This window comes from Trachemys scripta, chromosome 8, assembly GCF_013100865.1.
Source record: "Trachemys scripta elegans isolate TJP31775 chromosome 8, CAS_Tse_1.0, whole genome shotgun sequence".
NCBI lineage: Eukaryota > Metazoa > Chordata > Testudines > Emydidae > Trachemys > Trachemys scripta.
Genome location: NC_048305.1, coordinates 44,343,725 through 44,414,529, shown reverse-complemented (window position 1 = coordinate 44,414,529; position 70,805 = coordinate 44,343,725). Strand labels below are relative to the sequence as shown.

The 70,805-nt window shown below is 49.1% G+C and overlaps 2 protein-coding genes across 6 annotated transcripts; both read left to right on the top strand.

Moving 5' to 3' along the window:
- Positions 1-15,531: 15,531 nt before the first annotated feature.
- On the top strand, positions 15,532-25,048 carry PLPP6 (phospholipid phosphatase 6). Its single transcript, XM_034779266.1, has 2 exons — positions 15,532-15,878; positions 18,487-25,048. The coding sequence occupies exons 1-2, from the start codon at positions 15,569-15,571 to the stop codon at positions 18,855-18,857; spliced, it is 681 nt and encodes a 226-aa protein (XP_034635157.1). The 5' UTR covers positions 15,532-15,568; the 3' UTR covers positions 18,858-25,048.
- A 9,010-nt stretch (positions 25,049-34,058) lies between these two features.
- Positions 34,059-61,342, top strand: LOC117881407 (dimethylaniline monooxygenase [N-oxide-forming] 5-like). Of its 5 annotated transcripts, XM_034778637.1 has the most exons (11): positions 34,059-34,205; positions 47,924-48,020; positions 48,730-48,827; positions 51,250-51,428; positions 52,898-53,086; positions 53,525-53,687; positions 56,236-56,378; positions 58,078-58,277; positions 58,793-59,145; positions 60,062-60,134; positions 60,945-61,342. In XM_034778637.1, exons 4-11 carry the CDS (start codon positions 51,288-51,290, stop codon positions 61,288-61,290), a joined length of 1,608 nt encoding a protein of 535 aa, XP_034634528.1. In that variant the 5' UTR covers positions 34,059-34,205; positions 47,924-48,020; positions 48,730-48,827; positions 51,250-51,287; the 3' UTR covers positions 61,291-61,342. The 5 variants fall into 5 exon arrangements, with proteins under 5 accessions (XP_034634528.1, XP_034634525.1, XP_034634529.1 ...); XM_034778634.1 differs by lacking the exon at positions 48,730-48,827; XM_034778636.1 differs by lacking the exons at positions 34,059-34,205; positions 48,730-48,827 and adding an exon at positions 46,299-47,317.
- The last annotated feature ends 9,463 nt before the right edge of the window (positions 61,343-70,805 follow it).

Sequence of the window (70,805 nt, the reverse complement as noted above, 5' to 3'; positions counted from 1 at the left end):
ACTCATCTTCCTGTGGTGGGTCCTACGAGAGGGCACTCCCCGCCCACCCCTCACCCCGGGCCCTCTGGACCTTTTAATAGGGTCCCTGTTCTGCGAGTACCCCCGGCACTCGCCCTTTCACAATCCTAGCCGGCTGTGTACCCTGCAGCTGATTCGCTTCCAGACCGTGCCCAGGGACCAACTGTACACGCTCATGCTTCACATGTTGCATTTCCTTACCCTCGTGTCCTGCCCCCACACCAAATGGTGGGACTACTTACCACCTGTAGAGGGTGAGGAGCCCCAGTGGGCCAGCCTCTATTCCACCTTGGTCCCACGGCCCACCAGGGATATCAGTTGGCGGCTCCTTCACAGAGCCGTGAGCACAGGCGTGGATCTGGCGCAGTTCACCCCCATACCCGAGCCCTGCCCCTTCTGCGGCGTGAGGGAGAACCTGGCTCATGCCTACCTCGAATGCGCCAGGTTGCAGCCCCTATTCCAGCTCCTCCAGAACCTCTTGTTGACGTTCTGGTTGCACTTTTCTGCACACCTGGTCATTTTCACACACCCTGTCCATGGCCCCACGAAGTCATGAGACCTCCTTGTCAACCTCCTTCTGGCTCTGGCCAAAGTCACCATCTATAACACCAGGAGGAGGATGCTGGACGAGGGGTGCTCTGCGACTGTGGGGCCTATTTCCATTCCTCCCTGGTCTCACGCCTCAGGGCAGAGTTCCACTGGGCAGTGTCCGCTAGCTCCCTAGACACCTTTGAGGATCAGTAGGCACTGTCCAGGGTTCTCGGCTTGGTGTCCCCATCTGGTACCCTCATTTTGAACCTGTGACCATCACTCTAACCCCTGTTTTCTGATTTGTTGCCCCAAGTATTCAGTTAGAACCCAGGTCCAGTGGTCCCTCCTGCTAGGCTGGGGGAAGGGCCTTTAGAAGTGGGCGGGCTTGCACCTGCCCACCTCCCAGGTTTTTCCAATAAGGCCTCACTACAGAGTGGATTTAGTAAGTCTGGTTCTCTGGGAATCAGCTGTGCCCATGGTGGTTTCTGTTCCTATTGCTTCTGTTGTGCAAGGAGCACAAGACGTGGCTCTGTAAGAGGGACTGAGCTGTGGACATGGGAGGGGCCTGTGGCTGAGCTCAGGGAGGTCAGACCACATCTGAAGGTTGCAGGAGAGAAGATGCCAAGGGGATTGTGAAGGGTCGACAGATGTGTGGACAAGGGCATTGGTGGGGACAAGGCAATGCGAAGCTTAACAAGCGATGGTAAGTCAGGAGCAGCAGTTTTACTGAGCCTTGGAGGTGGTCACAGGAATCGTAAATGTGATACAATACTGGATGGGAAACCAGTGGGGAGATTCCTGAAGAGGAGTTATATGATCATGCAGATGGGCAGGGCAAATGCACTTTGCAGCAGTGGCTTGTGCAGATGATGGGCCATGACCTTCCACAGCATGTCAGGGCTTGGTCCCATGAGCAGGCACAGGGAGCTCCAGGAGTGGAAGGGGGAGCAGGTTTGCAGGGGGCCGAGCATTCTGCATCACTATGTGGGCACGGTGCATGCCACTGGCAAGGGCAAAGAGGATTTTAATGTGTCTCTCTTGGAGGGGCTCAGCAGCCGAGTCACCACAAAGGCACGGAAAGTGTGGTGCCTCCCTCTGTGGGCTGGCATAGTCCATAAAGACTGTTCCTCAATCAGTGACAGCGTTAGCATGTTGGAGGATGTGCTGGAACACAGAAAAAAAAAATGGGCCAACTGCAATGAAACAACTGCCTGCAACAAATGATTGGAGCAGCTCTAACCGCAGCTGTGCTGACACGGGCTGCAGCCAGGGGAATGGAATGCGGCATGTTTGTATCGTGACACAACTTGTGTGTTTTGGAAGAGCTGGGCCAAATGTGGGTCAGTGTATGTGGCTATAGGGTAAGTAGACAGATGTCACCCAGTGTCCCTGTCCCCCGGTTCAGTTCTCCCTCTAGTTGTGGTTCGTCTGTGACCTAACCTTGCCCTGGGGTAATCACTGGGGTGTTGGATGCCTGTAAGCCTTACTAGGGTCCTTATGCTGAGTGGCCCTACTGGTGTTGGATCAGGAATCGTTTCAGTCCCTGTGATGCACATGCCCAGGGAATGCTGGCTGTACCCCCTAGGCGCACTGTGCCCACAACCCTGTCTGCTCTTCCCCCTGGGCACGCTTGCTCAAGGGATCAACAGAGCCATTCTCTTGGTTAGCACACAGTGGGATGTGGAAGTGCTGCACGGGGCCCCCACCATGCTCTTCTGGCACATAGCTACCATGGGAACGCTAGGTCGAAGCAGTGTCCTTCCAGATGTTCTAGGGCAGACAGGCTTCTGCCAGTTTGGTCCCTGTTCCAGACTCATTGACCAACTGCCATGAGAGCACCATCTACAACACTCCCTGGACTCACCCATGTGGGTGGCAATGGGCAATGAAATGTAGCAGTCATGGAGACTAAGCTTGTAAGGATAAGGCTTTTTCCTGTAGCCATATTGTAAGGTGTGTTAGGCCTTTGTCTGCAGCCATATTAGAAAAGCAGCAGCCATTAGCTAAGAAGCAGAAAGTTACATCCTGTTAAGATGGCGATCCTGTCCTAATAGCACCCACCATCACCAGATAAAGAAACAGATCTTTAGATGGTTAAATAAAACTTGGTTTGATAGCATTTTGTCCGGCAAGAAATCACTTATCAATAGTTGTGGCTGTGAAATCCTCGTTTCTTTATTGTCTTTATGGTCTCTACTTCTCTATTGTTTGTCTGTATGATCTGTCTGGTTCTTTGATTGTTTCTGTTTGTTACCAGGGCTGGATTAATTTTTTGTGGGCCCAGCGCCAAACATATTTGTGGGCCCTGTAGCGGGGTGGCTACACGGTCCAGCCCAGACACGGTTAAAACCAGCCCTGGGAGAGGGCTGGGAGAACAGCCCAGGCTGATGGGGAAGGCAGCCACAGCTGGGGCCATGCCCCAATCAGGTTGCAGCAGAGAGAAGGGCCTGGCTGCAAGGCACTTAACCAAGTGCCTAGAGTGGAGTAGGGCTGGGGAAAGGCCAAGGGAGCCAGGGAGCTCTGGCCTAGGAAACCCACAGGCTGCAGGCCTAGGGTAAGGCCAATAGGGCACTTGGATTGCAGGAGGCAGCCCACAGGTAGGCAAGGCAGAGGCAGCAGGTCCAGACCCCCCTTGCCTGTGATGAGTGGCTGATACACTGCAGTCTGTCCCAGTGAATGGGGGCTAAGTGGTGACTGGCAGTAGCCAAGACTGAGGCAAGGTGGGGATAGGGGGTGGAAGGTTCCCCTGGGAGGGGAGACCCTGAGATTGGGAGTTACTGCCAGAGGGGAAGCAGCCCAGAGAAAGGGGCACCGGGGTCCTGGGAGGGACATGGGGCCAGCGGTAAGGCGGATCACCGGCCTGCAGAGGGCGCTCCAACGGCTGGAGAGCTAATTCCTGAGAAAGACCAGCAGGAGGTGCCGCAGGGGTGAGTCCCACAGTGCTACAGGTCCCCATGTGGTCGTGATGGGGCCCCTTCCAAGTGTGGTCCTAGTGTGACAACACCACTGATGCCATAGTAAATGTGGTGTTGCCGGGATGGGAATGAAAACATTTATTCAAAAACAAAATAAGATATTTGAAGCCACACTGAGACCTCCACTCAACCTATAGAGAACAAACTGGGCTAACATCAATGTACCCAGAACAGCATTGAATTTGGTTTGTGTGGGAGGGGGGGTTGTTTGTTAGTTTTGTCTTTTTTCTTTAAACATTCCCATGAATATTTGTGCAGCCAAGTTTGATTTGCACAAATGCTTGGGGAGAAACTTTGACTCACGTGCCAGTGCATATTGGTGCACAAGGACACCTGTTCCTGTGAGTCAGGACAGAACCTGCTTGCCCATACCGTATATTCAGATACAAAAACCCTGCTTAGTGGATCAGTGAAGGTTAACTCACGCAGAATAATTGTGCCTCCTTAGCTGAAGTGGTTAATGACCATTCAGGCCTTGCCCGGCTGTTTTCATTAGGAGGAGAAATTGATCAGAGTCAGTTATTTCTTTCCTTCAATTGTGTGTATTTACAAATAATGTCAGCAAAATCCTGTTTCCCTGGAGCCAGTAGGAACAAAACATCAGGAAGCAGTTTCCTTGCTCAGTTTCCAGGCCTGCCTGTCCTGTGCCCCAAAGATCTCCCCCAAAGAGCGGCATAGAAAGAGACTCGATTCTCTGTTACATGGCTCTGTGTTAACTTTCATTTGTTGCCATCTTGCATTGAAAACCATGGACACCAACCTGTGACAAATTTTGCCAAGGGTAGTTCTAATAAACTGAGTGTCTGTGTGGACAAGGGGATGAAATTTAAGTTACTTTGTTCTTAGACCTCTGTAATAGCACCTAAGGACCCCAGACGCGATCAGGACATCCCCCTGCACCCCACTGTGCTAGGTGCTGTACAAGCATAAAAGAAGAGACAGTCCCGGCCAAGAATAGTTTAGAACCTACCATGACCATTCCAGATCAAAGAGCCTCAGGATTGTCTGCACAGGAAAACTGACCAGAACAGCTGTCCCGGAATAACTATCCCACTATAGCTCTTCCGGGGACACAATTATTCCGAGATACAATTGTCCACACAGAAAGTTACTGCAGAATAACTATAGCCCTTTATATTCACCCCAACCTTATTCCAGAATAACTTCCCCATGGAGACAAGCGCTTACTGTGGTTTAGTATCTTTGGCTGATCCAGCACCAAGGGGCCTGTTCGAGAATAAAAAGAACAAAGCCATTTCTGGGAGGGATTTCTTTGCTGGACTGCTTGGCTCATGCAGAAGTTGTAGGGATTCTTCCGGAGGTAAAGCTGTAAACCACGTGAAAAGAAGAGGCATGTTTTCCCTTCCTAGGATCCCTCCACAGCTCTCAGCGCCTCCTCCTGAGACAGATGGCCATGGCCAAGAAAAGGATTGCAGTCATTGGCGGTGGATCTAGTGGACTGTGCACCGTTAAATGCTGTTTGGATGATGGCCTGGAGCCAATCTGCTTCGAGAGAAGTGAAGATATTGGGGGGCTCTGGAGGTTCAAGGTAGGTTTTCAGTAATCCTCATCATATTTGACTTGGATGTCTTGGTGGAGGCCTGAGGCTGGGTTGCTTTAAGGGAACTGTGTTGTTGATTTCTAGGCTTCTTGTGCTGGTTTGGTAAATCTAAGTATTGGAATATCCACCAGCTTTGGGGATTGTCTGCCCCATTCTTTGCAGATCACCCTAATTGAGTGACCTCAGTTGGTTCCCCTGGGACCCCAGTCACACGCTCCTAGCCAGGGGTACCACAATAGCAAGGGAGAGGGATAGAGTCTTCTAGCGATCACAGCCACCTTCAAGGAATGGTGCCACCACCTCGAAGGTGCCCAATACCTGAGACAGGTGTACACAGATCATAAATATTTGGAGTATCTCCATAGGGCAAAGATGCTGAACCAAAGACGGGTTCTATGGCCCTGTTCTTCACCGGCTTTAATTTTACCATCAACTGTAACCCATGAGCCCAGAACAAGGCAGCCGATGCCATGTACAGAAAAGGGAGAATATCTCCCCAACTGATCTCTCCTGCACAGAGCCACCACGCATCCTGAAGCCCCATAATTTCCTGGATGCCACCATTCCCCAAGCCCTCCTGTCCCTAATCCATTCAGGTATGAAGGAGGAGCCCATTCTGTGACATTCCCCTGGTGTTATCTGGACCGGTGATCTGCCAGGTCACTCCAATCCTTGACTCTGGGAGCCAGCCTTACCCTGCGCTGCTGTGAGAGCCCCCAGTCCTGGACTGTTCACACACAACCTCTGGCAGGTACACTGCTCCTTGGATTGTGCAACCAAATGACACTAGCCAATACCTCCGGTCCCAGACACAACCCTAGGAACCTCCGTCTTGCTGTGTCCAGTTGTGCCCGCTGGACACTGAAAGCTTATATGAGTTTGTCAATTTAACAAAGAAATTGATATGTACCAGACTTGGTATCCCAAGGGGAGTCTGACATGTTTCAAACCAAACACACTGCTTCAGGTAGAACAAACAAACAGATTTATTAACTACAAAGATAGATTTTAAGTGATTATAAGTCAGAGCACAAGAAGTCCGATTTGGTCAAATGAAATAAAAGCAAAACGCAGTCTAAGCTGATCTTAACACTTTCAGTGCCCTTACAAACTTAGATGCTTTTCACCACAGACTGGCTGGTTGCCCTTCAGCCAGGCTCTCCCCTTTGATCAGTGCTTAGGTCGCTTGGTGGTGGTGATGTCTGTAGATGTAGGTGGAAGAGAGGAAAAGCATGGCAAACGTCTTTCCCTTTTAGCAGGTTCTTTCTTCCCTCTTGGCTTTGCCCCCCGCCCCTTCAGGGTCAGGTGAGCATTACCTCATCCTAGTCCCACACTGACCAAGGGAAGGGGGGTGACTCACTCAAGAGTCCAACAGCTTTGTTGCTGCCTAAGCCAATGTCCTTTGTTCCTGTGAGGCTGGGCTGGGTTTGTCCCAGACATGCCCTGATGAGGTGTGAACTGCCCCTCTGTTCTTGGGGAGTTTTGCCAGGGCTTGTTTTAAGCCATGAGGACACATTTTCAGCCTCATAACTATATACATGAAATTACAATCTACAATATTACTAAAACAACAACAATGCTCAGTGCATCGTGAGCTTTCTGAAGACATCCGACATGACAAACTTTGCATTGGATACCACACAATCATTTTATAAGGATGAACATGGGGGTGCAAGGTGTCCCCCAAGGCACAGAGTGTCACACATTCTCAGGAACCCTGAGTCAGGAATTAAGGGATGGCTTGCTCTACATCAAGGGTCACTTACACATTCCACCAGGCTGCCCCCATGGGAGACGCTGTGGCTCTGTCTTGAGTGTTCATCAGCCAGCCAATTGGCCACCTCAAGACTTATTACTTGGTTGCCTGCTCCTTCTGGTGGCCCCAGATCCATGCAACAATCCTCTCCTATGTCTACTCTTGTGAGCTATGTGGTCACACCAAAAAGCCAGGAACAAGCCCCTCAGCACCCTAATGCCTTCAGAAACTCCATCCAAACCCTGGTGCCCATTACCCTGGATTTTATGGTTAAGCTTCCTGTGTCTGCTGAGCAGTCGTCCTCACAGTGGTAGACCAACTAACTAAAATGTGCCACTCTGCCCCTGTTGCACACCTGCATTCTGCAGAAGAAATAGCCCATCTCCTGGTAATACACCTCTTCCATCTCCATGGTCTCTCTGAACTGATCATGTCCGACCGAGGACACCATTCATATCATGGTTTTCGTGCAAAACTCTACAGTTGCTTGGGGTCCACACTCATACATCCACTGCTTACCATCCACAAACTGATGGCCAGTCTGAGAGGGTAAATCAGGTTTTGGAGCAATACCTGTTGTGATGCTTTACAAATTATCACCAGACTGGTCAGGCTGTGGCAGGTTCCCCCCGGGGTACCACCTGGAACCTGGGAACCACTGAGCCCTCTGACCCACCAGTCTGGGCTCCATCTCACACTGCGCTACTGTGACAAACTGCAAAGCCCTCCAGCCTGCACTTTCACCAGCATTCACACAGGGACATGCCCAACTGCAGTTACATGCAGGATCGCTAGCCACCAGCTTCCCAGCCTAGGACCCCAGAGCAGCACCATCCTGCCCTGGCAATCTGGCCAGTATATGGGTTTAATACTCGGTCTGCCTCTCCCTCAGTGTGAAGAGAACAATGCACACTCATGGTAACCAAGCAGAGATTTTCCCCAAGCACTCCAGTCAAAGCTCACTGGTTTAGATTAAAATAAAAAGTTTATTAACTACAAAAGATAGATTTTAAGTGATTATAAGTGATAGAAACAGATCAAAGCAGATTACCTAGCAAATAAACAAAAGCTTAATATACTAGATAGATAGGGTGAAAATCTGCTATTGGTATAGGCAGACTTGTAGATTCTTAAAGCACAAGCTAGACTTGCCTTTCTGCTTGGAATCTCCAGGTGTTTCATACACAAACTAGAAATCCCTTTAGTCTGGGTCCATCACTTCCCCCAGTTCAGTCTTTGTTCCTTAGGTATTTCCAGGAGTCTTCTTGTGTGGGGAGTGAAGAACCACTGATGATGTCACTCCCTGCCTTATATAGCTTTAGCATATGGCGGGAACCCTTTAGTTTCAAAACTTGGTTCCCAGACTGGTTTGTGGAAAAATACTAACATCCCAAGATGTAGTCCAGAGTCACGTGGCCTGGTTATTTGCCGTTGTAGAGTCATAGCAGCCATTGCTTACAGGCTGTCTTGATTGCTCCCAGGCTATGGCTATACTTGCAGATGTAGAGGGCTGGGAATTAAACCAGCTCTTGGAGACAGCAGTAGGGAAAGTGCTGCCATGTGTTTACACTGTCAGCTGCAAGCGCAGTGGTGTGACCACATTAGCAGCTCTTGCAGCACCACAGAAAGCAGTGCATTATGGTAGTTATCCCAGTGTGCAAGTGGCTGCAGCGTGCTTTTCAAATGTGGGGGGTGGAGTGTGACAGGGAGTGTGTTATGTGTATGTGGGGGGAGAAACAGTGTGTTTTGGGGAGCAGAGAGTGTGTCAGCATGCTGTCTTGTAAGTTCTGACAGTGGCAGGGGGAAACCCTGACATCAGCCCCCACACCCCCACCTCTCTCATGCACACACGCCTGCCTCGGCAGCAGCAGCATTCCACAGTAATGGTTTGCTTTGTGTCCCAGAGCAGATATGCATGTGGGCTGTCAGAAACAGAGCTTTGAAAGGGGATATCTGCATGCCTGTAGCAGAGTTCAAAACAATGACCAGAGTGGCCACTTGACTTCAAGGAATTATGGGACGTTTCCAGAGGCCAAGCACAGCACAGTACAGTAATGGAACACCACACCGACTCCCAGGTGTTTCAACCAGGTGCAGCAAGCTCTATGCTTCTCATAGAGGTGGATTACCAGGGGCGCTCCAGTTGCGGAGTCCAGGTGCTCTAAGTGCCTTGCCAGTGTGGACACCTTAGGAGCCAGGGCTGATTTAATGAGCTCTAACTTGCAAGTGTAGCCAAGCCCCCAGAAAGGCTCACCAGGTGGGAGGTAAGCTTCTCCTAAGGCCTATTGTTTTTCCTAATGGCCCATTAACATGAATAGGTCCTTCCCAGCCAGCTATCTAGACTGATAGCATCTTGCCCAGTGGGTGTTGCCCAGGTCTGACTACATGTGAAATACAGATATATAGACAATATTCGTAACTTCAGATACAAAAATGATACATGCATACAAATAGGATAATCATATTCAGCAAATCATAACTTTTCCAAGGACACCTCACATGACTTATTTTGTACAAAATGCATAAATATGCCATAATCATATCAATAATATCACTGTGAAGAATATGGGGTGCAGTGTCACAGATGTCTCACCAGATACTCTCATAAAGGTTGTGGAACACACAGCAAGCAATTATCATAAGAGCCAGATATTTCTCATCAGCTTCCAACCAAAACAGAAGACATCTCTATCTACCTTTCAGTCTCCCAAGTATACATTCCACTGTCATTCTGCAACTACCCAGACGACAATCTAATAGCTCCTTTCCGTCATCCAAGGCCTGGTCTACACTGGGGGGGAGGGGGAAATCAATCTAAGATATGCAACTTCAGCCTCGAGAATAGCGTAGCTGAAGTCAATGTATCTTAGATCGACTTTCCTGCGCCGTGAGGACGCAAAGTTCGACAGCCGCTGCTCCCCCGTCAACTCCGCTTCCGCCTCTCGCGGCAGTGGAGTTCCGGAGTCGACGGGGAGAGCGTTCGGGGATCAATTTATCACATCTAGACGAGACGCGATAAATCGATCCCCGATAGATCGATCACTACCCGCCGATCCAGCGGGTAGTGTAGACGTACCCCAAGTGTCCTGTAAAAGGATTCATCAACCAGGGAAGCAGCTGCGTTTCCAAGAATGACTAGAGGAATAGCAATGTCAGCAATGTTCATAGATATCATAGGGTTCATAATGTGTGTTCAAAGGCCAGATGATCCACAGTGAAACATTTTGATTGTGGACAGCAGATACTTTAACACAAAGCAACTCAGGTTACCAACAAGAAAGCTGAAGTATAGATAAGCCCTTAGTCTCTTCGGCCCACATCCTAAAAGGAATTTAGGTTTCTAACTTCCATTGATTTCAATGGCCATTAAGAGCCTAAATACCTTTGAGGGTCTGGGCCTTTGTATTTCAATTCTCCAACTGTATGATGGGGATAGCAGCAGTGCCCTACCTGACTGATGGGCTGTAAAGATAATGATGGTGAGGTGTTGTAGAGGGGTTCGGTTGTGGGGTCACCCCTCTCTGGGGCGGCTGGGAGCCAGGCCGCCTCACTACTTAGGTCCAGTGAATCGGGGAATTAGCCTGGTGGGGCAGGAAACAGTCAAGGGCTCAGACCCTCAGGCAGGGGCTGAGCAAATAGTTCAGGAACAAGCCCAGGCCCTGGGTCAGGGCATCTGGGGCAAGGGGGAGACTGCCACTCGTGAGTGGGGTGGCAGGGGGGACGCAGGCCCGCCCACTCCACTGCGTCCCAGCCCAGGGCCCTAACAGCGGCAGGCAGCCTGCTGCTGTGTCAGTGGGGATCCTGGCCACAACACACTGACATCGGCTCTGGGTGTGCCGCAGCCAGACTAGGGTCGGCTGCCCCCAGGCTACTTCCTACCTCCCTGTCTAGCAGTACCTGCATCTGGTCGGTGTCCTCCACGGAATCAAGCACCATGGGCTCCTCAGGTTACTCGGCAAGCGGTAGGCTTGGCAGCTCCTCTGGGTCGCTTCTCACAGGTAGGCTTAACAGCTTCTCCGGGGTCTGGTCACCATCAGGCCTTGACTGGTATGGCCAGTCCTCGGGTCAGTCACAGGCTGCAGGAGTCTCCCCAGCAGGAGCTAGGCCCCCAGCATCTGGCTTCTCCGGCAGCCAGGCCACTTCTGAGCCCTGGGGTGGGGCTTTTATACTTCCTGTCCTGGGCTTTGTCCTTTGGGGGGCGGGCGCACGCTCCAGTGGCTCCGCCCACTTTCGCATCCAGAGGGACTCGTCCCTCTCTGGGGCGGCTGGGAGCTAGGTCGCCTCACTACAGGTGCTCAGGTACAACAGTGAGGAGCCCAGATAAATCCCAGAGACAGATACAGGGGCAGCTGCCATTTTGTGAGGCAGAGTGCACAAAGTCCATGGCAGGCAAGACACACTCTCCGCTCCCTCAAGAAGATGTTACTGTCTTGGTTTGCTGCTTTTCTTTTATTCTGACTCTGTTTAGGCATCTCCTTTTTAGGCTTTCTGCTGCCTTCCTGTTTGAAATGATCAGCACAGCCCCAATTTCAAATACACTGCCATCTACAATCCACCCTGGTAGTTTCGAGGCATGTGCTCTTCAGCCTTTGCAGCCTCCGGTCCAAACATGTTATTTCACACAGGTCAAGGAGGACACAGTCAGTGCTTTAGGGCAGATCCTCTGCCCTGTTCTGCTCACTTTGCACTGTGCCAGCGGCACAAAGGGAGCAAAACCCACCCACAAGTCCCATGCAGAAGGTGTAGAAGCAGCATAGCTCCCACACCCAAGGCCGGTGCAACCACTAGGAGAACTAGGCCGTCGCCTAGGGCGCCAAGTGGTTGGGGGCACCAAAAAGCGGTGCCCTGGCTCGTCAGGGAGGAGCCGCCTTCAGGAGACACCGGAAAGCCAGAGGGTCCCGCTTGTGGCGGTGGCAAGCCCCAGCCATGGAGGAGCCGGCGTGGCGCAGGGGAGCAGCAGCCCTACAAAGGCAGCGGCACCACTAGCGGTGAGCAGTTGTGTCCCCCGCCCCTCCTGCCCAGGCTGCGGCCCGGCGCAACCCCCCCCACTCCCGGGGGCTTCTGCAGGCTGCAGATGCATGCGGGCGGCGGCCCCCGTGCGCCTCCCCGGCTCTCCCCTCGCCACGCTCGGGCTCTGCGGCTTCCGAGCGTGTGAGCCGCCACCGGCTCAGGGCCCCGCACCCCAGCGGCGGCGGCGGCGACTCACATGCCCGGGAGCCGCAGAGCCCAAGCGTGGTGAGGGGGGAGCCGGGGGGCGCATGGGGGCAGGCGCCCACATGCATCCGCTGCAGCCTGCAGGAGCCCCGGGGCGGGGAGCGGGGCGCCGGGGTGCAGCCTGGGCAGGAGGGGCGGGGGACACGGCTGCAGTGGCCCAAGCCTGGCAAAGCCAGTGAGTAGACTTGGGGCGGCGGCGGGTGGGGAGGGGAGGGCTCACGGGGGGGCTGTGCACCCTCCAGGGGAGTTCAGGGGGCGGGGAGGGAGGAACCTGGTCTGGGGAGCAGCCCCCAGGCACGGCTGGCCCCTGGGCAGGCTGGCCCCTGGGGTCTATAAAGGCTTGTTGGGATTTGCCCCTCAATGAACCGATGTGCAGGGGGGCGGGCACAATGTGGAAGTTTTGCCTAGGGCGCAAAATATCCTTGCACCGGCCCTGCCCACACCTCCTTTCCTCATAATCTCTGGCATAGAGGTGGTGTTGGAAGTGAAGGGGAGACTGGCTGCGGTAGGATGCTCTCTACTGTCCCAGCTAATAATGAGTCCTTAGGGGCACATTGTCAGATGGTTCAGTTAGAGTTGCCCTCAGACTGCTCTAATCTGGACTGGGGCAAAGGATCGGGGAGCCATGACTGGATGTTAGTTCTCAGCTTCTCCTCCTTTCTCCCCCTTTCCTGAGCTGCTCTGGATGGCAGCGTGCATAGGAGCTCCCCTAGAGTCAGACAGAGCCAGCCAAGCTCCCATCCTACTCTCCTTGCAGCTCCCACACCCAAGCAAGGAATGCAATGGAGACAGGGCCGGCTCTAGCTTTTTTGCCGCCCCAAGCGGCGAAAAAAAAAAGAAAAACCCGATTGAGCTGCTGCCGAAGTGCCGCCGAAGACTGCAGCGGCGCGATTGAGTTGCCGCCAAAGTTCCGCCGCAGACCCGGACGTGCCGCCCCAATAACGGACGGAGTGCCACCCCTTTCTATTGGCCGCCCCAGGCACCTGCTTCCTTCGCTGGTGCCTGGAGCGGGCCCTGAATGGAGAAGACAGAGCTGCTCTCCTCCCTCCTGTGATACTGCTGGCAGACAGCAGGGGAGCTGCTTTGCAGCTGCCCCAGCTAAGGCCCAGTGAACTCTCAGGGGGCTCCCAGCAGAGCTGCTGTAGGGGAAGCCATGGGGAGGGAGACAGGGAGGCCAGGCACAGCACCGGATCTGATTCAGACACTTCAGTTCCCGCATAGAGGGGCTGGCCCAGAGAGCACTGCCAATTTGTAACCAAACCTCCACTATCTTAACACTGTTGCCTTTGAAGGCCTCAGTTCAGAGACTTGAGGGCAACCCTGGGCTATGGTTGGACAACATTGCTCTGCAAAATGGTTAAAAAAAGACCCAAAACATTAACATCAGCTTCTTCAGTACAAAATAAGCAAACAAGGGAAACAGATAATCCTTACTAGGGACAATGAAATATGGGTGGGCAGTTTGCACAGTATGCAGGAGGAAGAGTAAGATGCAACACAGTCAGCCACCAACCCAACACAAATGCACGCATACATCATCAGTAAGGCTATGTTTTAGTCATGGGTATTTTTAATAAAAGTCATGAGCAGGTCATGGGCAATAAACAAAAATTCACGGCCTGTGACCTGTCCATGACTTGTACTATATACCCCTAACTAAAACTTAGGCTGGGTGCCACGGGTGCTGGGAGGACAGCCCAGGGGGCACCGCAGGTGCTGTGGGGGGGGTTCCCGGGTCCCCTGCTGGTGCTGGGGGGAGGCAGGTGGTAGCACGTGGCCGGGACTTTCACTGGTGCTGGGAGGGAGAGTTTCCAGGGCCAGCAGGCTCCTCCCCCGGCTATGCACAGTTCCCCAGAAACAGCTCCTAGGGGGAGGAAGGATCAGGGGAGCTCCGCGCACTGCCCCCGCCACGAGTGCAGTCTCCACAGCTCTCATTGGCTGAGAACCGTACCCAGTGAGAGCTGCAGGGGTGCTGCCTGCAAGCAGAGGCAGCGTGCAGAGCTCCCTGGCCCCTCTGCCTAGGAGCTGCAGGGACATGCTGGCCGTGTCCTGGGAGCCCCCCCGACATCAGCACACTCTGCACCCCAACCCCCTGCCCCAGTCCTGAGCCCCCTCCCACACCCAAACTACTGCTGCTGCTAGGGGGAGAGGTGCGTGGTGGCCCGAGATTGCCCCAGCAGAGGCGAGTGCAACTGGCCCAGGATCTGCCCGAGCTGCTTGGGCAGCCCTGGAGCCAGCCACACCAGCCGCTGCAGAAGTCACAGAGGTCACAGAAAGTCACGGAATCCGTGGCTTCTGTGACCTCTGTGCCAGACACAGAGCCTTAATCATCAGCCACTTCTCAAAGGACACAATATGCCATTGTCAGGCCACCACCCATGGGAGTTCAGGATGCAGTTGGCATATGTTGCTGGATTGCAGAACTGTGTTTGTAACACTGGGCATGTGCATTATGAGGTGTACATGTAAGTATTGTAAGTATTCTCACACTTCTTATCAAACTATCTGTACTGGGCTATCTTGATTATCACTTCAAAAGTTTTTTTTCTCTTACTTAATTGGCCTCTCAGAGTTGGTAAGACAACTCCCACCTGTTTATGCTCTCTGTATGTGTGTATATATATATCCTCAATATTTATTCTACTCTGTATGCATCCGAAGAAGTGGGCTGTAGTCCACAAAAGCTTATGCTCTAATAAATTTGTTAGTCTCTAAGGTGCCACAAGTACTCATGTTCTTTTTGCGGATACAGACTAACACAGCTGCTACTCTGAAACCTGTCATTATGTGGTGTGTGCATTATGTTTCAGATTTCTGCTGGGAGATTGTTTGCTGTTGTCCTGATTTCCAGTATTGCCAACCCCAAACATTCAAAGGTAGCAAGTCAGACACCAAAAGATTGGGGAGGGATAGCTCAGTGGTTTGAGGATTGGCCTGCTAAACCCAACTGTGAGTTCAATTCTTAAATGGGCTATTTAGGGATCTGTGGGGGAAAATCCATCTGGGGATTGGTTGTTTTGAGCAGAGGGTTGGACTAGATGACCTCCTGAGGTCCCGTCCAACCCTGATATTCTCTGATGCGATTGGCTTAAAATCATGAGATTACAAAAACAATATATTTGAGGTTCTTTTTGTCTTCTGGTTTTCTGATTCTTTAGAGGGCTTGATCTTTTCTAGCTTTCCTCTACAACCCGCTGCCCCACCCCAGAGGGTGGGACCCCCATCCATCCTGCCCTGCAGCATGAGAGTCCCCAGGGCCCACCCAATCTCATCCCACCCTGCTCTGCCTCAGTTAGTAGGATGGAACCGTCCTCCAATCCTGCCCCACCCCATAGGGAAGGACTGGGCGGAGTCCCCGTGGCCCGCCCATTCCGCACCGCAGGTCCGGGCCCCTCCTGGTTTCCATGGTGACCGGAGGAGGACGCGCGGAGTCACGTGAGGCAGGCGGAAGCGGAAGCGGAAGCGGGCGGCCGGGCGGGCGCTGAGAACAGAGTGGGTCGGTGCCCGGCCGCCATGCCCAGCCCCCGGAGCAGCCCGTCCCGCCGCGCCGCGCCCATCCCCAGCCCGTCCCGCCGCGCCGCGCCTGTCCCCAGCCCGTCCTGCGCGGCCGTGGCGCTGCGCTCCCTTCTGGCCGCCGACCTGCGGTTCTCCCGGCAGCTGGGCGTGTGCGCCGGGGAGCGCTCGGCCTGGGGCAGCGCCAGGCCCCTCCTGCGGCTCCTCGAGGTGTCCGGCCATGGCGTGCCCTGGCTGGCGGGCACCCTGTATGGGCTGGGCCGCAGCGAGAGCCCGGCGGGCCGCGAGGTGCTGCTCAACCTGCTCTTCGGTGAGGGGCCGGGGGTGGGGGCGCCTCTCATCACGGCAGGCTCGGGGCCCAGGCTCATCAGAGCAGCGGGCAGGGGAGAGGTTGAGTCACACACCCCTGTCACCCGCCCTGAGAGCTGCTTCCCAAGAGCCCAGGCTGGGCCAGCGCTGCCAAGCTGGGCCAAGTCACCCAATGGGGCAAATCCCAACCAGCGCTGATCTGTGCTGGGATACCAGTCATGCCACTCTTCTGCCAGCTTCCCAGGGCCCTGCCTCTCTGTGCCCCAGTGCAGGGGCTGTGCTCAGCACGGCGCAACCAGTGTGCCATGCAACCCCGGCCCCACGGGGATCTGCCAAAGCTGCTGCCACAGTGACCGCTTCAGCAAGCTGGCTGCCAGCTCTTCTTGCATCTACACAGTTCCATCGCTATGGCAGAGTCCTACCAGAGGGGCCAGTCTAGGGATTCTGACTCATGATCAGTTCAGGCAAATGTTCCTTCAGTCATCCTAGGGACACAGCACTTTTGGGGCGATCCTGGACATGCTTGGGATGAGATGTCAGTTTTTTCTATGAAACAGCTGTTCTGCCATATCTTGGCAGGTTCTGATCATCTAGATTTATATGGCCATAGTGCTGTGAGCTAAGGTACACCTGAATCCCCCAGCTGGAAATCCTAACCTTCAATGGGGAGTCCAGCTTGCAGGGTTTCTGGAAGAGGCTTAAGTGGATGAGTTTAGTATTTATGAAAGTAAGTGAAGCACTAATAGTGCAGCTGCCTACAGCTCAGCATGTAATCATAGTCTTGGTTGAGTCACTCAGTTGTGCCAATGCATCTGAATCCTAGCCTTCAGCATGCCCTGGTATTACCGCTTCCAGACCCTCCCAGTTGGAGACTGCCTTTCATCCCAAACTATGTGGTGTTTTTGCAATGCCTGCAAACCACTTTCATCATCACTTTATTGCCAATTTCGTTTTTAGTAGCAGCAGCCCAGGAGCTGATGCCAGCTGCCTATAGCTCAGCATGTAATCACAGTTAAGGGAAGGCTACATTTTAGTCATGGATAGTTTTAGTGAAAGTCATGGAGAGGTCACGGGCAGTAAACAGAAATTCACGGCCCATGACCTGTCTATGACTTGTACTGTATACCCCTAACTAAAACTTGGGCTGATGGAGTTCGGGGGGGGGGGGGCAGGCCTGGGGTGCTGTGAGTGCTGGGATGGTTGTCTGGGACCCCCACTATTGCTGGGCAGGAGGTGGGTGGCAGCACGTAGCATGGGACCCATGCTGGTGCTGGAGAGTTGGCGGGGCTGGCAGGCTCCCTACCCACCTCCACGCAGCTCCCTGGAAGTGGCTGGCATGTCCCTGCAGCTCCTAGAGGGAGGGAAGGCCAGGGGGGGCTCAGCGCATTGCTTCCACCACTCCCATTGGCCAGGAACCTCCATCAATGGGAGCTGTGGGGATGGTACCTGCAGGCAGGGGCAGTGCACAGAACTGGCCCCTCTGCCTAGGAGCTGCAGGGAAATGGGGGGAGGGCTAGCTCAGTGGTTACCATATCTTGTGTTACCATATCCTCTGATTCAGAGTTGCGGGGGGGGATAGCTCAGAGGTTTGAGCATTGGCTTGTTAAACCCAGCATTGTAAATTTAATCCTTGAGGGGGCCACTTAGAGATCTGGGGCAAAATCAGTACTTGGTCCTGCTAGTGAAGGCAGAGGACTGGACTTAATGGCCTTTTGAGGTCCCTTCCAGTTCTATGAGATAGGTATATTTCCATATATTATTATTAGAGTTCCAGAATACAGGTCACAAGGTCATTCTCTTGCTTTCAGGGAAGCAGGCTTCAGCAGGGACACAGAGGCTCATGCTGGCTGAAGAAGCCAGAAGGTCAAGCTCTCCATGGAATAGCCCAGGTTCTCTGATGGTATCTGTGGTGGGACTTCTGAAGGAGAGAAGGAAGAGCAGGAATTAAAAGGATTTCAGGGTGGGAGAAGAGGTGTTCTCTACATATAAACCATCCTATCCTGGCAACTCCTGGCCTGCCAAAGATTGATATTGAAAATGAGCTGTTTTCTGTTGGTCTTAAATGTGCATTGTAATGTGTAAGTATGAATCTAGAGCTAGGAAAGGAGGTAACAGTTTAGAACGGGAATCCTTTCATCCCTTCTGAAAAAGGGATTTGTGGAAGCCCAGAGTAGAATGGTGAGCAGAAATGTTCCACAGAGGAGAAAAGCACTGGGGCACAATGAGCCAGATCTTCAGCTGGTGTAAATTGATGACACTCCCTTGACTTTGAAGGAGCTAGGCTGACTTACACCTGCTGACAACCTGGCCCAGTGAATTTGGAGGCTACCTGTGGAAAAGCAAAGGGCATGGTACTGCAGCAAGCCCTAGGTGGCACTAGGATAGCCATAGGTACACACAGATATACACATAGCCAGGAAACCTATGCTATATTCTGCCCACATATGTGTTTTCGTCATGAGATGGAGTTGGTGCTCATCCTAAATATTTTGTTTGCTTATTACTTTGACTCTCGGTTTCAGTAGCAGCATTATTTATCCCTGGGTTATTTTTGGTTAACTTCTATGACACATGACATGGAAAATGACCACTTTGTATTTGTCTCCTAGCTTTGTTGCTGGATTTAGTCCTGGTGGCGGTGGTGAAAGGGCTCGTGAGGAGAAGACGTCCCACTCACAACAAGATGGACATGTTTGTCACTATCTCAGTGGACAAATATTCCTTCCCATCAGGCCATGCTACCAGAGCTGCCATGGTGTGCAGATTTGTCCTGCACCACCTGGTGCTCGCCATTCCTCTGCGGGTCCTGGTGGTTCTATGGGCCATCATTGTGGGCATCTCCAGAGTCATGCTGGGCAGACACAACGTGACAGATGTGGCCTTTGGTTTCATCATGGGCTACATGCAGTACAATGTGGTGAAATACTTCTGGCTGTCACCCCTTAGTGCACCTGCTCTCTTTGCAGTGTGGAATCAGTGATGGCCATCATGAAAAGGAAGAGGCACACATTGCAGTGTCTTATGCTGCGTAGAGAGCGTGAACCGGGACTGGATGAAAGAATCATCGTAAGCCTCATCTGACAAGCAAGACTGACGATATCAGCAGCATCATGCTTCGTTCTGTGGGATATGTGGACTCAGGTGGGACAAAACGAGATCTGTTGGAAAGCTATTCTTAGTGCCATCTTGCTCTCAATGTGCTGCTGGGCCAAAGCATGTACCAGCCCATACGGTTGCACTGACCATCCCAGGATATGATCACTCCACATCTCCTGGTGCTGTAGAAGTTGGACGGAGATCTGCACACTAGCCAAGCAGCTAATTCTTATTTCCTTCGTATTTAAGAACATGCATCAGTAAGATTTGTGGTTAGTAGAAATACTGTATTTCAGCACACAGCAGAGGATGCCTGTAGTATAACCGGCTTACTATCTCATATAGCATAAATAGTAGATGTAACTTCTTACAAATATTGTTAGATAGGGACAGCTTTCAGCAAGTAACTATGTGCTGTAAATATACTGATTGGTGCTGTTGTGGCTGATTAATAGTGGGTGTGCCCCCTAGTGGCTTTAGTACATTATTCTGACTCGTGGAGTGGATGCATTTCCTCTGCTGCCTCTTCTATAATGTTGAGATTATCAAGGTTTTGTAAATCGATTCTTTCTCCTTCTGAAGCAGCCTGCCCCGCGCTTGCCAGCCACATTCCAGTTACAGAGCCTCACTTTGTCAAATGGGTGGCTTGTTGGAAAGGTGAAGGCATCTGGTTTTGAATACCTTGGGAATTGGCAATTTTGGGAGTGGAAATGCACAAATAGGGTTTTATTAAAGTGTGGAATGAATACCCTGGGCTCTGGGGTGTCTGTACCAGCTCTCCTTTAGGCAGGATGCAGTTTGTCACTGCTCTCCTAGCAGTTGGGTAAGCAGAGCTCCCTTTCATGTATTCTTCTGTCATCAGAGCAGGGCGTTCAAGCAGTTACTCTCCCTTACCTCTCAGTTAAAAGGCAGACAACATGCAAACAGTTAATGCCATATGAGAACATGTATTGTAGAGTTTTTAGGTCTTTAAAAATAAATAAGCTCCATGGAGATCCTGATCTGGGGTATGTAGGCCCCAATTCAGCAAGAGGCTTCAACACGTGAGCCTGTGACTAGTCCCACTGATTTTCATGGGCTTATTCATGTTCTAAAACTTCAGCACATTGGTTATAGTACTGCTGTCCACTACAGAAAAAACAGTAGAAATGACATACGCCAAACTATATTTTGTTATTTTTCTCCATTGTATGAAGCTGATTGTAGCTGAGCAAAATCAGTTCTATAATAAATGGAGCTCTACACTTGGTGAGACAAATAGGAAAGAACATAAATGTTGTCATGTAGAATGGCGATGAAAAAGCAATCAACAAAGTAGCCAAAGAGGCAGAAAATAAATTCTTTAGCTAGAGCACTAGCACTGGGTGGAAGTCCCTCTGGGTCTGCTGGCCTCCAGCAAGGAAAAGCTATTCAAATAGTTTCTTTGCATAGCCAATGAGGAGGAAATACCCACTAGATAGTTATTCTTTTGGGGTTGTGGAGGGAAGGCACTGTGTCTGAATTGAAAAAAGAAATTGCAGAACTACTTGAGAAATTAAATTCCTATGGGCATATTGTATTCATGCAGGAGGTCTGGTGGAAAGAAAAAACAAAGGTCACTTAAAAAAAAAAAAAAAGTGCCATGCAGTGTAATGTATGCTTAAAACCAATTACTACACCAGGAGTACTAATGATCTATTCCAGTATGGCAATTCCTGTTTTCCTAAGCAGCTGAGAGATGAACAGATGAAGGGTGTGTGTGTGGGGGAGGAGGGGGGGATATTAAAGTAAAAATAACAAATCTGTGATCTAGCTCTTCATTCTTCCAGTACATCAGTCATATGGCCTTGAAGATGTACATGTGTTGGAATGTGTGGAGAACTGTCTTGTCCTTATAAATCTAATATAAAGGATGTGTGACCACAAAGGTGTATTATCCCACAGAGTTACCTCACCTCAAGAGAGGAGCCAGTAAAGCATTCTAATATCTCAGAATGCATCAAATGTTAAACATATTTTGCAATATAAACAAGACTTCTGAGCTTTGGGAGTTAGTCTCTAGCCTGATGACTTTGTGGTGTTAGGTTGTGTAAAAAGTCTGCAGGTTGAAGGTGAGCAACAGTGCTCTTGCCTAAAAGGTAAAGATTGTGACAGGGGAGAGGATATGGGTGCTATTGCCCTTGTTCAAGAAGGATGAATTCAGACTGGAGTAGGTGCACAGAAGGGCTACTAGGATAATCAGGGGAATGGAGAGCCTGTCTTAGACGAGGAGACTAACAGCACATCTTCACTACGGACCTAAATCAGCGCTGCTGCAATCGACGCAGCGGCATCAATTTAGCGGGTCTGGTGAAGACGTGTTAAATCGATGGGAGAGTGGTCTTCCATTGATTTCTGTGCTTCACCTCACCAAGAAGCGTAAGGTAAGTTGGCGGGAGACCATTTCCCGTTGACACAGCGCGGTATAGATACCGCAGTATGTGGATCTAGCTACGTCGACTTCAGTTACATTATTCACATAACTGAAGTATCATAGCTTAGATTGATTTACCACGGTAGTGCAGACCAAGCCTAAAAGAGCCTGGTTTGTTTAGCCTAGCAAAAGGCATGCTGAGAGGAGATCTAATTGCTCTCTATAAACACTTTAGGGGTAAACACCAGGGAGAGAGAAAAGCTGTTTAAGCTAAAGGACAGTGTTGACACAAGAAAAAATGGGGATGAACTGGCCATGAATCAGTTTAGGCTGGAAATTAGAAGAAAGTTTCCTACCATTAGAGGAGGGAGGTTCTGGAGCTACCTCACAATAGCAGCAGTGGGGCAAACAACCTAACTACTTTTAAGATGGACCTTGATAAGGTTATAAACAAGATGATCTCATGGGGTTGCCTGTGATAGCATGGGACTGGACTCAGTGACCCAGGAGGTCTCTTCCAGTCCCATGTTACAGATGTAATTAGCTCTCCAATTTTAAGGCAAATGGGGAATAACTGACCTCACTGAGAAAATACAGAGATATTAGAGCAGCTGATTTCCTGTCAATGGTCACGTCCCAACCTCCATCCAAAGAGGTTGAAAGTAATTCATTCCGAACTCTGGTTTTGATGCTCTCATAACTGAGGCATTAAATTGCTGTGTTTCAGCTCAGCTGAAAGTGAAGTCACTCAGAAAGCTTCAACAAGATGATTTTAAGTGAGCCTTGGAGTGTGCACGTGTCCCTTTTAGACAAATACTAGATGCTGTTTTCATTCTTATGGCTGTGCAGGCCCATTTTTCTTAAAATGTTTTTTGCTCCCCCAGTTGTCATGTGAAAGGATCCTGCAGGGGTCCAAAACAAGTCAACAGAACCTTGTGGTCCAGGTTACACAATGCTACTTATGATGTAAAAATCAGTGTGGACATCTTACCCTTGTCCATCACTAGTGCGAACACAGATATGAACACAACCTCCATCCCCTGCCCAAATTGAAAAGCAGAGAAGTGGGGTCAAAAAATCAATAGAATTCAGATCTAGTTGGACTTGTCCTCATTTCCATCTTCTAAAAAGAAAGGAAGTTCTAGCAGTGATAGCAATTGCCATAGTTGGTAGCTAATATCTAGAGATGGTTAACTGAGCAGGTTTATACTCTCAGCTTGTTCAGAGCTGCCCATCAACCCCTCTAAAAGGAAGACAGCTATAAGGAGATTGTCAGAGTGTAATCTAGTCAGGGTGAAAAAATGAATTAAAGGTAGTTTTGGGTGCCATTCCTGCCAATCTTTATGACTTTCAAATCAGTTTTCTGTATCTTAAAATGCTGTGCTTTGCTCCCTCCCCTCCCCCGTTGTGTGAAAGAGCCACACAAATTGATGGGAAATGGACTCTACCCAAAGTGCTGGTATGTGCTCAGAATGCAGGTAAATTACACAAACAGAGAAATGTTTGTCTCTGATGCTTCAATGGCAGTAATCTTAGATATTACTGGCTGTTTCCAGAGAGGGGTGAATTTTTGTTTTAAATTGAAGTTGTCCCTTTAGTAATCCCCGTCAATAGCTTGTCTGATGTTCACTCCAGGTTTGTCCTTCAGTCATTCTGTAAAAAGTTTGGTATGAACTTTACAAGTTCTCCCCTGTGCCTTCACCAGCTGGGTGACTCTTAGGGGTGCAGCGTCAGTAGCGAGAGAGTAACTATCTTGCCAGAAGATATGGGACAGAATAGGAACTGATTCTCCATCCTGCTGAGGTCCCTTTACAACACTCTGGTGGCATAAAAGGGGCAGAATCAGACACTGTGAAGTAGTTCCCTCCATAAGGGGGTGTCCCCACTATTGCAGCCCTACACCTCTCCACTCCAACAGGCTGTAGACATATGGGACGGTGTCAACTCCAGAATATGGGGAGTGCAAAGCTGGCTAAAACTACTTTCTCCCCCTCCCTCCCTGTTCCTGCACTCAGCTGTGAGGAATGAGGGACTTAGTGCATTCGCATTTCTAGATATGCTGGAGTAGAATGTGGCCTAAATGGTTGAAGAATTTTAAGATGTTTACATTAAATTCCTTTGAGTGTTTTTTTTAAGTATGTATTAACTCTAGAAGCCTAAAGGCCAATATCACACACTATCTTACATTTTTATACTTATCATCATTTGTAATATTGTCAGAGCTTAAAAATAAAATGTCACAGCCAAGGCTAACACTACTAGCTTAGCAAATTAAGCGCTTGTCTTTTATTGGAGCTTGAAATGCACCTAGTGTTCTTATTTACTTCATGGACTGTGTGTTGTACAATGTGTGACGGCTACAGCTCTGGGAGTTGGATTTGTAAACCTCAAGCCCCCTCTGCTAGGTACATTTCTGTGTACTTCCTATATAAGCAATGTCCATTTCTCCAGCTGTATGTTAATGTTTTTAGTGTGTTGTATGTTAGCATGCTCCACCTTGTGGCCACCAGTTTTCAATATGGTCAGACTTCAGGGCTGATTAGGCTGAGAGTGGTCAAAACCACTTTGAACCATACTGAAATCTTTGAGAAATGTAACTTTTCACAAAGGCCTTGGCCTGGAAACGGCATGACCCTTCATATCTTAGTTCCTCTCTGCTTATCCACTGGCTCATCCCCCTGTCACCCACCCCCTTCACTCTGGCAACAGTGGCAGCTTCTTTCACCCACTTCTCCCACAAGGCCATTCACACCTCTTCCATGCTGCCCCTGGTGTGTAGAATGCTCAGCTCAAATCAATTCACAGCCACTACCAGCTCCTGCACATCCCTGCATAAGCGCTCCCTGTTCTGTCGCACCCAGGGTAACCTGCTTACAGATAATGGCTGGACACTTGGAAACCTCCAGATGGTGCACTTAGTTAGAACTACAGGCAGCTCTTTGTGTTCCTGTTACTGTAATCCTTGCCTTCCTCTCCTTCCCTTGATGTGTTCTACACCCCTTGCTGTATCTTGTCCCTCTCTAGACTGTAAGTTCCTTGGAACAGAGACTGTTTATAACTGTACATCTGTACAGTGCCTAGCACAATGGGACCCTGCCTGGATTGAGGTCTGGGTCTTACTGAACTACATAAATAATGACGCATGCAGCCCTTTTGCCAGCTGATGTCCCAAATTGCATAATTTAGCAAAACTGTCGTCTTCATCCAATATGCCACTAGATTTCTGTGCTAGAACAGAATTTGAAATGTTCTCATTTGAAACGTATTGTCACAGCTCACTTAACTGCAAGAGTTCTTGTCTGTCAGACCATCCGTGCAAGGAATTAGTTACCCAAGTGTTTAAATAAAGTGGATTATTTGCTGTGGTGTATAGCTCTTGTGTATATTATTGTGCACTTATTTTGAGAGTGGAGAGCTCTCATCCCCTCTCCAGGCCTGCAGAGAAATGTAGGCAGCACTTAGCCCTCAGCACAGTGATTTATAGCAATATAGTCAATCTGAATGTAGTGACCTCAGGTTGTATTTTTCAGCTTTTCTCTGGTTTTCAGTCTTCCAGTGAGTTCTAATAAGGTGGGAATGTGTATTCATGCATATCTGTGACATATATTTTTCTGTGTATTGTGACAACTACAGTGGAATCAAAGATGCCTGGTTTAGATTAAAGGATTTATCATTCCAACTCACCGTGGCTCATGTGAGCTGATGTTTCACATTCCTCTTTCCTGGTTTGCACAGCTGCCACTTATAAAACAAGGTAAATGGGTTGTCAGTCCCCTCATGCACGCCATACTTTAAAGCAGTCACTCCCCATGTTTCCTCTTCCCAGTGATCCCTGTCCCCATGCGCCTTCCCTGCCTTCTCACATTCCCTTGCTCCTTCCCTGTCTCATGCAGGAGGGAAGAGTTGGCACCAGACCTGGAACCTGTTGTCAAGGTAGCCGTCTCCTCTTCGATGCCTGGGGTCCTCTCACCCAGGCCAGAGAGGGGACTGCCAGAATGGGTGGCTCAGGCTGCCTGGGTCCAGCTCCTCTGTGGGTGGCCAGAGGGCAGAAGGAGCAGCAGATTTTTTGTGCTGGTGTGGAGGACCCTTTTAGACATGGAGCAAGCATGCAGTGGCAGCATTTATTACACATCTGCTCTTGTCCCCAGATGCCCCTGCAAGAGGGGCGCTGCTCTACCCTGTGCTGGTGTGCGGAAAATATCTCCCTCCCCAGAGCATCAAACATTCCCAAACCTAACCCTCTCCTGAGATTCAAAATATTCCCAGCGAGAGCCAGGAAAGGCCAGCCATTCTTCCACACACCTGCCTTGCTTTTGACCCCATGTCCTTGTCCACCGTGGGCTTCTCTCCCCTCCCCTCTTCTCAGGGCAGCGCAGCCGGGCCAGCCCTCCATTTATACCTCACTGTGGGCTGGGTTCCCTCAGGAACTGGATCCAGAAGCTGTTTGGCTGTGTCCAGCTGTGTGGCCTTTTAAAGGATGTGTGGGAACTATGAGACTAGCCCACAGGGAATCTGGGGGAATGGGACCACCAGGCTATGCCCTGGAGATATTGGGGTGGATTAACAAGCTGCTGCTTCTCCCAAGGGACGTTACCACAGTACAGTAGGTAAAGGGTATGAGGGAGGAGGGTCCATAGGGATGGCTAGATGGCTGTGGGGACAAATAAAGATCAAGGGTGGGAGAGTCATACGTTTGGCTAATTCAGCAAAGCTTTCTAACCACGCCTGCCCCTTTGGATGCTTAGACGGATGCTGAGCCTGTGCAGCATGGCTAGCTGTGCTCATTAGCTGCCCTTCTCCCCCAGGAGAGCCGGCTGAGTCATCCGTAAGCAACAGAGTGGTGAGTTTGGCCTCTGTTTGCATATTGCCTTCAAACTTGCCAGCATTTCTCAGATCCATTGCTTCAAAACTATTCGCTGAATAACATCTGCAAATCATTCTTTGCCTGCCTTTAATGAGTGAAACATTAACTGCTTGTGGCCCTGGCTGGATTCGTCAGGAGAGCTGGGTTCGGTTCCCAGCTGAGCCCCAACCTGCTGGGTCACTGGCACAAGGTCACATCCCCTCTCTGTGCCTCAGTTTCCTCTCACACACTTTGTCTGTTTCGAGTGTAGACTTTCCCTGTGTGATTGTGCAGCACCCAGCACAATGGAGCCGTGAGCTGTACTCTGCTAATACAGGTAATACTAACGATCAACCCCCATCTGACAGAGGAGAGATGGATGAGCCAGAGAGGCACTTTCTACCCCAGCTAGAGAGACTTCCTCAAACAATCAGGAATCAGAAAAGGCATCTGATCAAAAAGGACAAGGAAAAACTGTGCCCAGGAGAAAGGAGAGAGAGGGCGTCCTGCTACGTAGCAACCTTCCACTTGGTCAGACATGGACACAGGATCAAACAGCAGGCATGGTGAGTTGCTAATGGTGAACAGATCTTACCTGGGGGTCGGTCTCTTTCTTATGGTTTGACAACACATAGTGTAGCTTGTCTCACCAATAAAGTCCCAATTAAGGGAGCTGACGGAGTCAGACATGTTAGAAAATATCATCGAAGAAAGAAGACTCAGGTGGCTGGGACGTGTACATTGTATGGAAGACGGGTGGGCTGTTCTGTGAGGGGTGCTGGCCATAGGTGCAGCAGGTGCCATAGCTCCCCGGGCTCCGCCCAGCTTCCCCCAAGGCTCCACGCACACCATTCCAGAGGCTAGTTCTTTTCCAGTGCCAGCAGATTGGATTTCAGACCAATTAAACACATAGATCATAGATATCAGGGTTGGAAGGGACCTCAGGAGGTCATCTAGTCTAACCCTCTGCTCAAAGCAGGACCAATCCCCAGACAGATTTTTGCCCCAGATCCCTAAATGGCCCCCTCAAGGATTGAACTCACAACCCTGGGTTTAGCAAGCCAATGCTCAAACCATTGAGCTATCCTTCCCCCGGTGGGGGTAATAGGCCTGGCTGGCCTCCCTTGCACTGATCAGAACATCGGCGAAGACTCGTCATATAGGCCCGCCTTGCAGCCCATAAGCCTGAACTAGGCTAAGTGACACAGCCTCCTGCCAAACTTGGTCAAGGGTCATGACCAGAGGAGGGAGGGGGGGCCAAAGAGGGAAAGAATAAAAAGCCACAGCAGCAGCACTAATGAAATATGTTCGTGGCTGATAAAATATAATAACCGCTTGTGTGAAGCAATAGGTAACTTTAGCTAAATGCAAACTGACTAAATGCAGCTTCTTCTTTGGGTGATCTATGACACACCCCCACCCCCCACCCCGTGATTCCAGCTAACTGCCAAACTAGCCAATCATATATCTTCTTTGGGTGTCCTGTTATAAACCCCTACGCCCTTAACCATAAAACCCCGGAAAAACAATATGTACCCTGATGAGAAAAACACCCCAACTAGGTGCCAAGTACTACCCATGGCGGAAACCACCAAGAAATCCCTCACCCAATAGGCACCCAATTCTCATAAAATAATGAGGAAGGTACCAGGGAAAAAGAGACAGACCCCAACTCTTATTTCACGCAAATGACGTATTATTTATACTATGCTTGCGGTTTGAAGGAATAAAAGCCGCCTGCGTGCTGTGCTGGGTGTGGTAGTTTTCGGACTGCTACCCCAACGCATTGGTATGTTTTGCAATAAACTGGCCTCAGGCTTGAGTCTGTGAACTAAAATCAATGTGTGGGTGACTTTTTCCACGACACCCCCATGGGATATTGTCTTTTAAAACCACATGAAAAACCCATTGGACACAAAAGACAGACTCCGCCATTTGATGCTTTGGTGTCAAATCATCTGTAGGATTGATGGGGAGGCTCAGACACTTCCCTAGGGTGGTTACTCTTAGAGTTAGTCTTCTGCAGAGCATGCAGCTCTTCAGGTCCCATCCAGATGCATCCACAGGCAGCTGGGGAGAGAGGTAGTGGTATGGTTGATCCCTGCCTGTTGGCAGCTCCTGAGGTCTAGCCCTTTAAGGCTTATGCTCAGGACAGTCCGATTTTGTCAGAGGAAATTGATTTGTATCATGTCCCCTTTGCCAATGGCCACAGATTTGGGGGCTTAGCAGGTCAGCTTCCTCTTTGAAGCAGGGATCAGTGACACAGCCTACTGTTTTCTTAGTGTGATTTGTGTATTTACAGAGCATGTTGCAAGGGTGGCTGCAGCTGCACCTCTGTCCCTCCCTGATCTCTCTGCGTGCACCCCTAAGGTACCAGGCCTTGTGCCTTTACCTCTCCTGGGGTGGGATTTTGCAGTTCTCCCATGCTTAGACCAGGACCTGGGCTACAGTCTCCTGTGTACCAACTGTGCTCACCCCATAGGTCCAAGTGGGTATGGCACCCACAGTTCTTCTCATAGGGAGTGTGTGTCCAAAGGGGAACAGAGCAACCAAACAACCTGCCTGAAACCCAAAGTTGTGGTCATGTAACAGTAAAGCAAAGCATTCAGAGAGAGGAATTTAAACCAAATCTGCCCACATCTCTCTCTCCTCACAGCTTGCCATCCCATGAGGGCAGCCTATGCTGGCCTCTCTTCTTCAGCACCCCAGAAGATCTCTGGGTTCCCCCAAAGAATGCCTGAACAGCTCTTCCACCTGCCACCCCTCCGCCGGACAGGGAGTCCCTTTGTAAACAGCTGGAGCTCCCAGACCTATTTCTGGCCTGCCATTGTCTCTGAACAGCTCACAAGTGTTTGCACCAATGTGGATTATCGTGAGCCATTCTGAGTCCTTCCTGCATGTTTTCCTTACAGCCCCCCTGTTAAACTAAATTAATATAGCCATACACTAAACATCAGCTAACCAGTGCTTCTCAAAGCTGGTCTGCCGCTTGTTCAGGGGAAGCCCCTGGCGGTCTGGGCCGGTTTGTTTACCTGCCACGTCCGTAGGTTCGGCCGATCGCGGCTGCCACTGGCCACGATGCACCTCTCCAGGCCAATGAGGGCTGCAGGAAGTGGTGCGGGCCGAGGGATGTGCTGGCCGCCCTTCCCGCAGTCCCCATTGACTAGAGCAGCGAACCGTGGCCAGTGGGAGCCGTGATCGACCGAACCTGCGGATGCAGCAGGTGAACAAACCGTCCAGGACCACCAGGGGCTTTCCCTGAACAAGCGGCGGACCGGCTTTGAGAAGCACTGAGCTAGACCACATCAGGGGACAGGCCCACAGATCCCAGCTCACATGGGGGTCTCCACCCTCACTGCTATGCCACTCCCTTCTTTGTAGGAGGCACATCCCCCTCTGGCCCACAGCCAGTGCCCTGAGAGATGGGGATGTGAATGGGAAGCTCCTCTGCCTATTGCCCTGCCCAGTCAGGACAAGAGGGCAGAGGAGTGGGTGGTGGCTTCAACCAGGAGGGGAAAATGTGGGGCTGACAGAGTAGTTTGCTCTCATGGTCAAAGATGAGAGGAAGGCAGAAAGGAAAATAATAATCATCCCTAGCTCTTATCTAACACTTTCCATCATCAGATCTCAATGGAGTCAATGTCATTATCCCCATTTAACAGTGCAGGAAACTGAGGCGCAGAGGAATGAAGTGACTTGCCCAAGGTCACCCAGCAGGACAGTGGCAGAACCAGCATTGATTGTAACGGGTACCTCAGTGACCAGGGGACCAGCCCAGAATCCTCTCCACTGGGGACTCTGTTAATAGACAGGACGCGATCAGTGGGGTGAAATGTGGTTTGTTAGGGCGTACTCCAGGTCAGAGAGGAATAATACAAACTTTGCAAACCTTTTTAGAAGAGCACTAGGCACACCATTTCCCAATGGGAAACACAAATATTTGCTGGACAGGTGTAGCACTTAACATGAAGAGAAACATCTGGAGTATAGAGCAGAACCTGAAGACCTTCAGATTTCAGGCAACAGGGGTCCACAAAAAGGTGAGAGAATCCAATTAAAATTGATATTTTTGGAATTCTTATTATTGTGTCTTTGTATCTGCCCAATTTTCATCAAACTACCATGAAAAATTCAACTACTAGTCAAAGTTTAGATTCGACATTTTGTTTCTTGTCCTTTTAATGAGATTTTTACCAACTAAAGGTTTAAAACTCCTGTTAAACCAAGAGCTTCTGGCTTAACTTTAATAAACTAGATTATATTACATGCAAAAAAAGCCCCCTACATTAAAAGAACATTATTATGGTTGCAAAACCAAGCACTCAGTAGTTGGCAAATGTCTGTTGAACATTAATTTCCCCCAGCCCCTGTGCATGTACATTATGATAGTCTTTAATTACATGGTTTTTTCCCCTGCCTCATGCAGCGGACAGGATGGATGGTGCTCAGGGGATGAATCTTGTTTGTGTAGTAACACCCTCATTTGTTGCAGGGGCTGGAAGGTTTGTGGTGAATGAGACGGGATTGCAGGCAGAGAAAGGAGGGGAAAGGAGTCCAGGAGAGCTGGCTGTATTTTAAAGAATACTTATTGAGGTTGCGGGAACAAACCATCCTGATGTGTAGAAAGAATAGTAAATATGGCAGGCGACCAGCTTGGCTAAACAGTGAAATCCTTGCTGATTTTAAACACAAAAAAGAAGCTTACAAGAAGTGGAAGATTGGACAAATGACTAGGGAGTATAAAAATATTGCTTAGGCATGCAGGAGTGAAATCAGGAGGGCCATATCACACTTGGAGTTGCAACTAGCAAGGGATGTGAAGGGTAACCAGAAGGGTTTCTACAGGTATGTTAGCAACAAGAAGGTGGTCAGGGAAAGTGTGGGCCCCTTACTGTATGGGGGAGGCAAACTAGTGACAGAGGATGTGGAAATCACTAAGGTACTCAATGCTTTTTTTGCCTCTGTCTTCACGAACAAGGTCAGCTCCCAGATTACTGCACTGGGCAGCACAGCATGGGGAGAAGGTCACCAGCCCTCTGTGGAGAAAGAAGTGGTTCAGGACTATTTAGAAAAGCTGGACAAGCACAAGTCCATGGGACTGGATGCACTGCATCCGAGGGTGCTAAAGGACTTGGCAGATGTGAGTGAAGATCCATTGGCCATTATCTTTGAAAACTCATGGCGATCATAGGAGGTCCCGGATGACTGGAAAAAGGCTAATGTAGTGCCCATCTTTAAAAAAGGGAAGAAGGAGGATCCAGGAAACTATAGGCCAGTCAGCCTCACCTCAGTCCCTGGAAAAATCATGGAGCAGGTCCTCAAGGAATCAAGTTTGAAGCACTTAGAGGAGAGGAAAGAGATCAGGAACAGTCAGCATGGATTCACCAAGAGCAAGTCATGCCTGACTAACCTAATTGCCTTCTATGATGAGATATCTGGCTCTGTGGATGAGAGAAAAGCAGTGGACGTGTTATTCCTTGACTTTAGCAAAGCTTTTGATACCATCTCCCACATTATTCTTTCCAGCAAGTTAAAGAAGTATGGGCTGGATGAATGCACTATAAGGTGGATAGATCATCAGGCTCAACAGGTAGTGATCAATGGCTCCATGTCTAGTTGGCAGCCGATATCAAGCAGAGTGCCCCAAGGGTCGGTCCTGGGGCCGATTTTGTTCAATATCTTCATTAATGATCTGAGGATGGCATGGACTGCACCCTCAGCAAGTTTGCAAATTACACTAAATTGGGAGGAGTGGTAGATACTCTGGAGGGTAGGGATAAGATACAGAGGGACCTAGACAAATTGGAGGATTGGGCCAAAAGAAATCTGATGAGGTTCAACAAGGACAAGTGCAGAGTCCTGCACTTAGGACGGAAGAATCCCATGCACTGCTACAGGCTGAGGACCGACTGGCTAAGCAGCAGTTCTGCAGAAAAGGACCTAGGGGTTACAGTGGACGAGAAACTGGATATGAGTCAACAGTGTGCCCTTGTTGCCAAGAAGGCTAACGGCATTTTGGGCTGCATAAGTAGGAGCATTGCCAGCAGATCGAGGGATGTGATCATTCCCCTCTGTTCGGCATTGGTGAGACCTCATCTGGAGTACTGTGTCCAGTTTTGGGCCCCACAGTACAAGAAGGATGTGGAAAAATTGGAAAGAATCCAGCGGAGGGCCACAAAAATGATTGTGGGTTGGAGCACGTGACTTATGAGGAGAGGCTGAGGGAAGTGGGTTTATTTAGTCTGCAGAAGAGAAGAATGAGGGGGGATTTGATAGCTGCTTTCAACTACCTGAAAGGGGGTTCCAAAGAGGATGGATCTAGACTGTTTTCCGTGGTAACAGATGACAGAACAAGGAGTAATGGTCTCAAGTTGCAGTTGGGGAGGTTTAGGTTGGATATTAGGAAAAACTTTTTCAGTAGGAGGGTGGTGCAGCACTGGAATGGGTTACCTAAGGAGGTGGTAGAATCTCCTTCCTTAGAGGTTTTTAAGGTCAGGCTTGACTAAGCCCTGGCTGGGATGATTTAGTTGGGGATTGGTCCTGCTTTGAGCAGGGGGTTGGACAAGATGACCTCCTGAGGACCTTTCCAACCCTGATATTCTATGATTCTATGAAAGGATAGTCTCCTGGTTAAGGTGGTCGAATGAAGCCATGGAGAATTGTATTCCATCCCTGGTTTTGCCACAGAGTTGCTGTGTGATGCCGGGCAAGTCACTTAAACCAGACTATTCACAGGTGGTCATTAGTTGTGTGCTCCTCAATTTCTGGTTGTCCAATATGAGATAACGTGGACCAGATTTGCAGAAGTGCTGAGCACTCACAACCACATTGTGCTCTTACACTAGACAACCCATTGACTACAGTTGCGGTTGTGATTGAAAACACCCACAAGCAGCCTTTCAGGTACAACAGTAAAAAGGCCAAACAATGTTAATGGCTTATTGAGGAAATACACACAAGCACAAGGATTAACCCCAGAACTGCGTACAATAGAAACCTCTCAGAGATAGCACTACACAATGGGAACTGCTTGACCCCGGTCACAGCAAAAGTGGGAAGAAGATGTAAAAGGGGGAAATGACATCATGACCTCACTCTCCCTACAACACCACACCCGGAAACACCTGAGGAACAAAGACTGAACAGGGGGAAGTGATGGTCCCAGGCTAAAGGGATTTCTAGCCTGTGTATGAAAACTTGGGAAACCCAAGCTGCAAAGTAAAGGCAGTTTGTGCTTTAAGAACCTGCCAGATCATTTATCACTCAGAGTGAAAATCTGCTAATTCATATCCTGCCTATTTAGTGTGTTAAGATCAGTTTTCAGTTTTGTGTGTATTTCCTCAATACGCACTATGCTGAGATATACTCTGCATATACTGATATATGCGGTACTGTGGGGTCAAAGATTGTAGCAGAGCATTCAAAATTACATGATACCTCCTGTGGGTTTCCCCACGTATCTTGTTTTGTCATGTCCATTTCATAGACTGCACATTCTCCGGGCCAAGACCTATATCTCCGTGCTTTACACAGCTGCACATCATAAAAATAACATAACTAATGAGGGTGATTTCATCTACGGTCCCTGACAAGCCAGGTCTTAACTGTGCAGCACTGTGCAGACTAATGAGCTAGTGAATACATGGAGTCAGAAGTGAGTTACTGATTGACCTTTCTGCCAAGGTTTTTTTTTTTTTTTAATTATTATTCTGCATTCGCTGGCCAGAGAAACAGAGAAACAGGCTGTTTAGTTAAGGACACTAAACCTTGTTCTGCATCCTGTTCCTGGTGTGTCTTAGCCAATGAGAGAGGAGTGAACCATGGGGCAGTGTCACTACGTATGAGAAAACTTAGATTAAAAAAACATGCAAAACTGTAGTTAGCAGATTCCGTGTGCGAGAGGCAAAGAGCCAGATGCAGCCCTTCCAGAGGGTTTAAAAGAGCATGCACCATTGAGCTGTTGCCTGGACATTTAGTCGTTATCATTGCAGTTGCAGGTTTGTTGCATGTTTCAGTGATTTTAAACATAGTTTGGTGTTGAATAGCCTTGCGCATGATAAAGTTTCTAGCTGTACCTGGTGAATGGAGGGTCACCTTTCCATGGGCATAGCCAGGGCTTTGAGAACTGGGCTGCTTGCTGAAAATCTACAGGTGGAGGATCTTGACAATGGATGCAGCTGGTCAGGAGGAGCATAGAAAGAGAAAGGACTCGGGCGGATATGGGCTAAATTAGAAGACACATCCCTCCACCAGCAGCCATGGAGTGGCCGCAGCAGCACGGGTAGCTTGGAGAGCTAGAAGGGCCAGCTGATGTTGGTATTTAAAAAGCAACAGAGGGTCCTGTGGCACCTTTAAGACTAACAGAAGTATTGGGAGCATAAGCTTTTGTGGGTAAGAACCTCACTTCTTCAGATGCACATCTGGTATTTAAAGCATTCAAACATTAATTACTATGTAAAAACAAAACCTGATTGCTTTTGAAAGGAGTGGGACTGATTCTCAGCTGATGTAAATCAGCGGAGCCCCATTGACTTCACTGGAGCTATGCCCATTCACACCAGATGTGGATCTGGCCCAGCATACATAAGTGACTTTAAAACCAATTTCCCCCCTTCAAATTAACTTTTTGTTTTTTACATAAATCAAAATAATTATTTTATGCCCAAGCAAAAGCGCCCAGCTGGGTGTTTGTCCATCAGTCAATGGAAGCACCTCGCTGGGGATGGGTGCACCACACAGCCAGTTGTGGGCTTTGTCACCATTTACTTAAGTCAGGTGCTGAAAGCGTGCTCTGTGCTGTATACAACATTACAGTGCCCCAAAGAGCTGGCACCGGGCTGTGTGAGTGTCTGGGGCGATTGGTCTGGTTTGGGGCAGAGATCAGGAGCAGCCCCAAAATCTAGCCAACAGACACACTGCAAACATGCTGCTGCAGGTAAAGCCACTTCTCGCCTTCCTCCCACTTGAGCGCCTTCTGTCACTGGCCATGGGAACAGCACAGTGTACACATACAAGGCAACAGCCTTGTAGCCCAAGCATCTCTTCTGTGCTCCTGTGGTACCCAGCTCAGCTGTAGGTAGCACAAATGGGTGCAGTCCACTCTTGGAGGCATGTAGCTTTCTGGTGAGGAGGGCAAGAGTTTCACAGGGGGAGAACAGTCAGCAAAAATCAAACACAGAGCAGAGCAAAAAGAATGAGCAAGAAAGAAAAAGGGGAAAAATATAAAAAAGGAAAAGTTGGCAAGAAGGAGTTAAAATGACAAACTGGAAAGCAGCCATGGCAGAGCCTGTTTGTGGAGATATGGGCTGGGATGTGCCCTTCCACCGATCTCTCCCAAAGCATGTGTGTGCTGGGTGTGCTCCATGCACTCAGAGAATCAGAAAGGAGCATCCATCATCTAGACCCAGGAATGTTCCTTCATCGCTCCCCCGTGTAACCTGCCCTGCTTCTGCTTATAAATGTTAGCTTATCTAATCAGGGAAGAGGAGCATATCACATGACTGACGCAACTACTTGCACAATCTGAATAGCCAATCTTTGCAGGAGGCCTTGCTATGGACAAATAGCCCTCCCACCCCTCCCAGATGGAATGAGTTCATAAAGAGTGTTTCTCAATCAGTGATAGCGTTAGCACATTGGAGGGCTCTTTCCAGATGATCCTGGATTTGGAGGAAATGGGCCAAATGCAATGAAACAACTGTCTGCAACAAATGATTGGAGCAGCTTTAATCACAGCTGTGGTGACATAGGCTGCAGCTGGGGAATGCAATACTGCATGTTTGTATTGTGAAACGTCTTGTGTGTTTTGGAAGGACAAATTTATCCCTGGTTTAACTGCACTGACTTCATCAGTGGAGAGAAGCCAGAGGGCTTATGATGTGTATTTTTGGAACACCTAAGGAGTCCTTAATGCAGTTTCAACATTTGGGAAGCATTCTATCACATTGGATTCAGTGATAACTCGGTACATCCAAATAGATTTGCTTTTGTCATCTTTTCTATATATATCTGAGAGTGGTGTGAATTCAACAAATTGAAGAAATTCTTTAGTAAAATCTACTGGGAGATGATCTGGGTACTTCTGACACAGACGTTTGATACCTTCACTGATTTCAGAACTTGAAATGTTAGGCAAAAAAATTGTCAGTACACTAAAGGTTTTGTCAATATTTTCGTAAGCCTCGATCCAATATTCTAATGAACTCTTCAGTTTGTCAATGATTGCAATGAGGGTATTACCTCTGAAGGTCTCCTTCTCACTGAATGAGTGGGCAGTTGCATCATCACATGTCTTCTGTCTTTGCTGCATTTGACTGACTTATACTCATGGTTAGTAGTCCTTGCAGCCCCCTGCATTTCATACTCATCCAAACTATCCAAGCATTTGTTGAAGAACAGTTCCAAGACTCCTCATTAGGTTTACAGCAGTAGAAAGGTCAATTTGAGCACTTTGCAAGCTTAGACTGCACCCGCTGAATGACTGAAGTATATCATTCCAGACCTCACACAAAATACAATTTTCCAAAATGCTCATTGCATCACTAAGGATCTTTGCATCTTTTCTTGTTGCTGATTTTTGCTCTCTAGCACTTCAAGGATGTTGGGGTATCCCAGAACCACTGCATCCACAGCTTCAGCATTGGCACTCCACTGTGGCCCTGAGAGTGATTTGGGCACTAGGCATCTGTGACAGGGTCAGTAGCTCACCGCTGTGGCACCTCCTCCTGGTCGTCTTGGGGAATTAGCTCGAACCAGTAGGGCACCCCTTCGGGTGGCGTCCCGCCTGTCGTTCCTCCTGCGTTGGGTGCGCGGACTTGCGTCACCCTCAATGCACGGAGTCCTCTTCCGGAGCACTGTCCTCCGACAGTGTCCCTTTCGTCTCTTCACACCCCCTTCCAGGGCGGTGGGGATAAACAACAGCCCCACGCCTTCGAGTCCGATCCTCACAGTCCAGGACCAGGCGTGTTTCTGGCCAGCCGCTCCCTGCGGCCTATGGCTGTGCGTATGACAGCACAGCAAACAAAGGGGGAAAAAAAGGGGGCGGGGGGGACTCAGGCCCGCCCACTACTCTGAGTCCCGGTCCAGAGGCCCTTGGGTGACAGTCTCACTGCCTTCCTTCTCCTTCCTCCTCTGACTATCCCTCTGGACCGCTTCCCCAACAGCCCTTCGCTACTCTAGGCCTCCTCCTCCCAGGCCTGCCGCCTAGCAGGCTATGGAGTGGGGCCTTCTCCCACTCTCTCCAGCTGGCCTGCACTGCGCTGTCCGTGGTGCTGGCCTCCCAGCTCTGGAGACAGACCTTCCCCTCTGAAGGCCTGGGACAGACTGACTGCTCCCGCTCTGGGCAGTCTTTTATATGGCTAAGCCGGGCCCTGATTGGCTGGCTCCAATCTGCCTTCTTATTGGCTCCCAGTAAGCCCTCTCCTGATTGGCCGCGCGTCTACGCAGGCGCCTAGGCCTGCCGCAGCCCAGTCTCTCTGAGTGTGGGGTAATCGCCCCACCACAGCATCCCTTTGATAGTGAATCACTAAGAATCATCCAATGACTGGTTGATGCAGAGAAAAAATTGTACAATTCTTGGACAAATCCAAAAAAATAAACTGCTTCAACACAACAATCCATGGCAGACTGGCCAACAAGGTTGAGTGAGTGTACAGCACATGGTACGTAATCAACCAAAGCATTGTGCTCTTTTATTTTTGCCTACATTCCTGAATATTTGCCACTCATATTACTTGCATTTTCATAGCTTTGGCCATGACAAAGGCTGATGTCAATCCCATTTTTGGTGAGGAAACCGAGTAGGTACAAAGCAAGTTTCTCCCCTGTGTGGCTGGTGATGTTTATGAAGGTCATGAAACACTCAATTGGTCCACTGGGTAGCACATAACGCAAGATGACTGTCAACTGATCTACATGTGCCACATCCAAGTCGACGGACACTGAAAAATAACCCATATCTTTGATCTCCTCTACACTGATAGGATCGTCTTTGCCAGCAGTGCAATTAATTCATTACTAATAATCTTTGATAAATATGATGTATGGCCTTTTCCATGATTTGCATGTTCATTGATGTGCTGAGCTAAGAAAGGGTCGAACTTAGTGATTAGCTCTAGAATGCCAAGGTAATTGCCATTGTGTTTCGATCCAACAGTCTCACCTGAGCCACAGAATGGCAGACCATGCTCAGCAAGAAATACTATGGTTTCAACTATGCGTCTGAGACCATTCTTCCAATAAGCACGAGCTTCCAAAGACTGGTTTTCCTTTTGGGTATCAATTCTGTCACTAACTTTATTTCAGGCATGGTAACTGTTAACTGACAATGTATGTTGCTCACTCATTGCATGATTGGTAATATATGCAGTATTCTTCCAATCATTGAAGCCTTCGCAGAACATTCCCCACTTTTTGGTATCAGAAAACAGGCAATAAAAACAGTACACTTTCTTCTTAGAAAGCGAATAGATGAGCCGTTCTCACTTGACAATCTGTTTGTTAGGCTTCATATATTCAAACACTGATTTGGTCAGATAAGGATTCTGGTAGGTGTACTCTCGCTTTGTCAATGCAAAGTCAGCATCTAGATTCTGGCATTTCTGTGAGCCCTTCTCAGTCCAATATGCAATGAGATCTTGAGAAGTCATGTCCCAGACCCACTCGCCTGGATCGTTGGAGAAGGATATTTTTGTATTACTATCATTGGGAAAGTCTTCAGAGAAGTGGGGTGAGACTGCAGCTAGAGAAGTCACAGGAGACTGCTCCTTTTCATCAGGCACAGACGCGGCAGGTTCACTTGGGCTGGTTTCGCCTGGACTTCCTCATCATCAGCCTTAATAGGAGGAAAAATCGTTAGGTGAGAAGGATTAATTTTCAGCAGTACATCTCTTTGCCATCTTTCTTTGGCCTCTTTCAGTTTTTGCCATTCTCCTTTCTTCAACATGGTTTCTATTGTCCAGTGTAGGCCTACTGTGTACAAAGTTCAATATTGCTTGGGCCCACAAACACTTCTTTAACCCACAAAGACAAAATCACAACCACCAGAAATTGAATTGATAATCTTGATGGATTAATTTGTACAAAGCAATAACTAATGAGACAAAAAATTTCCGATGGCCCCGCTACTGTCGCTCAGCTGTTACTTCAATATGGAATGGAGGGCCTACAGTATGGTCTAAAAATAGGAGGGGCCTAAAAATTAGGGCCTAAAGTAGGGCCTAAAAATAGGAGAACCTAAGGCTATAGCCTTATTAGCCTATGGGTTAATCCAGCCATGCTAATGACCCTAGCCATGGACCAAGACCCCATGGAGTAAGGCACTGAACTTACACAGAGCAAAAAGAAAGTCCTGCTTTTGGCCCATTGTCTCCAGTGTGCACTCCTAGGAACTGGACATCAATATGAGCACTCGTTATTTGAGAAGGGAGAAGCACCCTCTTCCTCTGTTTTCTTACAAGACACTGAACGATACTGTGCTTAGTATGGGCTAGATGCTTTCCATGCACTTACAGACAGCCCCTGCTCTGAGGAGTTCACAATCTAAAGGCAGAGGTCAGGGAAAGGGGAACAACAGCAGGCAACTTATATATAAACCAATGAGAGTCACCATGGACAACATGGCAGTGGTGGGTTGTGGTGTGTAGTAATAGGGTAGTTTCCCTTTAAATAGTTTGTGAATCTGCTAGTGGTGGTCACTGCCAGGGGCGCCAGTGCGGATATTTCTTGTGTGTGTTAAATTCCAGTTCTCTCCCCTCCAGGAGGGACCCTGTTCCAGTCCTTGCTCGTCATGCCACCTGCAGGAACCCCGGCTTTCCCCCAGCCAGGGAGTCTCCCCCCCTCTCGCTCACACAGCGCATGAGCCAGGGCCGCCAGGAGTCAGGTTGTCGGCAGACTGCCCTGCGTGCCACTGTACAGGAACAAATTTCCCATGCACCAGTCACAACTACCATTTGCCCTTCCCCCTAGTGTGTTTGTGTGGATTTAGTAAACCTGGTTCTCTGGGACCCAGCTGTGCCTGGGCCGGGGGGAGGAGGGTGGCGTGTATTTCTCCCTATTGCTTCTGTTGTGCAAGGAGCACAAGATGCAATGTGGCTCTGTAAGAGGGACTGAGCTGTGGACATGGGAGGGGCCTGTGGATGAGCTCAGGGAGTTCAGACCATGTCTGAGGGTTACGGGGTAGAAGGTGCGAAGGGGATTGTGAAGGATCCACAGATGTGTGGACAGGGGCATTGGTGGGGACAAGGCAATGTGAAGCTTGACAAGGGATGATAAGTCAGGAGCAACAGTTTTACTGAGCTTTGGAGGTGGTAACAGGAAGCGTAAATGTGATATGATACTGGATGGGAAACCAGTGGGGAGATTCCCGAAGGGGAGTTATGTGATCACACAGATGGGCAGGGCCAGTGCGCTTTGCAGCAGTGGCCTGTGCGGACGACAGGCCACAGCATGTCAGGGCTTGGTTCCATGAGCAGGTGTGGGGAGCTGCAGGAGTGGAAGCGGGGAGCAGGTCTGCAAGGGGCCGAGCATTCTGCATCACTATGTGGGCACAGTGCATGCCACTGGCAAGGGCAAAGGGGATTTTAATGTGTCTCTCTTGGAGGGGCTCAGCAGCCGAGTCACCACAAAGGCAGGAAAAGCATGGTGCCTCCCTCTGTGGGCTGGCATAGTCCATAAAGACTTTTCCTCAATCAGTGACAGCGTTAGCATGTTGGAGGATGTGCTGGAGCACAGAAAAAATGGGCCAACTGCAATGAAACACCTGTCTGCAACAAATGATTGGAGCAGCTCTAATTGCAGCTCTGCTGACATGGGCTGCAGCCAGGGGAATAGAATGCGGCATGTTTGTATCATGACACATCTTGTGTGTATTGGAAGAGCTGGGCCAAAAGTGAGCCACTTTGTGTGACCCTAGGGTAAGTAGGCAGACGTCACCCAGTGTTCCTGTCCCCCAGTTCAGTTCTCCCTCTAGTTGTGGTTCGTCTGTGACCTAACCCTGCCCTGGGGTAATCACTGGGGTGTTGGATGCCTGTAAATGTTGCTAGAGCCCTCACACTGAGTGGCCCTACTGGTGTTGGATCAGGAATCGTTTCAGTCCCTGTGATGCACACACCATGGGAATGCTGGCTGTACCCCTAGGTGCCAGGGGATGGGAAATCCACAGCCAAGGCAGAGGCACAGGCTGCCGGATCATACTTAAGCACGGCCAGGCAAGCCATTGTCCCACTGTGCCCACAACCTTGTCTGCTCTTCCCCCTGGGCACGCTTGCACATGGGACCAACAGAGCCATTCTCTTGGTTAGCACACAGTGGGATGCTCCCCACACTGTGGAAGTGCTGCACAGGGGACCCACCACGCTCTTCTGGCACATAGCTACCGTGGGAACGCTAGGTCGAAGCAGAGTCCTTCCAGATGTTCTGGGGCAGACAGGCTTCTGGCCAGTTTAGTCTCTGTTCCAGAACACTTCAATCTCCCAGGACACACAATAGCAGATTTAAAGGGTAGCCATCCTGCAGCAAAAAAACTTCAGGACCAGACTTCAAAGAGAAACTGCTGAGTTTCAGTTCATCTGCAAATTTGACACCATCAGCTCAGGATTAAACAAAGACTGTGAATGGCTAGCCAACTACAAAAGCAGTTTCTCCTCCCTTGGTGTTCACACCTCAACTGCTAGAAGAGGGCCTCATCCTCCCTGATTGAACTAACATCGTTATCTCTAGCCTTACTCACTCTTACTTGCATATTTATACCTACCCCTGGAAATTTCCACTACATGCATCCGAAGAAGTGGGTATTCACCCACGAAAGCTCATGCTCCTATACGTCTGTTAATCTATAAGGTGCCACAGGACTCTTTGCTGCTTTTACAGATCCAGACTAACATGGCTACCCCTTTGATACTTGTTCCAGACTCATGGAGCAGCTGCCATGAGAGCTCCATCTCCAACCAGTGCCGTAACGAGGGCGAGGCGAGTAAGGTACTTGCCTCGGCATGCAAAGCCAAGGGGCACAAGTGTCCCTGTCTGACTGAAAGCTGCCGCTCTCCCAGCTGCTGCTGCCTCTATGGCAACCAGAGACGCTGGCTGGCAGAGGGCTGAGGGCGAGCAGCTGGCTGCTGCAAGTCAGGAGGAGGAGAGGGGAGGACGGAGGCACACACGTGCTTCTCAGACGCAGCCCTCCTCTCCCCCGGCACCCACCTGGAGGAGATGCTGAGGGGGCTTCCGGTGGGAGACAGGATCATCAGCAGTGGACCTCACTCACCTGAGCAGCTGCTGGGGCTTTGGTGAGTGTTTGACACTGTGATCGGCGTCCCCCCCCAGCCACCACTCCTGCAAACTGGGCAAGGGGCAGCCCCATCCCCCACTCCCAGTGAGGGGCAGCAGAAGAGGAAGGAAGCCACATGTGATGGCAGTCCCCTCTCCCCCAGCACCCACGACCCCCTCCCAGAGCCCACTCCCCCTCTCCGGCCCCCAAACTCTGTCCCAGAGCCTGCACACAGCCCTCTGCATCCCTCCCAGAGCCTGCACCCCTCCACCCATCCTGCACCCCCACCCCGTGCCACAGCCCGGAGCCTGCACCCAGCCCTCGACACTCCCTTCCAGAGCCTGCACCCCAGACTCCATCCCAGAGCCCAACTTCTTAACCATCCTACACCCCAATCCCCTGCCCCAACCCAAGGTCTGCACCCCAGACCTCCTCCCCTCACCCAAACTCCCTCGCAGAGCTTTAAGCAGGTAGGGGGGCAGAGTTTGGGGAGGGCGGGCTCTGAGTGTTCTGGGCACCACCAAAATTTCTACAAACCTGCTGCCCCTGATACTTGGATGGGGGGTGAGGAGGCAAGTCGGTGGATGGAGGGGGGCATCCATTTTCAGTATTTTAATTTTTGGTACTGCATTGATTGACTGGTGTGTGCATTAATATAATGCCCCCCTGGGTCTTTGAATGAGGCTTTATGTTTGGGGGGGAGGCGAGCGGCGAGTTGGGGGCGAGCGGGTGGGCAAGCGGTGGATGGGCAAAGAGGCGAGCAGTGAGCCAGCAGGGGTTCTATGGGCGGGCATGGGGGTTTCTGGCAGGGGAGGGAGAAGGTGAAAGGATGAGAATGGTGGGTGAGGGACTGTCTAGGAAGGACGCAGCAAGCCAACGGGAGGCTAGGGGATGAAGAGGGGTGTGATGGTGGGACCAAGCGGGGAGGGGCGGGTCCTATTTTACTGCTGGTCACCCTATGCGTGTTGTTTCTTCCCCCCACCCCAAACCTTCCTTTTCGGCTGTGACATTATTGACATAATCTGGGACCGTATAGAACATGGGTGCAACCAAAGTCCTGTAGTGGCACCAAATCTTGTATAAAGGGGGTCCAATGAGGTGTCTAACACAAGGTTATGGTTTGCTGGTTATGATTATGCTCTCTTTATGTGTGTATCATTTTTGTAGCGAAGTTATGAAGGTCGGCTTTATACTGTCTGTATTTCAAACTTATGCTATGCTTCTGGGTGACATCCCAGACAAGTTGGTGTTAGCTCTGCCTAGCCTGCTTGATGGCCTATTACGGACCATCAGATATACAATTGACCCATTGAGAGAAGGCAGATATGCCTTGTAACTCAGCAAAGTATGCAGGGACTTGTCCATGTGACTCCAGACTCCATTTTGCTGTAATATTTCACAGTGAGAACAAAGAGGTGTTCTTACACCTGGGAAAGACTATAAAAGGCTGATGCCTCATCTCCATCTTGTTTTCAATCCTGCTTCTTACCTCTGGAGGGACTTGGCTACAAACTGAAGATCTGAACAAAGGACTGAATGACCCATCCAAGCTGTGGATGTACTCCAGAGATTTGATTTAAACCTGCAGTTTATTCTATCACTGCTACAAGCCTGAACCAAGAATTTTGCCATTACTGTATGTAATTGATTCCATTTAACCAATTCTAGCTCTCATCTATATTTTTTTCCTTTTATGAATAAACCTTTAGATTTTAGATTCTAAAGGATTGGCAATGGCGTGATTTGTGGGTAAGATCTGGTTTGTATATTGGCCCGGGTCTGGGGCTTGGTCCTTTGGGATTGGGAGAACCCTTTTTCTTTTACTGGGGTATTGGTTTTCATAACCATTTGTCCCCATAATGAGTGGCACTGGTGGTGATACTGGGAAACTGGAGTGTCTAAGGGAATTGCTTGTGTGACTTGTGGTTAGCCAATGGGGTGAGACCAAAGTCCTCTTTGTCTGGCTGGTTTGGTTTGCCTTAGAGGTGGAAAACCCCCCGCCTTGTGCTATAACTGCCCTGTTTTAAGCAATTTGTCCTGAATTGATACTCTCAGTTGGGTCCCACCAGAACCAGCATCATTACAGTGGCATAGTCATGCTAGGATCCACAGAACTGGGTCAATTAAGCTTTGGGTCAGAACCCCACACTATCCAAAATTTGAATTTTGGGATTGAGAGTTTGGTTGGTTAAACAGCAGTTGCAATGGATGAGCAAAGAGCATATGAGGGCCTTGACAAAAAAAGCCCTGAAAGATTTGCGTTCAGAAAAGGGGATAAGGTTAGAAAGAAAGCTACAAATCAAGAACTGAGAAATCTGTTAATGGCCAGTAATCAGAAGGCAGGAGGCAAAAGTGGAAAGACTTCAGCTCCAAGTCAAAAAAACAAGGGAAGAACAGCAGAAACTGTATCCTCGCGAAAGTCCAGTTTATAACAATGTTGGTATGTTGTATAACTCTGAGCAGTTGTCTGGGTGTAACCAAATGTACCCCAACACTGCCACCTTTTATGTAAATGCTGTTACTGTGTGTTCAGTAGAGGGTAGCTCCATAACTTGTGCCAATGCTCTGTATGAGAGTGATAATGAAAAATTCATAGAGAGTGTAAAAGTCAATGGTAAAAGCTGTTTAGGGCAAATTATGGCTTCTAACATCACTCTGGTTAAAGCAGATCTTGTCAAAAAGGCAGATTACTTACCAAATCAGAGTGTGAATGTTGTAGTCCTCTATGAGTTTACTGTAAGTGTGCCTTTGGCCAGAATTCACCTTGAATGGAATGGTACTCAGCATGAAGTTATAGTTATAAGGAAGTTATTGCCTAAGGATCTTTTGATTGGGGAAAATGTTAAAGCTTTGTTCAGTCCAGGTAGCCAGTCACAGGACAGGAATGATCTTAAACCTGTGTCTATTGTGGGCAATGATTTGCCTGGGGAGGGTTTCTCCAAAGGTTTGTCTGAGGAGAAGAGCTATTTGTAAATGAAGTTTCTGAATGTCTGTCTAATGTCTCAGAAGTAAATCTGGAGATAGATCAAGAGCAGAAAGATCTCATTGGTCAGGAAAATCTTTCTCAGGAGCAGATTGAAGTGGATGGTCTGGTGAAAGCCCTAACTGAGGAAGGAAGGAGTAGATTTTGGATGGGTGATGGATTGTTGGCTAGTACAGCTTGTAAAAGTGAACCTGCAAAGGGTAACTGTGATTTGCTGGAAGTAGCTCAGTGTAGTGAGAAGAGCAGCAGTTTATCTGTTGGGAGTGGCAATGTGCCTGGTAAGGAAAGTCTGGATGAGCCTAGGCAGCCTTGTGAGCTGATGGCTTTAACTAGTCAGCAGTTTGGGAAGGCAAGGATAGTGGAAGATGGGTTTGTTTCCACAGGGCAGGCGGCGCTGTGTGTTTGTGTGTGTGTGTTTCGGGGTGTGGGGCTGGGCAGCGCTGGGGGGGTGCAATTTTATATTCTTGCCTCAGGCGCACAAATAGCTCGTTACGGCTCTGTCTCCAACCCTCCTTGGTCTCACCCATGTGGGTGGCAATGGACAGTGAAATGTAGCAGTCATGGAGACTGAGCTAGGCCCTTATGTAGCTTGGGCCACTTTCATGGAGGGCGTTGAACATCAGGGCAGCAGTCTCAAACTGGATTCAGTATTCAACCGGAACCCTGCACAGGGAATGAAGCATTGGGGTCATGCAATCTCAGCAGCCTGGGCTGCTAACTAAGTGGGCTGCTGCATTTGGAGCAGTTTCATTCCTTGGGATGCTGCATTGCAATAATTAAACGACGAGCTCAAAACTCTGTAAATCCCCAGAGCCAAGTCCCAGAAGAAGAGATGATATCGCCAGCCTTTCCCATGATGTAGCTGTTTGTGTGACTGGCAGCAGAGTCCAGGGGGACCCCAACGTTGCAGACCAATTTGATAAGCTGAAGGCAGACACCTTTCACAGAGAGCATTGTCCTGGGGATTGGAAGTTCTAGAAGTTCACTGTCCCCTCCAACTTCACCTCAATCTTGACTGGGATTAGCTTCAGTCAGCTGCTGTTCATACAGGTGCTGATGCCTCCCATGCATTTGGTTGTCTGGGAGCGAGTGGTAGAGCGGTGTATACAGGAGGCAACATTTTCCAAAGCACTCAAGTGCCTTAGGAGCCTAAGTCTTGTTCTCAAGTGATGAGGCACATGGGATGTGCAGCGAGATTGACTTGCAGTGAGATTTGGGCCCCTAGATGGCTAGATAACTCTTGGTAAATGGGACTTGGGCTTCTAAAGTCACTAAGGCACTCTTGAAAATGTTACTGAGGGGAGGCAAGTCTTTAGAGGAACTCGTTATCCAAGAAAATGCATTTGAATGAAAGAGAAATGAACCTCTATGATGAAACAAAAACACAGAGGCTCTGGCAACCCAACAGAAAGAGTCCTGCTCCCAAAAACTCCATTCTGTTCGCTATAGGTTCCTATACCACCATAGTGTCTGAGCACTGTCTCAGCATGCATTAAGTGATGTGAGTAACATGTGGGTTCGTTCTCTCTCCCGCCAGGGGTAACTGTCTGTGCACTGGTGTATTTGGGTTTGATAGGGATTTTTTCACTGTTGTGTGGAGCCAGCAGGTCTCTGCAGCTGCTGTTGTATCCCTACTAGGGGGAGAAGGGAGGTATTTCCTTCTAGGTCATACCACGTGCATGAGAAGGGCAGGGATTTCCTTCATTCCCTCCCACCAGAGGAAGCAGTGATCTCGATATCACCATTTCTGACCTCATCACTAGAGCTGGGTGGAAGCTTTATCTGAAGACCCAAAGCACTTGCACACTGAGATGGACAAGGATCTCACAGGAGGAAGCCCCTGCAGCATCTGTCTGTAAAGGAAGGTGGGTACAAGAGGGTTGAGCACTGGAGCTGGGTGAACAGGGGAAGTTATCTGTAAACACTGTGGGGAACTCTGACTCGTGGCTTGATTCCTGTTTGCATGGTTTGTTGTTCATTTTTCCATGAATATTTGTGCAACCAGGTTTGATTAGCACAAATGCTTGGGGAGAAACTTTGACTCATATGCCAGTGCATATTGGTACAAGGACACCTGTTCTTTAACCAGGTCTGTGATTGATGGTAGTCATTGCACCTTCCAGTATAACAGTACACGCACGGGAATGAAAAATGAATCCATGTGTCACTACATATCTTCTGCTCCTCCACGCGGAGGCACACCCTTGCCACTGCCACATTGTCCGTACACCACAAGCAGCACCCCACAGCTGATTCACTAAATGTCTAGCATCTCCTTCCCCAAATGCCCCCATAGTTTGCTCTGAGTAAAATCATCCGACACCTATGTTAATTTACCATGAGTTAGTGAAACACGTGATTTAGTCTGACAAGTGTCTGGTGTTTGCAAGATAGGAAATTATTTTTTAACTCATGGAGGTAAATCTGGATTAGCAATTAACAGATGCCAAGTTAATGTGTTACTTATACAGTACCAAGAGTACAGCTCCGGAACAAAGGATAGAAGGCAGAAATTGACTGTGTGGACTCTGGCAGCACTGCTGACCCAGCAGCTACTCGAGAGAGCAGGTACGTGGTAGTGTCTGTGCTGGACTGACTTACCTAGTTGCTGTTTCTGTAGGAGGTGCAGTGTCGTGTGGAATAGCACAGAAGTGTCGGATTATGGGTTTGGCCGGGAGTTTTGAGGAACTGCGCAGAGGGATTGTAGAATCCTAGCATCTGTGGGTCTTCAATGTCTGTTGGGATAGTGGGGGCTTTACAGTATGGCCAAGAGTTTTAGAAGTGACCATTCATTTGGGGAGCCTGACTAGAGACACCTTAAAGGGGCTGGATTTCAGAGGGTGCGTGCACAACACTCTCTCAACAGCATGTCCTTTTAGATTAATAGATTCATAGATTCTAGGACTGGAAGGGACCTCGAGAAGTCATCAAGTCCAGTCCCCTGCTCTCATGGCAAGACCAAATACTGTCTAGACCATCCCTGATAGACATTTATCTAACCTACTCTTAAATATCTCCAGAGATGGAGATTCCACAACCTCCCTAGGCAATTTATTCCAGTGTTTAACCACCTGACAGTTAGGAACTTTTTCCTAATGTCTAACCTAAACCTCCCTTGCTGCAGTTTAAGCCCATTGTTTCTTGTTCTATCCTTAGAGGCTAAGGTGAACAAGTTTTCTACCTCCTCCTTATGACACCCTTTTAGATACCTGAAAACTGCTATCATGTCCCCTCTCAGTCTTCTCTTTTCCAAACTAAACAAACCCAATTCTTTCAGCCTTCCTTCATAGGTCATGTTCTCAAGACCTATAATCATTCTTGGTCCTGTGGCACCTTTAAGACTAACAGAAGTATTGGGAGCATAAGCTTTCGTGGGTAAGAACCTCACTTCTTCAGATGCAAGTAATGGAAATCTCCAGAGGCAGGTCTAAATCAGTATGGAGATAACGAGGTTAGTTCAATCAGGGAGGGTGAGGTGCTCTGCTAGCAGTTGAGGTGTGAACACCAAGGGAGGAGAAACTGCTTCTGTAGTTGGATAGCCATTCACAGTCTTTGTTTAATCCTGATCTGATGGTGTCAAATTTGCAAATGAACTGGAGCTCAGCAGTTTCTCTTTGCAGTCTGGTCCTGAAGTTTTTTTGCTGTAAGATGGCTACCTTTATATCTGCTATTGTGTGGCCAGGGAGGTTGAAGTGTTCTCCTACAGGTTTTTGTATATTGCCATTCCTGATATCTGACTTGTGTCCATTTATCCTCTTGCGTAGTGACTGTCCAGTTTGGCCAATGTACATAGCAGAGGGGCATTGCTGGCATATGATGGCATATATAACATTGGTGGACGTGCAGCACGTCTGGTCCTGAAGTTTTTTTGCTGTAAGATGGCTACCTTTACATCTGCTATTGTGTGGCCAGGGAGGTTGAAGTGTTCTCCTACTGGTTTTTGTATATTGCCATTCCTGATATACAATGTCCACCAATGTTATATATGCCATCATATGCCAGCAATGCCCCTCCGCTATGTACATTGGCCAAACTGGACAATCACTACGCAAGAGGATAAATGCCTCTTGCCTGTCAGAGGTGACATTAGCCCTTGTTTGCACACCAAGAAACATCTTTGGGACCGGACCCTGCCATCCGTCTTACTCGGGCAAAATGAGCTTTCTAAACAAATCCTGCCTTGGATGGGAGGAGAGAGGCCAATTAAACAAGGTGCTGCGATCATTGCATCCTGCACAGTTATGGACTCCACTGCCTGTCCCAGCCCACACCCAACATTGCCTGTGGAATCCTGCCTTAGGCAAGGAGAAGATGCACCTACCAGGGTTTCTGCTGTCCTTTTTGGTGCTAGGTTGAAGCCAGTGGGAGATTTATGACAAGGTGTATCCTGCCAAATGTGTCTATGTTGTCTCTGTCACTGGCACTCGTTCTGTTCAGAGTGAGCACTGATCAGCAGCCTTTTCCTGCCCAAAAATCTTCCTTTAGAATGACAGAAATAAGAAATAAGACCTAGGAGGTCAGCTTGCCCAGACTCCCATGCTCTCCTCTCAGTCCTGACCAGAGTCAGATTTTTTCACTATGGTGCTTTTTTTAATTGCATTCTCCAGCCCAGTTTTAAATGGGACTTCCATTGTTTCCCCTGCTCTGTGGTTTTGTAGTCCTTACTGCCAGAAAGCTTATATTTGACCTTATTTGTCTTTTCCTCAGTTTCTGCCCATTTCACCCACTTGGATTCCACTAAATAAATCTTCTCCATCACACCGTATGTGTCTACTGCAATCAGGGGTGTGACTGCAGCATGTGCAGACATATTAGAGCTAGCTTTAATCTAGCTAGCTCAGGTACCGGAGCAGTGAAACCGTGGCAAAGCCTGCCTGGAAGCCTGGGTAAAACCCTATCTGCAATCACACCCCATGACTGCAATATAGATGTCTCCTTTGTGCTTAATCTTGTATTATCATATTCCTCACCCTGGCTTTACTTAATCCACATTTAGCTGTTTTAATCTTTCTGTAGCAAGATTCCGAAGAGGACTGGACATTTTTCATGGAGACTTGCATTAGTTAGGATTTAAAAGAGCTGCATAGAGAGATACTCTATTTTCTGTTACATGGCTCTGTGTTAGCTTTCATTTGTTGCCATCTTGCATTGAAAACCATAGACACCAACCTGTGACATATTTTGCCAAGGACAGTTCTCCTAATAAATTGAGTGTCCATTTGCACAAGGGGATGAAGTTTAGGTTACTTTGTTCTTAGACCTGTGCAATAGCACCTAGACACAATCAGGACATTCCCCCTCCCCCCCTTCACCCCACTGTGCTATGTTTGTGTTGTACAAATATAAAAGAAGAGACAGTCCCTGTTAGGAACAGTTTACAATCTGCCATGAGCATTCCAGATCAAAGAGCCTTAGGATTGTTTACACAGGAAAACTGACCAGAATAGGTGTCCCGGAATAACTATCCCACTATAACCCTTCCGGAATGACTCCCCATGGGGACACACTTATTCCGAGATACAATTGTCCACACGGAGAGTTACTGCGGAATAGCTATAGCCCTTTATATTCACCCCAACCTTATTCCAGAATAACTTCCCCATGGAGACAAGCGCTTACTGCGGTTTAGTATCTTTGGTTGATCCAGTGCCTAGGGGTTAGAGAATACAAAGAACAAAGCTGTTTCTGGGAGGGATTCCTTTGCTGGACTGCTTGGCTCATGCAGAAGTTGTAGGGATTCTTCCTGAGGTAAATCTGTAAGTGATGTGAAAAGAAGAGGTACATTTTCCCTTCCCAGAATCCCTCTACAACTCTTGGCACCTCCTCCTGAGACAGATGGCCATGGCCAAGAAGAGGATTGCAGTCATCGGTGGTGGATCCAGTGGATTGTGCACCATTAAATGCTGTTTGGATGATGGGCTGGAGCCCACTTGCTTCGAGAGAAGTGAAGATATTGGGGGGCTCTGGAGGTTCAAGGTAGGTTTGAGTTCATCGTGAGTTTGGATGCTTTTCTTAATTCTGGCTATTATTTATTATTTGTATTGCAACCGCACCAAGCAGTTACTGTCAAGCATCAGGACCCTCTTGTGCCAGGTGCTGTACAAATTCAGAACAAAAATACAGTCCCTGCTCCAAAGAGACTTCAATCTAAGTATCAAATCATATTATTATTTCTACCAGATGAAAGCCCATACTGTCACAAAGGTGTAATTCCTAAAGTCCCCCTGTGTGTAAAAAAGCCAAAAATGGCTGAGAAATTTAAAAGCAGGACGGTAACAGACTGTCAGTCGCAGTGATGTCTGAACCTGGTGATAGTGTGAGCATGAATAGCTCGCCGCCATGCTTGTAGCTGTTCCTATCACTTCACACTGACCCAGCAGACATTCTAGGGTTCACAGTGACAATCCTGGAATGATATTCTATACAGAGTACCCTGGCTGTGTGCAGGTATTAACAAGGTGCCTGCCCAGAGGAGGCTGCAGGGTGACATAGTTGCTGGCGAGGGTCTTTTCCACCCATCTGGAGGATGCAGTCACCTCACCCAGAGTGCTATTATGGCTCGGGTTTAGGGCCTGATCCAAAGCACATTGAAGTCAGTGGAAAGACTCCCATTGATTTCAGTGGGCTCTGGATCAGGGCCTTGCTTCTGATGATCGGGTTGCTAGGAGGCTGGAGGGGAAGGGTCAGCGCAGAGGGGCTTCAGCTCATAGCAAATCCTTTAGGTTGGAGAAGAACAAACCAGACTAATCTGGAAATGGGACAACGTTCCTTTCACAGGCGAGTGAAGGCTTCTCTCACAGCACTGCTGCCAGAATCCGCAGGCTCCCTTCAGACAGAGGGCCCGTCCTGCTCCCACTGAATTCAGTGGCAAAACATTGATTGATGTCCAATGGGGCACAAGCAGGTGGGAGTCCACAGCAGTGACAGGCTTCCTCTCCAGCTTCTTCTGCCCCAGTGAACTTCTGCTGCGTGGCTCACCCTCACCAGGCCATTGTAGGGCTGCCTGCCTGCATGCGTCGATTGCAAATCTCTCTCCCTGCCACACCCTCGGTGTGGATCATTCACACCATCACGGGGAGACAGGGACATCCTGGCAAATGCCAGCAGAAGAAGCGGGCCAGAGGGTGTGGTGTCAACATAGGGCATGGACGGTGTTTGTGTATGGCCAAGAGGTGAGAATGGGGTGATGGGGGCTGAGGCTGTGCATGCGATGGGGATGGGGTAAAGGGAAAGGTGTGTCGTGTGTGTTGGCAGGTTGAAGGAAAATGTATAGGATGCTCAAGGTGTATTTATGCAGAGCAGGGAGGCTGCCACGGCAACATCTGTGGAGATCACATATTAGGGGAGATCACACCACCTGTGGCTTCATGCCGCCTTCATCGCTACAGCTTTACTTTCCTGAGTCAATATTCAAAAGTAATGTCCATGTTCTGTCGCTCCTGCAGGAGAATCCCGAAGAGGGCAGAGCCAGCATCTACAAATCTGTCATCATCAACACCTCCAAGGAGATGATGTGCTTCAGTGACTTTCCCATCCCAGATGATTTCCCCAACTACATGCACAACTCCAAAATCATGGCGTATTTCCGCATGTATGCCGACCACTTCGATCTTCTGAAATACATTCGTTTCAAGGTGAGGAGAACTGGCCCAGCGAGCAGGGGTAGGACTGTGTGTGTGTGTGTGTGTTAGTGTGTGAGTGTGCACATGAATGCACAGGTGTGCAAGACCTGGATGAAAGAATCCCCTCCGATGAGGAAACATCTCACACTCATGGAATAGGGAGAGCTGGAGGGGCTGTTCTGGGACCTCCTTTTGTCTGGGGGCTGCCTGGCCGAAGTTACAGCCCAGGTCCCAGGAGCTGCTGCAGCCCCATTCCCTGTGGGAACCAGTGAATCCACAGAGGCCATGAGGCAAAACCCAGCAGAGCCCAACTGGCCTCCTGCTGCTGGTCCCAGCTGTGCGCTGGCCTTGTGCTTCCTGGCTGGGTTGCTGACTCAAGCACGGGGAGGAGGTTAGTGTCAAGGATGAAATTTCCTGGTGCCAGCTCTGTGAGTGCCCTTTTCCTACCAGACCACTGTGGTCAGTGTGACAAAGCGCCCGGATTTCTCCTCCACGGGCCAATGGGACGTTGTCACGGAGTCCGAGGGGAAGCAGGAGTCGGCCGTCTTCGATGGGATCATGGTATGCAGTGGCCATCACACCAACGCCCATCTGCCACTGGACTCCTTCCCAGGTACGTCGCAGAGCAGAAGGGAAAGGGCCTTAGCTGAGCAGTGACTTTCCAAAGGGATAAGCAGAGGGAAAGCAATGAGCACGTGCACCTGGGCTGGTCCTGGGACACACATTAGTCCTGGGCTGGACTCATGGGCCCCTAGCAGTCCCTTCCAGCTCTAGAACCCTAGGGTTCTATGATTATCCACTCATAACTAGTCCAGTTACTGTAACAACGGAACTGCTGCCAAGCGTGTCAGCCACCGCCTGGCGCTTCTCCCATTTCAGGAGTATGCCAGTGCATGACAGCAGCAAAGGATCTGCACCAGATGGCAGCCCAACAGCCCCCTGAGACACTGAAAGGTGCAGTTCAGAGGACTCAAAGCCCAAATGGTTACGTAGCTTCCAATGCCACAGGCAGCACAGCAGATACAGAGAGCCACTCAGGAACATGCCAGTGGGGGGAGAAGAGCAGATACAGCAGTCACGTAGCTCTATGGCAGTGGTTCTCAAACTTTTGTATTGGTGACCCCATGCTCCTTAGGGTGACCAGATGTCCCGATTTTATAGGGACAGTCCCGATTTTTGGGTCTTTTTCTTATATAGGCTCCTATTACCCCCCACCCACTGTCCCGATTTTTCACATTTGCTGTCTGGTCACCCTAATGCTCCTTCCCATCTGCCACTCCAGCTATTCAGAACCTTTGGTGTTACAGCCACAGGCCAACCTGTGCTGTGTGAAATTTAATACTGCAAAGTGCAAGGTCATGCACTTAGGGACTAACAACAAGACTTTTTGCTATCAGTTGGAAGAGACAGGAGGAGGAGAAAGATCTAATATTGGTTGATCACAGGATGACTGAGCTGCCAATGTAATGTGGTTGTGAAAAAGGCTAATGCAGTCCTAGGATGTATGCAAGATATTTCCAGTAGAGACAGGGGAATGTTAGCGCCATTATACAAGGCACTGGTGAGACCTCATCTGGAATACTGTGTGCAGTTCTGGTCTCCAATCTTTAAGGAAAATGTATTCAAACTGGAACCGGTGCAGAGAAGGGCTACTAGGATGAACAGAGGAATCTTATGAGAGAAAGCTTGGCTTTACCAAAAGAAGGCTGAGGGGACATACAATTGCTTTCTATAAATACATCAGAGGGATAAATACTAGGGCGGGAGAAGAGGAGTTATTTAAGATAAGTATCAGTGTGGACACAAGAACAAATGCGTATAAACTGACCATCAACAAGTTTAGGCTTGAAATTAGACAAAGGTTTGTAACCCTCAGAGGAGTGAACTTCTGGAAGAGCCTACCAAGTGGAGCAGTGGGGGCAAAAAACCTAACTGACCTCAGGACGGTGCTTGATAAGTTTATGGAGTAGATGGTATGATGAGACTGCCTACAATGGAATATAGCTGATACACGACTGCTAGCAGCAAACATCTCCAGTGGCTGGTGATGACACACTAGATGGGAGGAGTTACTGATAGAGTTGTTCTTTCCCAGTTGTCTAGCTGGTAGGTCTTGCCCATATGCTCAGGGTTTAACTGATCACCATATTTGGGGTTGGAAAGTAATTTCCCCACAGATCAGATTGGCAGAGACCCTGGCAGTTTTTCACCTTCCTGTGCAGCACGGGCCATGTGCCATTTGCAGGTTTAAACTAGTGTAAATGGTGGATTCTCTGTAACTTAAGCCTTTAAATCATGATTTGAGGACTTCAGTAACTCAGCCAGAGGTTATGGGTCTATTACAGGAGCGATTCTGTGGCCTTCAGTGTGCAGGAGGTCAGATAATATGACATCATGATCCCTTCTGGCCTTAAAGTCTATGAATCTATGCTGGGGCAGGAGGGAAGACACCCCCCCTCCTCCCTCCCGAAAGCTTAGCTGCTACAGCAGAGTCTCTTGTATTCGTTTTACCCCTTCCCTTCTTTGCTCCATATCCCCACAGCCTCTCACTCCCTTATTACTCTGAGGCAAGGCTCCAACCCACACACCAGCTCCTTTACACCGGGTACATAGCCAGAGCAGTGTAGAGAGCTCCGAAAGGCCCAGTTCCAGCTGGGGCACAGTTCCCCTGATGCAGGCGCTGCAGAAGATGGCTATATGGCTGCCTCCAACCAGGAGGCCTGTACAATCCCTGGCTTGGGGGGGGGGGGGGGGGGTGTGCCAGGGGACAGGCTGACAGTGGGTTTAGCCTCAGGGTAGAGATGTAGCAATCAGCACTGTGGCTAATAGAAGAACTTGGGGAACTGCCATAACTTAGATAGATTGGGGGAATCTCCAGCCTCCCACAGCAGCTCAGGGTCAGGAAGGTGAAAGAGTGGCTTCAACCTATCTAGCTCGACTCTTCCTCTGGGCTGATAGGTCTATGGTGCAGCTCTTAGAGGTGCAGCCCAGAATGTCACTCTGGTCCCCACCCACACTGTCTACCCTAGTCAGAGGATATCCCCCTCACTGTTTGTGTTGAGCTCCAGAACCACAATGTTCAAGTTGGCAAAGACACAGGCCAAACACGCTAGCTCACCCCTAGCACTCAGAGCCTGAGCTGCTCTGCTCTCTCCTGGCAGGGATTGAAAAGTTCAAAGGCCGCTACTCCCACAGCCGGGATTACAAGAACCCTCAGGAGTTCTCGGGGAAGAGAGTCATTGTGATCGGCATTGGCAATTCGGGAGGGGACCTGGCCGTGGAGCTCAGCCATGAAGCTGATCAGGTTTGGTTCAGGAGGGACGGCTCTCTCGTTCATGGCACAGTGCAGCACCCCCCCACCTCGCTGGGCTAAAGGCAGCAGCACCGACCAATACACCACACCACAAACCCCAGAAATGCCCAAACTAAGGGCCTCTGCTGAAGTTAATGGAAAGACTCCCATTTGAAGCAGCCCCTAAGTGCAGAGAGGAGATATGGAAGTTTATATGGTTCATCAGAGTTAGTATCAAAGCGTCATCATGGGCAATCTGCACTTACCGAGTGGATGTAATGGACATAGGGAATTGCCTACAGCTGTAACTTGTATGGCAGCTGCTGTCTTGGCCTAAAGCAGGGATGGAACTAGACCCTTCTAGATCTACACTCCACCAGGAGCTAGAGAGACCAGTGCTATAGCTAGGGACTGTAGCAGAGTCCTAGCCGCTGTAGATTGGGTACAGGGTGGGACACAACATGCACTAACCAGCAGGTTACCCACAATGCTGTGCCCTCAGAGTAGCATGTCCCACTTCCTCATTAGCCCATCTGCCACTGCCTACCTGTACCTTGCATAGAGTCATGGGGAGGCGCCTGCAGCAGCATCCCTACCTGCTGTGCAGGAGCCCAGAGATGGCAGGAAATCAGATGGGGCCAGGGAAGAACTCAGTATTGTGTTGAAAGATGTCAGGAGCCTCCAAAGTTTGGAGAATGGCACAGTTGCTTCAATACAAGAGGGTTTGGGCTGCAGGGGAAATAAATGCAGAGGAAGGAAACAGAACTATGGGCAGAGGAAAGAAAAGGTGGCAAGGTTTAACAAGGAGAACAGGGTCTCCAGTACCCAGAGCCATTTCATAGCCGGCCCAGCCATGTCCCCACTAGCGGCCCAGCATTCCCCAGGGCATCCCAGAGGATCAGTGTGTTTAGCAGTGACAGGATGCACAGCAGAGGTGGAGGGTCAGGGAAGGTCCCTGTAATGAGACATGTCGCCTCCTATCGGTATGTGCAGTAGTGTCTGGGTTAAGGGTACTGACATGGAAGCATCTGCCAGTCATTACCAAAGCTGTCCCAGGCCGAGGCCTGCCCTCTATGTGATCCCACAGTGCTTCACTATGTGATTCACTGGGGTTGCACACAGCCGTGGACTAAGGATGACCACTCCCTGCTCTGGGTGCATGGCAGATGTCCAGCCAGAGCCTGACAGCAGGGCTCTCAACAATGGTGCAGCATAGACAGTGACACCACAGAGCCCACAGATAGCAGTGCGGTGTCAGCCCCGAGCACTGGCTGCACCCTGCTATGTGCAGCCCTGCTCTGTTAAACAACCAGGGACCAAGGTCAGAGCTCAGTGAGGTTCCTCACAGTCCCAGCCAGGCTTCTCTCTGAGATCCCCAAAACCTCCAGTGAGTCTACAGCTGGGAGTCAGAGACAGGGGAGGTCAGTGGAGATGTGCATGGAGGGGATGCCAGTGGGAAACAGGGCCAAGTGGGCAGGGATGAAGATTGAGACTGTCAGCTCTTTGGGGCAGGAACGTCCCTCACAATGTGGCTGTACAAGTGTCCAGCACACTGGAGCTTTTATCTCACCTGAGGCCTGTATTACTCACCCTATCGCAGATAATAATTCATGACAGTAACAATCCCTGCCAGTGCCACAAAGTGCCAAGTGGTGTGACGCAGTACAGTATGTGTCAATGTCCAAGAGCGCTGTCTTTCTCCACTATCTAGGTCTTCCTCAGCACCAGGCGTGGGGCGTGGGTGCTGAATCGTGTTGCGGAGCAAGGGTACCCTGTGGACATAGTGCTCTCCACCAGGTTTAAAGCCTTTTTCAAGAGGATGTTGACTACATCCATGGTTAACCAATGGGCGGAGAACAGAGCAAATGCAAGATTCAACCATGCACACTACGGTCTAAGGCCTCAGCACAGGTGCTTTCAAACACACGGGATATTCCCCTCAGCCTGCTGGGACAGAATGGCAAATTGAAGGAGTTACATAAAACACCTAGGTCCTGACTTTTCCCTTCTACCATCACTGCATTTGGTGTAGGGGTGGAAGGGTGATTTTGTGTTTCCTGTGTTCTGGCACCATGCAGGGCCCAACCCAGCTGTCAGTGTAAGTTAGAGCACCCTCAGAGCTCACGCCCTCCTTCCTGTGACCATTGGGAAGAATGGCCATAATGCGGTGCCTCCTGCCTGAGGATAATCTCAGGGGGCTGTTTCTGCCCCCTTTAAGGGTCCGTTATGCTACTGGAGCCATAACTGACACCAAGCACCTTCAAACAGCTTTTTGCACTCATGCTGCTAGTAACATGGCTGTGCTGCCCAGGCCAAATTCTAGTAACAGAGGAGTGGAGACCTGACCATCACACTGATCCTCCCCCACTTTCAGAGTATGCCATTTGTCCAGACAGATCTTGACACACCTTCTCTTTGCCATGCAGGATTATGAGCCAGCACCCAACCATCAACGACGACCTGCCAAACCGCATCATCTCTGGCAAAGTGCTGGTGAAACCGAACATCAGGGAGTTCACTGAAACCGGCGCCATCTTCGAAGATGGCACCAGAGAGGAGGACATTGATGCAGTTTTCTTCGCTACAGGATACAGCTTCTCTTTCCCCTTCCTCCAGGATTGTGTCAAAGTGGTCGAAAACCAGGTCTCCCTGTATAAATTCATCTTCCCTCCTCACCTGGAGAAGCCAACTCTGGCTTTCATTGGCCTCATCCAGCCACTGGGGGCCATCATGCCCCTTGCAGAACTCCAGAGTCGCTTGGCCACACAAGTGTTCAAGGGTACGTGAACCAAAATGCAGGAAATAGCCTGGGGTCTCTGGATTATAGAGCTCTCTGAAACCCTAAGCCTGTGTTAGTAGAGGGCCTTGCTGGATTGACATGATATTAGCTGAGTTCAGCAGAGCTGTGCAGTCCCTGGGCTGGTGTTGGGTGGCAGACAGTACCTGTATGAGTGCCATGATGATGAGCCAGCCCATATCCGTTTCCACCATAGTGCTGTTTCAATCCCAAGTATTCCAGGATGGCTGCTCACCAGGTGGTTGGGCCTTCGCTCCTCCGATTTTTGGAAGCGTGGAAGTGTTGTCGGCCCAGGAAATGGGGGAGAGGAGTCACAGGAAGTACTGCAGCTCTGGGGAAGGAATCTCAACTCTAGAGCCAGGCAGTTCCCTGACAAAGATAGACAGGCCTGCCGACACCAATTCCAGGCCCCAGGGCAGAACAGTCAATGGGTCCCCAGGCCCGGCATGGTGTCGCCACATGGGTGAGGAGCTGAACCACGTGCAACAGCTGGAGCACGGATGCACAAGCCATGCCCATACGGGACATGGTCCACCTGATATTTCAACTCTGCTGCGCCTGTGTTGGCTGGTGCCCATTGAGCTGCTGCCGGCTGGGCAGTTGCCCCTGGGCAGTTGCCCCCTTTGCCCCCTCCCCTGTCAACAGGCTTGAAGATAGACTGTCTAACCCCCATGTCTCTCACAGAATCAGACTGCCCACTGGGCTCCAGAAGCTCCAAGCTCTGCAACTTTGGGGACACAAAGTCATCACGGCCTTCCCAGCCCAGCATGCAGTGCTTCCTGTAGGAAACAACAACTTCCTCCACCCCCCCATACACAGAGCTCTTTCTGGAAATAGCTGATCCCCTCCTGAAGGAGCCAGACACATCTCTACTCATACTCTGGCTTTTCTCTTCTAGGGCAGATCAGGTTGCCCACAGCGAGCGACATGATGGTCAATATTACACAGAAGAAAGACGAAATGTCAAAACGGTAGGAACCTTTATGTGAAGTAATAATTACTGGGCATGCTTGGAAGGAGTCTTTCCTGAGGATGTCTTAAGTTTCTATCATTCTCTAAAATACCTCCAATGTGTCATCAATTTGTTGTAAAGAGTCTGGTATTTCCAGCCTTAGCTCTCTTCATTAAAATTTATGTGGAAACATTTATTTGATCTGGAATTGTTCTCCCATCTCTATTTTCCTTCTACACATAACATGACATAAAAGAAAAAGATTAAGTAATAAAATTATAGCTGTAGAAAACTAAGCAATATGATCCTCATGCCTATCCCCCAGATCGTGGCTGAATCCAGCAGCGAATAGGGGAGAAAATCCCGTTTTAGCAAATAGAAGGCGACAAGGACTCACCTTGTCTACAGATATCCCCACCTGGAGAAGTTCTTCCTAAGCCTGTTAGATCTTCTGGCATTCGAGCCCCACGTTAGGCACCACTTTTAAAACCAACCTATATGGGACTGATGGTGGAGTTTGAAGACGGGGCTTTCAGTGCTACAAGCACATATCTTACCAATTGAGCAAACTCCATTAGCAGTCTTATAAATCTCTTCTGGAGACCTGCCATTAGAAGGGGACAAAGACACTTATACCCACCTGGCATGAGTTACGACTTCACATGGAATCGTGACCCAGTTTTTCCTTTAATTCCAGTTATAGTGGGAATTAGTTCCAGAGAAGGAAATTCTCCAAATTTGGTGCCCCTCAGGAATGTCATTTCCTGGTCAGTGCAGTCTCCATTTTATCACACTACAAGGGCACCCGTACTTCTCTCTCTTGTTTCAGGTATGTGAAAAGCCAGCGCCACACTATCCAAGTGGATTATGTCGAATACATGGATGAACTTGCCTGCCTGGTAGGAGTCAAGCCCAACCTGCTGTCTCTCTTCCTCACGGATCCAAAGCTCGCCATGGAAGTTTTCTTTGGCCCCTGCACGCCGTACCAATACCGCCTGAGAGGGCCAGGGAAGTGGGATGGAGCCAGGAAAGCCATCCTGACTCAGAGAGAACGGATCATTAAACCTTTGAAAACCAGGGCAGTTGAAGATTATACTCACCACACCTCAATGCCCTATTTGTTTAAGATAGTTGGTGCTGTTACTCTCTTTGCTATAATTTTTGCTTACTTTTAAATGCTTGTTCTCTGCATAGGAAAAAGAGATTAAGTAAAATGTGATTATCTGATTTCTGTTGGTTTCTAATTTTCTCCCTGCAACTTTACCACACATCCAGTGTAACCGTCCGCTTCTGCTCATGTGTTGAGAATTTCCTCCCTCTCAACTATGGCTGCTGATTATTTTGTCTGCTGTTGTGTTAGAGATCTTTGGTGTCATTAAATATTCCTTAGGCTGCTAGCTGTTATGATTATAAAGGCCACAGACAGGCACAGGTGGCAATAGCTCAGGAAGTTTAAGTGGGGCCATTGTGACATGAGACATAACCAGTCACCACCCTTCCTCTATAGGTAATCTGCATGCAATAATTCCATTGGTTGTAATGTCTCAGCAGCAGGAGGGAGACTGGACACATATGTCAAGAGTTCTCCATGGTAGGCTACTGGGCCAAACTCTCACTGCTCTTTTACTGGTTGCTTGGTCCCTTGCTAGTTAGGGCACCAGTGCCTGAAATGGCACTTCTGCCTTGGATCTAGTGCACATTGAGATGGTGCTGCTGGGGTAATTGAGGCAGGAGCACAGGGGAAGCCCTTAAACTGCAGAGACATTGGGATTCAGGGATTGGGCTCAGCCTTAATGAGTGGGTGTAAATGTAATGGAGTGTGGGGTTCAATTCACAACAATCCACTTGCCCTGTAACCCTGGGTGCCTCACAATGCTTTGTTGTTGTAGCTCACACCCTGGGATGCTCACAGCCACCCGACAAACATGCAGGTCTCATCCTGTGTGTCTTGTGCTAGACAGCCCTGGTTCAGCAGCTCTGACCCCAGAAGCCTGTCTACAGTCCCTCTCTGGCTTCCACCAGCCTTCATTACAACCAGCAAGGTGACTCAAACACACTCCCAGTCCACCCTTCTCCTGGAGAGTTCAGAGAAATTATAAGGGCCATTTGTTCCTCCAGAGACACACAAAACCCACCAGCTTGCTACATTAACTCAGGGGCGGGCAAACTTTTTGATCTGAGGGCCACATCAGGTTTCCAAAATTGTATGGAGGGCCAGTTAGGGGAGGCTGTAACTCCCCAAACAGCCATGTGTGGCCTGGCTCCCGACCCCTATCCAACCCCCCCGCTGCTTCTTGCCCCCTGACAGCCCCCCCTGGGACTCCTGCCCCATCCAACCCCGCCCCCCCGTTCCCTTTCCCCTGATGGCCCCTCTGGGACCCCTGTCCCATCCACCCCTCCCTATCCCCAGACCACCTCCGGACTCCCCGCCCCTGACTGCCCCCTGCTGCCCCATCCAACACCTTCTCTCATTCCTGACAGCCCCCCTGGAACCCCTGCCCCATCCAACCACCTCTTCTCTCTGACCGCTCCCGGAACTCCTGCCCCTGACTACCCCCCACCGCCCCATCCAACCCCCCTCCTTCCTGACTGCCCCCCCAGACCCCTGCCTCATTCAACACCCCTGTTCCCTGCCTTCTGACCACCCCGACCCATGTCCACACCCCCGCTCCTTGACCACCACCCCAAACTCCCCTGCCCTCTATCCAACCCTCTCTGCCCCCTTACTGCGTTGTGTGGCACACCAATGGCTGGCAGCACTACAGCCGCACTAACCAGACCACCAGAACAGGCAGCTGTGCAGCCCAACTGGAGCCAGCCACGCCACTGCACAGCACAGAGCACCCCGTCAGGTTCCCTTCATTTGACCCTTTGACCTCACTCCCGTCCCTGTTCTCTCATTAGTTGTCGCCTGGATTCATTTGGTTGCCGGGCCCAGTGGTTCCTCCCCTTAGGCTGGGGGGAGGTCCTTTAGCAGTGGGCAGGCTCCGTCCGCCCACTTCCTGGGTCCCAATAGGAATAGCTTGCAGTCCCGCCGCCCAAGCATTGCATTGTCAGCGCAATGAGATGAGGCTGCGGGGGAGGGGGAAACAGCAGGGGAGGGGCCAGGGGCTAGCCTCCAAGGCCAGGAGTTCACGAGCCAGGCAGGAGGGTCCCGTGAGCCGGATGTGGCCCGCAGGCTGTAGTTTGCCCACCTCTGCATTAACTGGAGCTGACAATCACTTTAATTCAAATACAGCACTGTAGGTTTCGATTAATAGTAAAACCAGTTCATTAACAAAGGAAGATAGGAACTGAACTGAGTTCAAGTATGAGATAAAGTTAGAAATGGTTACAAGCAAATAAAAGTGAAAACGCATCTAAAAGTCTAAAGCTTAATCTTGCCTAAGAAGGTTTCTCACCTGTACTCAGTTTCAGAGACTGCAGCCCTCCGTTGGATGAAGGCCCCATCTTTCTCTGCTTGTAAGAGCTCTGTTCGGTTGTGTCTGTCAAATGATGGATGTCAAAAATGACTTCTATCTTTGCTTGAATATTCCCAGATTCGATGACTTTGTTTCAAGAGGCATGATGACCTCATGTTATTCTTCCCTTTCTGTGGGCTTCCCGTTCCCTGTATGGAAATGGGGCTTCCACTGTTTTGCTTCTATCATATTTAATTGACAGATAGGACAGGTAGATAGCTGCCTTCTATCCTGTCTGGCAGGGAACCTGTTTCTCCCTGGTTGGCCACAGACTTTAAAGCATAATATCATTAAATATCCATATTATCTCCTACAGTATTAACATAGATATCTCACATTGCTGTTAATCATGAATGTGTCATTAGCTTTCAAAAAAGACCTCACTCTATGCATTTTTATCATACAGTAGAATTGTATACAGCCAGTTGATTCACTTGCTTGTCACTGGAGGTACAGCCCCCTTCTTTACAGACCAGTAACCCTTTGCAATGTATTCCTTGAAAAGTAAAACTCAGACCAAGCTTCTCTCTCCTGCAGGGTATAGACTCCATGCCGTCTTCTTCCCCACTTGTTAGCATTAAGTTTGCTTTCAACCCTTGTTAGCTTGATGGATCTATTTACATGATATGTAAATAAATTCTCATTGTCTTTCAAACTACTTTGGAAGTAACTCACAGGTGGGGAAAGCACATTCCTATGTCTAGTATAGACCCATTTCTCAACTACACACAGTTGAGTCGTAATTCCAGCGTATATTACTGGAGCTATTAATATCCACTGGGTACATACATCAAGCAAGAACATTGTAATGCTGACAGGCCAGCGGAATAGGAATGATGTTGTCTTCACTTATCTGTAACCTGTTGAATGCTATCGCATTACATTATGTATGTCCCTGCACTTAATCAACTCTAGATCAAAAGTGTGTGTTAGTATTAGGATGAGTAGATTTTATATGTGTAAACTGCATAATAACTAATGAAATGTTACTTACATTGTTTTCACTTATCTATCCCTATTATAAAAATAGTGACAAACAATTGCATTATGTATATCACTCTGACTAAATTACTTATGAATGCAAAGGAAGTAGAATGCTTACGTCAAAACAAGGGTCATTGGGAATTCACAAACTCAATCTGTATTGCTCACTCACCATCAACAAAGGAAGGCCCACATGGATTAGAAAGCCTGTAAGCTTGTCTTCTGTGAGAAGACATAAGTACTGATTGAAAGGAATGATCTTTATCTCTGGACTCTTTGGATTCTAACAGGGTGGAATTACTAAGCGAGTGGACAGTGATCTCTAAAGTTCTCTTGGGTTACCCTGAAAGACTTTCGGAAACTGACAAATTATTACATCTCTGCTAATATTTGGAATTACAAACTTGGACTCACCTGTTAATGTATTTTACCTGCTTTAACTTTTCAATAACTCTCATGTGGGAACTTTGTTACAAAGGCTGAGAGAAGCCAACCTCACTGTCAAGGTCTCCAAATGCAAGATAGGGGTTGCAGAGGTGTCCTACCTAGGACACAGGCTGGGCTGTGGGATTGTTTGCCCCGACTCTTTAAAAGTAGAGGCAGCCTGCCCAGTCCCAAGAAGCAGGTCCAGTCCTTTATTGGTGTGGCCAACTATTCCCATAGGTTTGTAAAGGGGTTAGGGACATTGTGGCCCCCATAACAGACTTTATGAGCAAAGGAAAACCAGACTGTTGTATGGACAGAGGCTTGTGAGAAAGGCTTCCATAATAGAAAAGAGATTTTGTCTAAATTACTTCTGAATTCAAAGGAAGTGGAATGCTAACTTCAAAGCAAAGGTCACAGACTCAATCTGCATTCCTCACCCACCATCAACCACGGAAGGTCCATGTTGGTTAGAAAAAACTGTCAGCTTGTCTTCTGTGAGAAGAAGATATAAGTACTGATTGAAAGGAATTATCTTTATCGCTGGACTGTTTGGATTCTAACAGGGTGGAATTACTAAGCAAGTGGATAGAGAACAGGGTTGGGTTGTGTAGCAGGGCCTCCTGGCTCCTGCCACTGTCCCAGTCTACAAACTACTCAGGAACCCTTGTGCAGTTTATTTACAAATGGACTCCCACCACCTTCATAATATATACAGCTCCTGTAACAAGCAGGAGAGAGCGAGCAATCAATCAATCAATCAATCAATCAATCTCTCTCTCTCTGTCTCCAGCCTGCTTCCCCCTTTCCACTTCCTTCCTGTACCTATTTGTGGGCTCAGCCTAATGGCTTAATTAGCTTTCTGCCCTGCCCCACCCACACATTAGGCACAGCTCTGCTTAATCAGCTCCATTCTACCTTGCTTGATTGGAGCTACAGTGAACAGAGTGCTGCCTCAGTCTTTCTTGCTTAGCACTCTGTCACAGGGCTGAACAGGATTGGGGGCAGAGCTGGTCTGGGAGTGGAGTGCGGCTGGAAGCGTAGTGCTCCCTCCTCATCCCCTGGGGGTCTGACCCGGGCCTGGAGGCAGAGCGGGACTGGGGGCTGAACAGGGTTGGGGGAGGAGCGAGGCTGCGGGAGGTGTGGGACTGGGGACTGAATGGGGTTGGGGGAGGAGTGAAGCTGGAAGCGTGGCACCCCCTCTCCACCCCCTATTGGAGGCTGACCCTGACCCCACCATGCGCCCCCCCTCCCCGAATGTTCCTGTGCAGTGAACCCCACAGTTTGGAAACCTCTGTCCTAGACAATACATCACAGTCTGTCTCATTAATATACTCCTCTTCTCGGAGAGCTCGTAGCAGCACACTCGGTGCATCCAGTCAGTCCTGGATCGGCTCTGCTGACATGGTCTATATGCAAGGCTCCAGAAATGCACCTTTGAGCAGCACTCCGTGGAGTTCTTGGGTTACATCTTTTCCCCTGAGGACCTCTAAATGAACCCCAGGAAGGTGGACACTGTTCAGACCTGGGTGGTCCCATGGAACACAAAAAGCTGCTAAACTTCCAGGGATTCGCTAATTTTTATAGACATTTCATTCCTGGGTTTTTGGACCAAACAACCCTGATGACCATGCTCTGCGGCCAATGTCTCCTTCACCAGGTCTCCAGAGGCTCAGTGGGTGTTCAGTCAACTCAAGATGGCCTTCACCAGCTCTACAATCCTGATCCATCCCGACCCAATGTGAGCCTTTGTCATTGAGACCAGTGCATCTAATGTTGCAATCAGGGCAATACTTTCCCAAAGATGTGGCCCCCAAGAGCACCTGCTCCCTTGTGCCTATTATTTTTGGAAACTCAAACTGGCAAAAGAAAATCATGAGATTTTACATAAGGATCTTCTAGCAATCACAGCCACTTTCGAGGAATGGTGCTACTACCTCAAAGTTGCCAAATATCTGAGGGAGGTATACACAGATCATAAATATTTGGAGTATCTCCATAGGGCAAAGGCACTGAACCAAAGATGGGTTCTATGGCCCTGTTCTTCACAGGCTTTAATTTTACCATCACCTGTAACCCATAAGCCCAGAACAAGGCAGCCGATGCCATGTACAGAAAAGGGAGAATATCTCCCCGACTGCGATCTCTCCTGCACAGAGCCACCATGCATCCCGAATCACCATAATTTCCTGGATGCCACCATTCCCCAAGCCCTCCTGTTCCTAATCCATTCAGGTATGAAGGAGGGGCCCATTCCCAGGAACACTGAGTCAGGAAGTAAGGGATGGCTTGCTCTACATAAAGGGTCACTTCCACATTCCACCAGGCTGCCCCCATGGGAGGTGCTGTGAGTCTATCTTGACAGTCCATCAGCCAGCCAGTTTGGCCACATCAAGACTTATCGCTTGGTTGCCTGCTTCTTCTGGTGGCCCCAGATACATGCAAAAATCCTCTCCTATGTCAACTTCTGTGAGCTATGTGGTCACACCAAGAAGCCGGGAACAAGCCCCTCAGCACCTTAATGCCTTCAGAAAGTCCATCTAAACCCTGGTGCCCATTACCCTGGATTTTATGATTAAGCTCCTATATCTGCTGAGCACACAGATGTCCTCACAGTGGTAGACCAACTAACTAAAATGTGCCACTCTGCCCCTGTTGCACACCTGCATTCTGCAGAAGAAATAGCCCAGCTCCTGGTAATACACATCTTCCATCTCTGTGGTCTCCCCAAACTGATCACGTCCGACCGAGGGCCACAATTCATGTCATGGTTTTCGTGCAAAACTCTACAGTTGTTTGGGGACCGCACTCATATATCCTCTGCTCACCATCCACAAACTGATGGCCAGTCTGAGAGGGTAAATCAGGTTTTGGAGCAATGCCTGTTGTGATACTTTACAAATTATCACCAGACTGGTCAGCCTGTGACAGGTTCTCCCCAGGGTGCCACCTGGAACTAGGGTACCACTGAGCCCTCTTGAGTTCTTGGATTACACCCAGCTGCAGTTACACACAGGCTCTCTAATCACCAGCTTCCCATCCTAGGACCCCAGAGCAGCACCATCCTGCCCTGGTCAAATCTGGCCAGTATATGGGTTTAATACTCGATCCACCACTCCCTCAATGTGAAGAGAACAATGCACACTTGTGGTAACCAAGCAGAGATTTTCCCCAAGCACTCCAGTCAAAGCTCACTGGTTAGATTAAAACAAAAACAAGTTTATCAACTATAAAAGATTATAAGTGATAGCAAACAGATCAAAGCAGATTACATAGCAAACGACACACAAAAAGCATTAGCTTTACAGCTTGGGTTTCTCAGGTCTTCATACATAGGGTAGAAATCCCTTTAGCCTGGGTCCAGTACTTCCTCCAGTTCAGTCTTTGTTCCTCAGGTGTTTCCAGGAGTCTTCTAGAGTGGAGAGTGAAGAACCCCAGAAGATGTCACTCACTGCCTTATATAGATTTAGCATATGGTGGGAACCCTTTGTTTCAAAGCTTGGTTCCCAGACCAGTTTGTGGAAAAATACTGACATCCCAAGATGGAGTCAAGCATCATGTGGCCTGGTCACATGCCCTTGTAGAGTCATAGCAGTCATTACTTACAGGCTGTTTGTAGCATTCTCAGGAAGGCTCACCAGGTGGGGGATAAGCTTCTCCTAAGGCCTATTGTTTTTCCTAATGGTCCATTGCCCTGAATAGGCCCTTCCCGACCAATTATCTAGCCTGAAAGCATCTTGTCTAGTGGATGTTACCCAGGTGTAACTACATTTGAAGTACAGATACATAGTCTGTATTAATAACTTCAGATACAAAAATGATACATGCATACAAATAGGATAATCATATTCAGCAAATCATAACTTTTCTAATGACACCTCTCATGACTTACCTTGCATTAAATACATCATAATTATGCTATGATCATATCATAATAGTATCATGATGAAGAATATGGGGTGCAGTGTTACACCTTCGACCTTAGATTACTGCCAGAGGATTAGTCACTGATCAATACGGAGGCAGTATGCCTAGTGCTGTCTTTAGGTTTTGGTTATACAATTTCCAAGTGTTACCGAACATTGTAATGTCACCCACAGGTGTTCTCACAAAGTTCTGTATTTCTTTTCCCAGGTTGCCTGAAAACATTCTTGTGTTTAGTATTGTTAACATAATGTAGCTCTCAATATCTTTGACATTTAGCCATCAATGCCATGAGGTGGTGTGCCTCAGTTTCCCCTTCCACACAGTAGACTAGGTTTGGTGTGCTTTTTCTGCTGTGCCAAGCTCTAAGCTTGTTTACAGGTATTAGCTGAGAAGCATTATCCTTATAGGACTTCCTTGATGGCATTCCTGCATGTTCAAAAGTTTTTCCCAATAATCATGCATGTTACACCTTTTCAAATGATTTACCATCAGTACCAAATTCTTTGTCATAACCAACAAATGGTGTATTATGAGACAGAACAGTGCCAGCAAATTCATGACAGAGAAGTGTTTCCAAGTATCTTTATCATACCACGCCTTCTGTTTAGATAGTCTGCTTTGTTTAATATTCATTGTGTTTTTCAACTCCTCCCTGAACCATAGCATTTGTTCGGATACTGGTCTTTCTTCCCTTTTAGTGTTTTGTCCAGTGTCCCCCTTCAGTAAGGGTTCTCAGTTTCTGTGTGTCTTTGGGGTTTTGGTGAGGTAAGGATGTGAGGGGACCTTGCATGTGGCTGGCTGGCCCTCTGTAGAGCTGCATTTGATCTCCAGGGCTATGCCCATGCAAAAGAATCCACACCTCCCCCTGGGGTTTCCTTGTAATTCCCACTCCCAGCATTGGGACTTTCCCCCCTCCCTTGTCCTAGAGGGTTGTGATTTTTCAGCAACTTTTCCTTAGCAGCCCAGGAAATTGCTTCCTCCTCCCCATTCTCAGTTTCCATAAGTACATCAGGAACAGCATTTTGCAAAAGTGGGACCTGGTTTGGAGTATCCTCTGTCACCCCTCTCAATATCCCCAAGAGGTTAGTTGTGTGACTGCTCCCCTCCAGGAGATCAGTCACACAGTACCCTCTTAAAACCTGAGCCACAAGTTGGGTGTCTCGCTGCACAGAAGCTGATCCAGCAAATCTGTCCTGGGCACTTCCACACACACCCCTTATGTAATCAGTGAGGAGACATTCCTGTACTCCCACCAATTCTCTCTCAGCTTCCTTCTCTGTCCCGCTTCCAAGACACACACCTCCATGCTCTCTAGAGTGGGATCTATCCCCTGTTCAGCTGTGAATCAGCTGATCAGTTCTTTCACTAGTAGGATCTACACCCTCCTCCCTCTCTGAGTTGAGTTTGCCTCCAGTTACAGTCAATGGAACCCTCACCCACCTCAGTGGTCTCTAGGATTCCATCTCCCTTCACTTCTTAGAGGGAACTAAGACACAGCTCTCTATGAACCCTAGAGTGAGGTCTGTCTCTTGCTTATCTGCAACCCGCTATCAGCCAGCAACCTGGACAGTTATAAATATATTAGCATAAAAGCTGGAAACCTTTGGCACCGTTAAGAATGGTCCCTGAACTTTGGGGAAACAAAGGGAGGAACTATCCACATCACAACACAGGTTTATCCGGCTCCTACAACCGGTTGGTAACCACAGGTACACCACAACTTGAGATCATCAAGAGAGCCTAGGTTGGCAGTTTTGGAGTAAGATAATTCTTATTAATATATTTAGAAAGTAAGTGTCATAATCCATTAACCTATAGGAGAAGGGTACCCATAAATTTCTTAGGGTACGGAAACAAGATTTGGGTATAGTAGGTTGGGCCTGAATTACATAGAT

Excerpts from the sequence above, each read along its gene's own strand:
- LOC117881407 (XM_034778634.1), top strand. The coding sequence starts at position 51,288 with ATGGCCATGGCCAAGAAGAGGATTGCAGTCATCGGTGGTGGATCCAGT. Across the intron at positions 53,087-53,524 it reads TGAAATACATTCGTTTCAAG|ACCACTGTGGTCAGTGTGAC; the intron begins GTGAGGAGAACT and ends TTTTCCTACCAG. Across the intron at positions 58,278-58,792 it reads GGTCTAAGGCCTCAGCACAG|GATTATGAGCCAGCACCCAA; the intron begins GTGCTTTCAAAC and ends TTTGCCATGCAG.
- PLPP6 (XM_034779266.1), top strand. The coding sequence starts at position 15,569 with ATGCCCAGCCCCCGGAGCAGCCCGTCCCGCCGCGCCGCGCCCATCCCC. Across the intron at positions 15,879-18,486 it reads GCTGCTCAACCTGCTCTTCG|CTTTGTTGCTGGATTTAGTC; the intron begins GTGAGGGGCCGG and ends TTTGTCTCCTAG.